At 46.4% G+C, this 69,739-nt stretch overlaps 6 protein-coding genes across 13 annotated transcripts; 2 read left to right on the forward strand and 4 right to left on the reverse strand.

The window, feature by feature from the left end:
• The first annotated feature begins 6,889 nt into the window (after positions 1-6,889).
• Positions 6,890-9,864, forward strand: LOC125525972 (WAT1-related protein At3g45870-like). Of its 2 annotated transcripts, none has more exons than XM_048690976.1 (8): positions 6,890-7,406; positions 7,520-7,582; positions 7,674-7,790; positions 7,957-8,242; positions 8,321-8,476; positions 8,569-8,720; positions 8,991-9,426; positions 9,545-9,864. In XM_048690976.1, exons 1-7 carry the CDS (start codon positions 7,150-7,152, stop codon positions 9,157-9,159), a joined length of 1,200 nt encoding a protein of 399 aa, XP_048546933.1. In that variant the 5' UTR covers positions 6,890-7,149; the 3' UTR covers positions 9,160-9,426; positions 9,545-9,864. The 2 variants fall into 2 exon arrangements, with proteins under 2 accessions (XP_048546933.1, XP_048546932.1); XM_048690975.1 differs by having other exon boundaries at positions 9,548-9,864.
• Positions 9,865-10,570: 706 nt separating this feature from the next.
• Positions 10,571-12,038, reverse strand: LOC125525975 (protein METHYLENE BLUE SENSITIVITY 2-like). The gene is made up of 2 exons (XM_048690980.1): positions 11,549-12,038; positions 10,571-10,870 (listed from the first exon to the last, which is right to left on the reverse strand). The coding sequence occupies exons 1-2, from the start codon at positions 11,890-11,892 to the stop codon at positions 10,855-10,857; spliced, it is 360 nt and encodes a 119-aa protein (XP_048546937.1). The 5' UTR covers positions 11,893-12,038; the 3' UTR covers positions 10,571-10,854.
• Positions 12,039-12,807: 769 nt separating this feature from the next.
• LOC125525974 (peptidyl-prolyl cis-trans isomerase CYP19-4-like) lies at positions 12,808-15,371 on the reverse strand. Of its 2 annotated transcripts, none has more exons than XM_048690978.1 (7): positions 15,164-15,371; positions 14,859-14,931; positions 14,491-14,538; positions 14,377-14,400; positions 13,367-13,549; positions 13,196-13,271; positions 12,808-13,099 (listed from the first exon to the last, which is right to left on the reverse strand). In XM_048690978.1, exons 1-7 carry the CDS (start codon positions 15,260-15,262, stop codon positions 12,961-12,963), a joined length of 642 nt encoding a protein of 213 aa, XP_048546935.1. In that variant the 5' UTR covers positions 15,263-15,371; the 3' UTR covers positions 12,808-12,960. The 2 variants fall into 2 exon arrangements, with proteins under 2 accessions (XP_048546935.1, XP_048546934.1); XM_048690977.1 differs by having other exon boundaries at positions 15,149-15,343.
• A 2,733-nt stretch (positions 15,372-18,104) lies between these two features.
• Positions 18,105-20,674, reverse strand: LOC125525977 (protein RER1A-like). Its single transcript, XM_048690983.1, has 3 exons — positions 20,202-20,674; positions 18,862-19,042; positions 18,105-18,401 (listed from the first exon to the last, which is right to left on the reverse strand). The coding sequence occupies exons 1-3, from the start codon at positions 20,552-20,554 to the stop codon at positions 18,354-18,356; spliced, it is 582 nt and encodes a 193-aa protein (XP_048546940.1). The 5' UTR covers positions 20,555-20,674; the 3' UTR covers positions 18,105-18,353.
• Positions 20,675-20,868: 194 nt separating this feature from the next.
• On the reverse strand, positions 20,869-27,134 carry LOC125525976 (type 2 DNA topoisomerase 6 subunit B-like). 2 transcript variants are annotated; one of them, XM_048690981.1, is made up of 12 exons: positions 26,841-27,134; positions 26,653-26,764; positions 26,482-26,565; positions 26,004-26,030; positions 25,623-25,734; positions 25,461-25,542; positions 24,980-25,000; positions 23,884-24,077; positions 22,795-22,936; positions 22,457-22,650; positions 22,218-22,338; positions 20,869-21,351 (listed from the first exon to the last, which is right to left on the reverse strand). In XM_048690981.1, the coding sequence occupies exons 1-12, from the start codon at positions 26,889-26,891 to the stop codon at positions 21,049-21,051; spliced, it is 1,443 nt and encodes a 480-aa protein (XP_048546938.1). In that variant the 5' UTR covers positions 26,892-27,134; the 3' UTR covers positions 20,869-21,048. The 2 variants fall into 2 exon arrangements, with proteins under 2 accessions (XP_048546938.1, XP_048546939.1); XM_048690982.1 differs by having other exon boundaries at positions 27,005-27,127.
• Positions 27,135-29,657: 2,523 nt separating this feature from the next.
• LOC125525978 (probable isoprenylcysteine alpha-carbonyl methylesterase ICMEL1) lies at positions 29,658-34,353 on the forward strand. Of its 5 annotated transcripts, none has more exons than XM_048690987.1 (11): positions 29,663-29,917; positions 30,909-30,980; positions 31,153-31,222; positions 31,357-31,437; positions 31,558-31,632; positions 31,843-31,944; positions 32,272-32,409; positions 32,805-32,870; positions 33,001-33,144; positions 33,257-33,347; positions 33,872-34,353. In XM_048690987.1, the coding sequence occupies exons 1-11, from the start codon at positions 29,707-29,709 to the stop codon at positions 34,031-34,033; spliced, it is 1,212 nt and encodes a 403-aa protein (XP_048546944.1). In that variant the 5' UTR covers positions 29,663-29,706; the 3' UTR covers positions 34,034-34,353. The 5 variants fall into 5 exon arrangements, 4 of the variants coding, with proteins under 4 accessions (XP_048546944.1, XP_048546942.1, XP_048546943.1 ...); XM_048690984.1 differs by having other exon boundaries at positions 29,664-30,296; positions 30,904-30,980; XR_007291485.1 differs by lacking the exon at positions 33,872-34,353 and having other exon boundaries at positions 29,658-30,296; positions 30,904-30,980; positions 33,012-33,144.
• Positions 34,354-69,739: the final 35,386 nt, after the last annotated feature.

Below are 69,739 nucleotides of genomic sequence, written 5' to 3' on the forward strand. Positions count from 1 at the left end.
CTAGCGCAGTTAACTCCGTGGTGGCGGATCTTTTTCACCCGAAGTGTTATCATGCCGTGAAGTATATCAGGCCATTTGAGAGCATGTGTATCTATCTACAAAGAATACAACACATTTTTCTATCTACAAAAGAATGCACTACCTTGATCTTTTCGTGTTTTTGGAAATGTCTATCGCATAATTGTATGTTACATCTTCTTCTCTTTAATTTACCAACTGTGAATTTTCTATGACATGGCTAACCAGATTTTTACTTTAGGGAAAACAAGCTGGTGTAGGAATCATCTTGTTTGGTGTTTGGTTGCGGTTGGAAGCTTCTCACGTGTGTTACCATCAGACATAATTATTCCTACTTTTCTCATTCCTGATGTGTAGGTTGGCATGTTGTATTGTAGCGGACTTGGATAGTATCACATCATTATTATTTTCATTGTTTATTTTTTATAAGTACCTTAAAGTTATTTGTAGATTATCATCGTACCTTCAACGGTTTTTTTGAACACAATACAAATGCAAGCGCTCATATATACTCGCATGCACTCACTCCTATGAACACACACACACACCCTATTCCTATGAGCACCTCCGAGAGACTGAGCCGACATGTGATCTTGAAATTTTACAAAGTCACAATAGGCGCCTCGTAGTCGACGGGAATGTCTCCTCCCACTAAACCAGAAATCCTGAAATAAATTCAGGATAAATGCGAGCACCTGGATTTGAACTCCTGTGGGATGGGGATACCACTATCCCTCTAATCATGCAACCATAGGTTGGTTCACGATCTTCAACAGTTGAGAGATCAACCTGCATGGAAGTTTTCATAACAAAGGAGTTGTCATTATTTGCAAATGCTTTATTTTCATTACATGTAAATGCTTTATTTGTGGATATGAACTATAGTTTTGAGGTGAATAAACATTGTCGGATGACAATGTTGCTTGATGTGCTTGAGGATATGGTATATCATCGACACCATTCATTTTGAACCATTAGAATATTTGTGCTCCCGTGGCAACACACGAGCAATTACCTCCTGTTGTCGGACGCGTAAAGAATGGGTTACATGCATCAATGCCCCTCTGCAGTACTTTCCAATTTATTTTATGCTAAATAATGTCAAATAAATGCGGTTAATTGTAAAATGCTTGGGTTTTGATGGATCCTTTATGTATCTCTATCCCAGTGGGTCCACAGGTGATACTTGCCATGTTCTTTATCCTAATTGGATGCAAGTAGCATGTGTATTCTTTTCAATTTCTTCCCTGCCTTGATGTTGATTATCACTTTCTATATGTAGTACAACAACTTCTGTCGAGAAGATTTTTTTTGCTGCGTTGGCATGTGTGCGGTGCGGGTGGCGGCCAAGCGGGGAGCGGGGTGGCGGCGTGCGGCGTGGGGCGGAGGCGGGCAGAGTGGGGCGGCGGCGTGTCGTGCGGGGCAGAGGCGGACGGAGCGGTGAGACAGCGGGCAATCATGGTGAGATATAGAGACTCGATGTACTTTCAGTGCATTATTGTCTTGTGGCTGTGGCCAAATTTAAATGGACATCTTCCAGCAATTTGCCATATTATTTTATGCTAAATAATGTCAAATAAATGCAGTGGGGCAGCGGGCGGCGTGTTGTGTGGGGTGGAGGCGGAAGGAGCGGGGCGGCGGCGTGCGGTGTGGGCGAGGGCGGACGGTGGCGTGCAGTGCGGGCGGAGGCGAACGGAGTGGGGCGGCGGCGTGTCGTGCGGGGCGGAGGCGGACGGAGCGGGGCGGTGGCATGCGGTGTGGGCGAGGGCAGACGGCGGCGTGCGGTGCGGGCGGGGCCGGGCGAAGGCCGGACCGGAGGCGGAGGCGGACGGGGTCGGGGCGGGGCGGAGGCAGACGCGATGGGCGGCACGGCGGTAGGCGGCGGCCCAGGCGGGGTGGCATCGGTGGTGGGTGGCTGGATATACGGCGGGCCAGCGTCGGGGAGCTACGGCGGGGTGGCGGCCGTGACGGGAGCTGTGGTGGGGTGGCGGCGAGCGGGAGGAAGAAGTGGGAGGGGGGAAAGGAAATGAAGAGCGGTTGGGCGTTGGCGCGCAGTCGCGGTTTTTACATCTCCTGCCTTCGGAGATGTAAATTTGCACCTCGAGGTGTTGAATTTTGCATCACCTGAAGGCGGAGATGTAATTCTTTTTTGCATATAGACCATATGTTGGAGAGCTGTTTTTTGCCTCAAAAGATCCAAAAGTTGGTTATTTTTACATATGAACCGTTTATTGGAGATGCTCTAACCTCATCCGCCGGTGCTACCATTGCTTCTCCTTGTGAAACCAGTGGTCTGGCGGTTATTGCCATGAGGCCTTGGAGCCGGACTTGTGCTCCTCCTCTTGGAGGTCATCGCCGGTGTCCTGAAACCGATCGTAGGACATGTCTGGCATGCGCTAGGGCAGTGGCATCACAGAGGACAAGACCAATATTGTTTGAGATCGGTCTTGATGGTGTTGTATGATGTAGTCGACCACAACTGTGGGGATGGGCGTGCCGAACGCGCGAATGGAAACGGCGAGTCCACGCCGAGCCCTCCTTTGGCGAGCGAACAACGACGGCGAGTGTAGGTGAATTCTAGAAAGGAGGTCTTTTTTCAGAGTTGGAGTGCTGTTGGGGAACGTAGCAGAAATTCAAAATTTTCCTACGTATCACCAAGATCTATCTATGGAGAAATCAGCAACGAGGGGAAGGAGAGTGCATCTACATACCCTTGTAGATCGTAAGCGGAAGCGTTCAAGTGAACGGGGTTGATGGAGTCGTACTCGTCGTGATTCAAATCACCGATGATCAAGTGCAGAACGGACGGCACCTCCGCGTTCAACACACGTACGGAAGGGAGACGTCTCCCATGCCTTGATCCAGCAAGGAGGAGGGAGAGGTTGATGGAGATCCAGCAGCACGACGGCGTGGTGGAAGTAGCGGGATTCCAACATGGCTTCGCTAAGCGCTGCGGGAGGAGGTAGATGTGTCACGGGAGGGAGAGGGAGGCGCCAGGCCTTAGATTGGTTTGCTCCTCCTTTTTCCCCACTATATATAGGGCCAAGGGAGAGGGGGAGGCGCAGCCCTTGACCCTTCCTCCAAGGAAGGGTGCGGCCAAGGGTGGGGAGGAGTCCATCCTCCCCAAGGCACCTCGGAGGTGCCTTCCCCCTTTAGGACTCTCCCCTTTTCCCATCTCTTGGCGCATGGGCCTCTTGGGGCTGGTGCCCTTGGCCCATATAGGCCAAGGCACACCCCCTACAGCCCATGTGGCCCCCCGGGGCAGGTGGCCCCACCCGGTGGACCCCCGGGACCCTTCCGGTGGTCCCGGTACAATACCGATGACCCCGAAACTTGTCCCGATGGCCGAAATAGCACTTCCTATATATAATTCTTTACCTCCGGACCATTCCGGAACTCCTCGTGACGTCCGGGATCTCATCCGGGACTCCGAACAACATTCGGGTTACCGCATACTAATATCTCTACAACCCTAGCGTCACCGAACCTTAAGTGTGTAGACCCTACGGGTTCGAGAGACATGCAGACATGACCGAGACGTTCTCCGGTCAATAACCAACAGCGGGATCTGGATACCCATGTTGTCTCCCACATGTTCCACGATGATCTCATCGGATGAACCACGATGCCAAGGACTCAATCAATCCCGTATACAATTCCCTTTGTCTAGCGGTATTGTACTTGCCCGAGATTCGATCGTCGGTATCCCTATACCTTGTTCAATCTCGTTACCGGCAAGTCTCTTTACTCGTTCCGTAACACATCATCCCGTGATCAACTCCTTGGTCACATTGCGCATATGATGATGTCCTACCGAGTGGGCCCAGAGATACCTCTCCGTTTACACGGAGTGACAAATCCCAGTCTCGATTCGTGCCAACCCAACAGATACTTTCGGAGATACCTGTAATGCACCTTTATAGTCACCCAGTTACGTTGTGACGTTTGATACACCCAAAGTATTCCTACGGTACCCGGGAGTTGCACAATCTCATGGTCTAAGGAAATGATACTTGACATTAGAAAAGCTATAGCATACGAACTACACGATCTAGTGCTATGCTTAGGATTGGGTCTTGTCCATCACATCATTCTCCTAATGATGTGATCCCGTTATCAATGACATCCAATGTCCATGGTCAGGAAACCGTAACCATCTACTGATCAACGAGCTAGTCAACTAGAGGCTTACTAGGGACATGGTGTTGTCTATGTATCCACACATGTATCTGAGTTTCCTATCAATACAATTATAGCATGGATAATAAACGATTATCATGAACAAGGAAATATAATAATAACTAATTTATTATTGCCTCTAGGGCATATTTCCAACAAGTGCCACTTTCCCTCTCCCTTACATTGGATTGGGTTGCATCATGTTTTTGGGTTGATCCTTCTGTGTGTTTCCACAGGCTCCACCTCCTGTTGTCGGAAGCGCAAGGAATGGGTTACATGCATCAATGTCCCTCTGCAATATTTCCTTTTACATCGGACTATTTCTTTACTACTCTTTACTAACTGCTAGGATGGGTTCATGTAATCTTTACTACTCTTAGCAATATTACGAATAGGAGTTTGTGGTCAGCAATGGTGGTGGGGACACCCGTTCTCATTTGAAAGGTGGATATTTTAATCATACAGAAGCAAGGAGCATATCAGAGTTATTTGTCGCTATTACGTTACAATGTTCAAAAGTATCTTTGCAGAAAAATATTCCTTGGGATTTAGTTCCATTTGCAAAGAAATGCCTTTATTTCTTGTATAGGGTTGCAGAGATATATCGTTTAAAAGAATAGTTTGGGTGCTATCAAATCAATGGTAAACACTTCTTTTTAGAGAAAAGACCATTGCCCAACTTTACAAATAAAGCCATAGAAGGTTCACAACATTGTCACACCCATACAATCAAATGCCACGGCAGCACAACAACAAGCACAACCCAACAGACCAAGTTCAACTTTAGGCACACAGGCCACAACCGGGTACCAAAACTAGAAGGTAGCTAAAGACAACCTGACGATTGCTTAAGGTTGCGCCCTTGGAGATAGAGAGATCGCCATAGCCCTGGCGCATGAGATAAGCATATCTGTGGCGTCCACATCGCAGGTCTTAATCAAAGGCTTTAAGAGATTTAAAAATAATGTCAACTGATTTCGAAGGGAACACATGTTCAATGGTAAACTTATTTTGGGTCATCCAGAGAGCCCAAATGACTGCAGCAAAGTCAGGCCAGAAAACACGCCACAACTGCCCAAACAAAGAACTGACAAGAAGTAATAACTGAGCGAAACTAGACGGAGACCGCCGAGTACAGCTCCACGACAGGACCGCAAAATCATAAGAAGATAAAATATGGTTAGAATCTTCTGGCTGAGAACAAAGAGAGTATGTTGCCGCAACCCGAACATTACGCTTCCGAATTTGATCCCAAGACGCAGCAGCATGGAGCTTTCCACAAATAGCTTGCCAAAGGAAGATATAGATTTCAAGCAGAACACAAGCCCTCCAAACACCCTTGAACTTCAGAGTAATAGAACCCGAAATGAGCTTGCGGTAAAGCGACTTCACCAATAAAACACCCCGAGGAGGAATGAGGTTAGACCACCGAATCTGAAGTCTCCGAGAGCGAGGGGAAGGTGGAAGCAAGCTGATGCCACTGTTCCAAATCTGCATGAGAAAGGGAGCGACGAAAGGCCAAATGGCAACCAAAGTAGGCAAGATGATAAATAGTTATCTCAGAATTGTCACAGAAGGAAAAAAGAAGAGGGAAGGAAGAACATAAAGGGGTGGCCCCATGCCACCAAACAAGCAAAAACCAAGTAGATTCCCCATCATTAACAATAAATTTACGGTATGTTGTAGAGTTAAAATGATTATTATTTATTTGTTTACTAAGTAGCAACGTACCTATTGTGATAGTAGCGGCTGGGTGTGGATATGGTGTTGTAAAAAAGTTCGACAATACCAGTTGATGTGTATAAGAATTGTAAGTACACGACAGGTGTTGAACCACTAAAATATTTATATATGCAACCAGCAAAAACTGTATCCATTGCCCGTGGCAACGCACGGGCATTCTACTAGTAAGTTTAAATTTCAGCACGGATATCCTATGGTTCCATGTTGCCCGTGGAAGAAAATACAAGACGAAAAGAGGCAGTGATTACGTTTCGGAAACACGTTTGCCTATCAGAACCACGAGGCTTTTTTTGAGAGAAGCTCCAATTTTTATAAGAAGTTTGTAATAAAGCTTGGCCCAAATTGAACAATGTTTTTACCACAACATATATTTGAGACAATGTAAATTTTATTTAGCTTATAAACTATGAGATTTTATCTGGTTGTGAAACTATGAAATATTTGTATTTTGTTTGAATTATACTGACTTGAGCGCAATTTTATTGATATGTTGCAAAAAAAAAACTTTAAAATGCCCGCAAACCGGCCGTGAGGATGAAAATGAATTCAAGCGTTGGACGCACTGCTGACCCAAACACAAAAGGAGGCAGACATACCAATCCAAACAGACAAAACACGCGTCCGTTTGGGTTAGCACGTTAAAGTTTCTCCTCATGCCTACGATGTGGAACCGGAACGACAGCTCACTTTGCTGGTGTACGCCTGAGATGGAAGCAAAGTGACGGCTCGCCACTGTCAGTACGACAGCTCCGGTGAGGTCTCCCTCCGAATAGTGCATGGTGGTTGCGTACGTACTTGCGCGCGTTGACGGAACGGTGATGGCACGTGCCCGAAAGCCACCGCAAAACGGGAGACATCCCGCCGGCGAAACCACAGCGACGGCAACCAGCCAGCCAGCACAAGAAATCCAGCGGATTTCCTTCAGTCGTTCCCCGAGCAAACGGGGCAGCTCACGCCAACCGGCACAGTGTCTACATTCCTTACTCCGTATGGTTGCGTGGAGCCAGAAGCCACCGCAGCCTTTCCCCAATAAGTCCGCCACACGACGGCCGGCAGAGCCGCAGAGGCAGACACCACAATCAGGGGCCGGTGACATCGCCGTCCATCGCAGAAAAGTCCAGGTGAGATAGAGAGAGAGATCTTTCTCCGAGCTCAGCCAGCTAGGCTCCCGCGGTAGCAGTAGCGCCTAGCGGCCGGCGTGGAGAGAGGATGGGGACGGAGCCGACGATGCTGCAGCGGTGGTCGTCGTCGATGTGGGGGATGAGCGGGCGCGACCGGCTGCGGCTGTGGGAGGACAAGGCGTGGCGGGCGCACGCGGGCATGGCCTTCACGCAGCTCGCCTACGGCGGCTACCACGTCCTCACCAAGTCCGTGCTCAACGTCGGCATGAACCAGATCGTCTTCTGCGTCTACCGCGACCTCGTCGCGCTCGCCCTCCTCGCCCCCGCCGCCTACTTCCGAGAGAGGTACGTCGCACTATCATCCCCATGCCCATGGCTGCTCTGATCTAGAGTTCTAGACCAATTGACATCGAATTTGACTAGACGCTATTCGGGTGCGGATTCTGAATTTCCCGCAGGAGGGTGCGGCGCCCCGTCACCCCGCAGCTGCTCGGCTCCTTCGCGCTGCTTGGATTCACCGGGTAATTCCCCCACTCCTCCTCCTCCTCATGCTGCTGCTGCTACTGCTGATGCCCGATGGAGCAATAAGAGTCACATTCTGACGGCGTGCAGGATCTTCGGGAACCAGCTCCTCTTCCTGCTCGGCCTCGGCTTCACCAACGCCTCCTACGCCGCCGCGTTCCAGCCCGCCATACCCGTCTTCACCTTCCTCCTCGCCGCAATCGTCGGGTGAGCAACCAATCAATCAACGGATGCACATACACGTTTTAGAGTTCTGACATCGCCTTGGATGCAAAATGCCAAACTGAACCGTAACAAACCCCGAAATGTCCCATTGCCCTGGATACACTTCTGGATTCTGATCAAATGCTGAACCAAAATGTTCTTATTCCAGTGTCGAAGTGATCAACGTCTTCACCAGAGACGGCCTCTTCAAGGTGGTCGGCACGGCCGTGTGCGTCTTCGGCGCCGTCCTCATGGTCTTCTACCGAGGCCCCTCCCTGATCGGCCTCGGAGGCGCCAATGCGCTGGACGGCGCCGACGCGTCGTGGAGCGGCAGTTCCTATCCTGCTCAGTGGCTGACGCCAGCCACGCTCCAGTTCAGTTTTGGAACCTGGAACCTTGGCGTCCTGTGCCTCTTAGGCAACTGCTTCCTCATGGGGGCTTATCTTGTCATACAGGTAATGCAGATTGGGTTGTTTGCTCTTAATGAGAACTATATCTGAATTTGTGTCCTTTTCTGCCGTGACTGATTCCAGGCCCCGGTGTTAGTAAAATATCCCGCGAGCTTATCCTTGACAGCCTATTCTTATTCATTTGCCACCATCTTCATGGTGTTGACTGGGGTATTTGCAACCAACGGGCTCCATGAGTGGGCGCTGACAGGGACCGAAATCATAGCCGTTCTATATGCTGTGAGTATCTGAATAATATCCATGGCTGCTGCCTGTGGATGACCATGCTAAGATGTGCTTGTTCTAACCACATTTCTTGCTTGAGCCAACAGGGAGTTGTTGCATCTTGTCTCAACTACGCAATCATGACTTGGGCGAACAAAATTCTTGGACCATCTCTGGTCGCCCTCTACAATCCGCTCCAACCAGCATGCTCTACCATCCTCTCAACTCTTTTTCTTGGTACCCCAATCTATCTAGGAAGGTATGGACCAACCAACACTCTACCCTATCTGCTATTTTAACACTGTGACATCATGAGTTGTTAGTTTCCTGTCATTCGAATTGGTCATTTCGCATTGTGTTTATCAGTTGAGCTTGGTACTCTTTCAATACCACCGTAATGGTGATGGTGCTTGGAGCTGATGTTGTTTTCCATGGATGCCGTTACTGAAATTTGATGTTTCTTTATTAGTTTGCCTGCTATAGAATTCCCACGAATTTATGCAGAACTAAATGCCCACCTTACCTGCAGCCTCATTGGAGGAGTCTTCATCATTGCTGGTCTATACCTGGTTACTTGGGCCCGTTACAATGAGGCGCAGAGAATACTGATGTCTGGTTATCTGAATCCTCTTCTGGTGGAGGTGGAGGATGCGCCAGCTCCCAAGAGACAGGAAAATTCCAGCTCAATTGATCCCTAAGACTCGGAGGAGAGATGACTCTGTTATTTTTCCAGAACAGCAGCAGCAGAATTACGTTGTATATTAGTATCAGAAAGCTTGTATTTACCTTCTCTACCATTGGATTAAGTTACATCTCATACCCAAATACCCTCAACATAAGCTGGAATGGAAATGTGTCGCAATTATCGTTCTCCTAGCAGCCGCAGAAGATGCTAACGATGTGCGATGATAGTTCAGTTTCAACAGTTGTCTTCATGGGTCAAGGAACAGCTTCAGTGATCAAAGGTAATTACTTCATCGAACCCAACTTGTTAATAGTTCATTAGTTATCATCGTAATTGCTTAATTGGCATATGGCTGCCATGATTGCTGGTGTTAACTTGCATTTTATCTTCTGCTTCAGCAGCCTCTATTACTGTCTGGGATCTGACTCTGCAATACAGTACAAACAAACTGTTCTTCGTTGATTTTCGTAATGCCATACTTGCGAAGCAATTATGTCTGGAGCTCAGTGCATAAGTGGGAAAAATCAAAGTAGGAGTTCCAAATTCTTTGGCACATCAGGCCGATGGAGTGTTTCTTACTTTGCTTCTGTTGTATCTGCCTTCCACTGTTGTGTAAATTGTTGGCACGGTTACAAAACAATCTTGTGTTGCCCAACTGCTTATGTTTTACCCCCTTTGCTTGTATATAGACAAATTTTAGTGTGTTTGTTCTTCCATATATTTGTGAACGGTGGTAGTACTTGGACATGTTATTTTTCCTACAGTTTGGTAGTACTTGGCCATGTTATTTTACCTACAGTTTCTAGCGACAGGCTGCGGCACCACCGGCAAGGGCTCGCCATAACCTCACAAGAAATGGGGTGCGTGAGGGAGGAAGCGGCGGCGTGGTGAGGGAGAAGAAAACGCAGCCATTGGATGCCAAAGGCAGCTGAAACGTAAAATGTTTTCAGCCACCTAATGCATATGCAATTGCACTTACACAATTCCTACAATATTTATGCTCTACAAACATGGCCCTTAAGCAGCACTGGTTACGCCAAAGGGAATTCCGGCGTACTGATTCCAGTTAAACGGACATACTATACAAAACATAAGTGAGCTATGATGCAGTTACAGTGAGGTTAACACTGAATATTAAGCTCATTTTAAAAAGCCAAAACCAAACTTAGAGAAGAAAAGTCACACCAATGAATGGACCTTCGACCTCCAGGTAACAATTTACTAGTTTCATGGCTGACAATAATTTCAGCATCAATTCCATGCAATCAAAATGAACTGCGGGAATGTTAATAAAGTACTTCTCACCATTGCTTGAAGCATCAAAGATTCCATGCCATCAAAGTCACTAGGCGTGCTTCAAGCATATCATAATATCACATCATTGCAATGCCTCTTCAGTGGGGCAATGCAATAACAAAAGTGCATCGACAAAACCAGACTATTCATTGTTATAAAGGGCAGCGTTCAGTTGAGGTGATTATTCCCCAACATCAGTTGCCACACTAAGACGGTACCAAGCAAATTGACAGCAACCAGTTATTTAGGCTCAGTTTAGTTCATCTCAGATGTTCTGGAGCGCATAATATATCCGATTACAAGACAACCAAATATCTTAAAACGATCGACCGATCAAACGAGACAGTAGTCATAACAATCCATTGCAACGGCAAACAGAGACTTAGAAGAGGCGCTTGAAGCTGTGGAGGCCTCATTTCTGTTCATCGCTGCAATGGCAAATCCATTCATCATCAAACTGGGGGCAGCAAGGCTGCCAGTGATACCACCAGGAATATTGAGAATACTCCCAGGAGACCAATTCTGACCGATCGATCCATGATGCTTAATGAACATGGCATAAGTAACCGAATGGCAGGAAGAAAAAGGAGAGTTGAGCATTCTAAAGCATGGAGTTGTGTATGGAAACGATGTTGCTCCCTTGCTAAAAAGGGACAGCTTCATCAATAGCCGAGAATCGCCGAGGTAAAATACTTCTTACGGCGGGATAAGAAACTCAAGCGCAAATCCCCGATTCATGCACTTCAGCCGCCAATTGGAGGAACTGGATCGACAGCAGATCTTTCAGATCTCTCGAGCGCCACTAGACATTAACATCAGCAAACAATTTGCCAGCATCTTAGAGTAGCGACAGGTAATTAAACATGGCAATGAGGCCACACGGCCTCATGTGTACAGGTAAAAAAAAAATCACGCGTCTAGCACACGACACACCACACGCATCAGCAGCAGCAACAGCATCAATATTTTAGAGCAGCAGCAGCATCAGCGGCAGCATATAGTAAACTTAAGACAGCAGATGCAGGCGACGACCATAGTAGATCGGAGCGGACGACCGACCATAGAGGGGTTTGGATGCAAGGTAGGGTATGGGGGGTTTAGATTACCCCGTCTTCTTGAGGCTGCCGCGGACGCCGGGCTTGGGCTTGGAGGTGGAGGCGACGGCGGCCGCCGCCGCGGGAGCCGCGGCGGTGGAGCCGTGCAGGTTGTTGATCTTCTCGGGGTCGAAGGGGAGCTTGGGGTGGCGCGCCTCGTGGTGGATCTGCATCGACTTGACGTCGGGGGCCGTCACCTTGCAGAGCGGGCACTCCATCTTGGCGTGGCCGCCCTTCTCCTGCCCGAGCCGGTCCTTCTGCCCGGCCTTGCCCCCGCCGCGGTTGGTCGTCGCCGCGTCGATCTTAGCCGCGATCTCCTTGGCCGTGTGCTTCTTCGGCTTCGCCTTGCCCGTCATCTCCGACGACGAGGGTGGTTCCCTCCCGACGGCCCGCTGGAGCTCTCGCTTTCCGCCGCCGCCGCCGCCGCCGGCTCTCCTAACCCTACTTGCTGCGCTTGTCTTCTTTGCGTTTGACGGGACGGGGGTTGGGGGCGGCTCGGGGGCGGATGGGGGGACGCCAATTATTAGGCCCCCTGGGCGCGCGGCTCTGCCCGCTCCACCGTCCGATCTGGAGCCAGCGGCCCTGATGCTGATTGTAGGATTCCTCCTTTTTTTTAATATGATATACTAGATGAAAGAAAAATATATTGGTTGAGTGGAAGATGCGGCTTCTAGGGTTGCTCGCCGTGTCTTTGCATAACTCCTTTTCTTTTCCTATTTCTTAAAACCACGGACTCTGTTTACTTTTTTTACGTATATTCATAGTACCAATCGTATGAGAAGAAGATGCGGACCGTAGATTATTATCGTATAAGAAAAACAAATAGGATTGTAAGAGAATATTTCTTTCTCTTTTTTTAACAAAGAATATTTCTTTTTCTGCCAGGGAAAAAGAATACTACTGTGGTCTATGGTGTTGGAGGTTTGTTGGAGATTCTCCTCTACCGGGCAGTGGTGGAGCTTCATCGACACAAAGGTCATAGGGTAGTGCTTCCAACAGTTTTCAGACCTTTTAAAGCGTAAGCCAGAAATGTTTCTTTGAAGATTTTCAAGTATAAAACTACTGTGAGATTGGTCCTCATAAAAAAACAATCACCAGGCGGGAGGTATCGGCCGCTACACTTGCAGTACTAAGCGAGAATATTTGTTTGCTGACGATCGATAATCGTTCAAATCAAAAGGCGCATATCAGCACTTTCTCCAAGGCAAATAACCCAGCAAAACATCCAAGAAAAAAATAATAAGAGCACTTCAAAGTTGCCAACCATATCATGAGTAAGCAAGTTATTATACTTTTTTATAGTAAGAGAAAAAACTTTGCCGTCTAAATTCACACGGAAGTACACGAAAACAGTCCCGACAATAACGGTTCTACAATGAAAACTAGTCACCGTAGCTTTCCACCAGAGACCATTTCAGGTCTCATCACAGCGGCACTTCTCCGCTGTCGGCGATGACAACCTTGCTCTTTGGCGTCCCGTTCTGCTTGCCCTCGGCCTCAACCTTGTAGACCACGTCCATTCCAGACAACACCTTGCCGAACACGACGTGCTTGCCATCCAACCTAGAATACAGAGTGTATATCATCAACAATAGAGTTCCAGCAGAACAGAAAGATTCAGCGCAAAATGCTGCAATCACAAAGAATCATGAAAATTACCAGCTCGTGGTTACAGTGGTGATGAAGAACTGGGATCCATTGGTATCTCTCCCAGCATTGGCCATGGAAAGGTAGCCTGCACCGACAACCAGTCAATGAAAAAGGAGGACATCTTAACCCGGCCTATCTTTCTACCGTTGGAACTGGATTTCAAGAAACACGGATCATTACCTGGTCCAGTGTGCTTGAGCTTGAAGTTCTCATCGGCGAACTTTGTGCCGTAGATTGATTCACCGCCCCTTCCATCGCCAAGAGTGAAGTCACCTCCTTGGATCATGAAGCTGGGGATAATTCTGTGGAACGAACTCCCCTTGTAGTGGAGAGGCTTGCCGCTGTTGCCCATGCCTTTCTCTCCTGTATGACAATTAAGTGGGGCATGGTCAGCAACCACTAGCAGATATCATAGAGAGAAGCTACAATACAGACTGTAGTACTAGTAAAGCAGATATTCTGAATACAATGATATATGCAGTAAATAATGATAGGCCTTCGTAATACTCTATGGTGGAATATGAAGTGTAACGACAGTTATCCACCTTTTTGTTCATGAAGCAAAATATACTTTGACATATTAGACTAGGCACTAGACAACTACGAATTCAACCAGTTACTTCATTTCTTCTCTTTTTTTCATATAGACATTCATATTTAGCACTTGTATGGTAGAGCAAGGGATGAACAATCAAAATTATGCACACAGGGCTACTCCTTGAGCTTACAACATAGAACACTTCAATTATGCTCGAGGGAGCTTGGAATTTAAACAGATCATCCCCAAAACTTTGCAGGCAAACAGGCTGTCACCATTCTCTCTACGTTCTTGTGTCTAGAATGGTAAACTTGGATTTGAAATAATGAGGAAACAATACAGGTAGCTTCCTTCTCTTCAAGGAAAAAGGTAAGCACAGCTTTGCCATGTTACAAGCATAGCATGCATCAAATTAGTTATATAATTTCACTGTGCAGTTATGTTTTGACTTTCTGAGGAAGCCAATCATATTTGATAGGCTAAATTACTTGAAGATGTGAGCCAAAGTAACAAAGCAACTGTGATTAAATAGAGCAATTTTTTATTCCAATGGCCAGCCTTGCCATCAGACTAATCATCCAAAAACTTAAACAAGTAGACAGCATAACGCTTGCAACATACAAAAAACAGCATAAGTGGTAGGGAAGCATACCTGTGCAGAGTGCTCTGAAGTTCTCTGTAGGACAAAAGATATCAAGCCATTAGCATTTCTGTCATCCAATAGATGAGTACATGGTTTTTAACTCGAACAGCAAGGAGATGATACCTGCGGTTTTAGGAACAGCCTTGCCGAAAAGTCCCATGACAACCCGACCTATGACAATTCAGAATCAATTTAAATGCCAACGGATCAATCAAACTATTAAGAAGCACACCAGTGAATATTTTTCTCACTAAACATAAAACATGATTAGGTGCAGTGCAGGCATCTAAACATGAAAATTCAGCCTCTAAACGATCCTAAGCAAAAGTAATCACTCGACGCGTAACTACAAACCGGGCTTTCTAGGCTAGGGACAGGAATCAGGCATGCGATATCGGTTGTATCAGTAGCAGTCTACTGTCCGCCCCATACTGAGATGATACATCGCGCTGATCTGAAAATAAATCTGTTGCCACGGGTTCAGCACAGACCTGCGGGCTTGCCGTCGATCTCAATGTCGAAGTAGACCTTGTGCGTCACCTCCGACAGGTTCGACTTCTTACCCTGGAAACCACAAAGAAAATTGTAAGCACGCATCCATACACAGACACCAGATCAAACCCTAACAGACCAGCAACCCCAAACACATCTAATCCGCCCCGATCCGCGGCAAACAGATATCAGCGAGCAATCGTAGCAGAGGAACGATCAGATCGGCGCACGGAGGAGCGAGAGGGGGGAGCGGCGGAAAGTAAAGAGGAGGGGTTCGCGGGAGACGGACGAGGTGGATGAGCACCTGGGCGAGCACCAGGGTGGCGGCGACGAGCGCCAGCCACAGGCACAGGTGCGCCGGGGCCCTCGCCGCCGCGCTCCGCCTCCACGCCCTCATCGCCATCTCGGATCGTATCGCCGCGGACGAGAGAGAGAGAGGGCAGATCTGTTTAGTCGTTCCACTACGCAGCCTCCGAGAGGGAGAGTCCACGGGCGAGATAAACAGAGCCGGTCGTTTGGTTGACAGGTGGGGTCGAGCTGTCAGACTACGGCCTCACATCACAGGCTGCTCGCCCCCGACCGCACTCATGACTGCTCTTTTGCTTTGCAACAGCAACTCCTAGCACCAAATTCCACTCCTCCTCGCATACGGAACACCAAATTCCACTCACTTTATATTCTATCAATTTCTTATAACTACAAAATATGATTAAAAAATCACCAAACTTCTGAAATTTCTGTAATTTTAGTGGGTACCAAAATATAAACCTCTTTTTCCCTGTCATGCAAAAAAAAACTCGTTCTCTCTCTTCTAACACTATTTCACCCTTCACAAAGAAGCACACAAGTATTTGACTCTTTTTTTAGAGAGTTGATGACTCATCTTCTATCTTGTAATGACTACTCCCACCGTTCAAAAATAAATGTCGTGGTTTTGAACTAAGACCATGACACTTACTCTCTCCGTCTCATAATATAAGAGCGTTTTTTACACTAGTGTAGTGTCAAAAATGCTCTTATATTATGAGACAGAGGGAGTACTTTTGAAACGCATGGGGGTGAACAAGAATTATGTGATTTATGGAAGTAATTACATTTAGATATTGTGATTAATTAACAACTAGGGTTTGTTACAACTCTATCATGTTGGTCGTCTAGTAAGTAGGTGTATCATGGGTTTGTTGTGATCACTACTCCATTCGTTCTAAAATAAGTGTAGTGGTTTTAGTTTCTTGAACTAAAATCATGACGTTTATTTTGAAATGGAGAAAGTATTTTATAATACATGTATGGTTCTATATTATTATTATTAGTTTGAGAAAGAGATAAAATCATATATTAAGTATCACCGGTCCTTATAAAAAGACACCCTTACAAAATCTTGGGGGAGACGATGTCTTATTCGTCTCGCATCCATCGGCGGCGTGTCGTGAGCATAGCTTGATGCTGCCTCTGGGCCTCCGCATCGACGATCCTAACTTTTTGAAATCCATGAGCATGTAGAAGCAGCGGTCGGGAAGTCGTTGATGCAGACTAGGAAACGCTAACGGTTGCAATTTGCAAAGCAAATCGACACCTCGGAGAAAAGGATGTCGATAAGGGGTTGTACAATCTCTGAGTACCACGGAAGCTGGCCAAATCCAGATAGATCCACCGGATACCTAAACCGTCTGGAACTCAAAAGACCTGCCAAATATATAGCTCCACACACGCTCCACCAGCGAAAAAGCACACCAATGAAACGGGGAATAGGGCCCTCCTCCGGCGAAAAAACATGCCCTCCACCCACATAGAGAATATCATTCCTACCCTGGGGCAATGTTGTCGCTTCACTGCCCTAAACCACATACAAAGATTCTCTAAAGAAGATCTGAAACAAAACACCCATGCCGTTGTACGATAGGTCTGGATCTGATGTTGAACTCGCCGCCGTTCAGAACTATGCACCGAAGCCCTCTTCTATGATGATTCGACCAGGTTGGGTCACTGATGAAGGCCTCCACGCTAGATTCCTCCGACCGACGTCGGCTTTACCAACGCCGATGTCGTGCACCGCCTGACAAAGGCTGACACTCGAGCACACATCTCGTTGCCGTTTTACAACAACCCTCCAACGTCTCAGAGAAGGTCCTCGATCTAGGCCTCCCCGCCCCCGTCGGTGTCGCACGGGCTTTGCTCGGCGAGGAGACGGATAGACATGTCAGCTAGGGTTACTTCTCCGCCTGTGTCATAAGAAAAAAGCGCTCCGAGAAACAAGGAACTGGATTTTCTTCTGGTTTACTAACCAATCGGTAGCTCCATTGTTTTCCTTTTATTCACGATCTTATGTTCTTGTTTGTTACGTGAGCCAATAAGCTATATAGAGTGGTTAATCTACGATTTTCAGATATACTACAACACATACTGCGTTTTCCCAGCGAGATGTCATCATTAGTCAAGCGTAACAAATGTGAATAGTAGCAGAGAAACGCCATGAAAATGATGAAGGAGTACCAACGATTGTTGCACCAGCCAACCTCTGAAATGGAAAAGTGGTAAAAATTGTTGCACAAGGCACATCGGTTTTGATATATGCATTGCACACGATCTAGTAGGACAAATCAGCTTGGATTGTCAACTGACACGTGAGGAAGCAAAAGAGAGTAGGGCTCGGAAGAATTCTCAAAAACACATGAATAGGAAAAATAAAGTAGGATTAGAGTGTCTTGTCCTCTTGAATCCTATGAAATAATAAAACTACATGAATTCAGATGAACGTTTGACAGCACAGGAAAAGCAAAGGAAATTCCACCAAGTGGTTTGAGTGGATGCAAATTTTTCTCCAAGATACGAGTGCAAAAGAATCCCAAGTAAAAGCCCCTTGGATTTCAATCCAGCGAATCAAATAACGACAAACATAGGGAAAACTCTAAGGATCCAAATCCTCCACAAATTCTGCTAAATGCCTTTGAATCAAAGTAGCCGTGCCAAATTTCATCAATAAAATCACTTCGCACCAGGAGCGCGACCAACATTGCCCAGTTTTCCAACGATCGATGGTGTTGTCAGGTATTGGGCCTCAAGAAAAAAGAGAAGTCGCCCGGTATTGGAGCTGATGGACCAAATCTGAACTTTGCATATATTTGAACAGCAAAAATATGAACATATAAGAAAAGTCGCCGAAATCAAGTGTTGCAGAAGCAAATTGCAGAGATCCTCCAGGAAATGGAGTACTAGGTGTAGGTGGTAGCAACAAGAGTTGCACGAGTCCCAATGGTTTTGATTTGCATTGCACACTCTCACAGTACTACAACAGAAGACGTGACAAATGATCAGCGTAAAGAAGCTACTACTGATCTACTACGCAGAACAAGGTATCACCAACCAATGAAAGAGTTACTAGTTTGTACATTCACTGTCAGTAGGTTGTACTAATAAAACCACCATGCCAGCACGATCATCTGATTATCCGTCGCCTCGCAGAAGAGCAACACAGGGATTTGACACATCATGCCTCACTCTTTGGATCCACTGGTTGATGGGCCTTTCTTTCCTCCGTACTTCTGCATTGCAAATCGCAAGCGAAAGATTAATAAGCCGAAATATGGTAAATTCGCTAACTTTTGAAGTGCAGATCCTAGGGAGAATATGCTGCTATGATGTTAAAAAGCTTGCTAATCCATGGTGGACGTAGACCGATATAATGCATCATATGACCAGGCAAGAACAACATGCTAGCTCCTGAGCTCCTAAACAGATATAGTTTACTCTAGATCAAAGTAAATGGAAAGTTCAATCAGGAAGCATTCACAGGGTTCTATTCTGATTGCCCCAAGGCGTACAAGTGAGACTGATAAGTGGTAACTGTGCATCAATGATCAATGAGCATTAAACCTGTAATGACTGAATGGGCATGAAACAATTTTGCACCAATGTTTCAGAGATCTTGCAGAAAACACAATCTACTTAAGGTTTAAAACCGCTGAAAAACTAATTCTCTTCCAACCAGCAGCAGACTCGTACCTGCTTCCCCATGCTGAATGGGACATACTTGTATTTGACCATATGTAAAATCTGCCGCTTCATTGTCAGGACAAAGAGCACAATCCAGTAGCAGAGTAGGATTGGCCAGAAGACAGGAACATCGAATACCGAGAAGAATGTCATCACAAAAGCAACACAGAAGGCTTTTGTGATGGCATACCTGAAAATAGCAGCAGTAGGTTAGTGTGGTTTTTGTACATTTGCACAGCACACAACATAACAGATAAACAAAGGCCAAGAACCCATAGGCACCGGAAAACAAAAATCTTTTTTAGACTAGTGCTTATTCCATGCCATCTGATCTACAGTAGTAAAATTCACTACACAATAGTTATTTCATAGAAAAATGTTACTCTAGCAGTACAATTCACTACAGAATAGTTATTTCATAGAAAAATGTTACTCCATGTGCACCAATAGCAGCCAATGCATCTTTTCACTGAGCTTGCTGGGGAAAAGCAATGATGCTACAGAAGCAGTTCTTAAACTTAATCTGTACTACGTTTGCAAAGTAACTGGAAAGAGATTGTCTGTACAATCCCATCCGAGCTTCTGACCCATACAACAGCCGACTAAATGCCACTGAAAGAACATCACAGTGGCTTGAAAAGCAATGCGGCAGACGGAGTTAACATATGCTATTTGCAAATTGGAAAGAGATTGATTGTAGAATCCCATCTGAACTTCTGAACCATGCATACAACACTAAGGCTACCACCGAAAGAACAACACAATGACTTGACAAGGAGTTTTTTTTGTTTTTTTTACAAAATGGAAGGTTAACAGCTCTTCATAGGGAAGTAACAGCAGTTAGCAAGATGGAACTTGAACAAAAGTGCAAGAGATGGCCTAGAAAATGCAACATATCCTTTCCAGAATATGCAACCTTGAGTCGCTGCACTACAAAGGTTCAATTGCACATAAATGCAAGAGTTCACCTAGAGACTATGCAGTCCTAAGCCATTGCACTACAAAATTTTGTCAGCAAGTGGCTCCGACTATGAAAAGAAACCCCTCAAGCAGGTCAACAAAATGAGTGCATCGCATTTCTAAGAGAACGTAGGAGCTGGCAGGGCACATGAATTAGCAAGGCTGTATACATGTTCCAGCTATCCACCCATTTACAAATGGGTTGTTGGTGAGCCCACTTGCTGGCAGGCGAATCTTGCGAAACTGCCGGAAAAAAAAAGCGTGCTGCTCGATCAAATCTGAGTCTCGAGAAGGATATTGCATCTGATCTCGAATTCAGCACCAATTTCACGCAATCAAATCAAAGGGGGCCGGAGACGAGAAGGGGGCAGCAGAAGAGACGGATATACCAGAACTTGAACTCGGGGAGGCGGCGGATGAATGGCTTGAACTCGTCGTTGCCGCGGGTGGGGAGCGCGGGGCCGGCCTGGTCGAGCGCCTCGAGCTCCGGGTCGACCATGGGGGAGAGGAAGCCGATGAGGAGGTTGAGGAGGTAGATGCCGAGGCCGTAGGAGACGACGTAGAAGCCCTGCACGTAGTAGACCCGCAGCGCGTAGACGGCGGCGGCCAGCAGCGTGCCCGCCCACCGCCCCGCCGTGTGCGGCGCCGCCCGGTCCAGGTAGTGCTGGAACGCCCGCGCCGCCTCCGCGCGGTACCGCTCCGCCGCCGAGGACGCGCCCCCGCCGCCGCCGACGGGCTCCATGGTCGTCGCTCGCCGCCTGGGTTGGGGATTTCTGGGTGGGGGGAGGGGGGAGCGACCCGGTCGGTGGGGTGGACTGGGCTGATGGCTAGGTTCCGTGCGTGCGTGGGTGTGGGAGGAGGACCGGTCAAGCGGTGCGCGAGCGGAGCCTTCTTCACATGCTGTAAAGCGAAACGCGGGTTCGGCTCGGGCACACCCACACGCATCCGCCCACCGCTGCCTTCCCACGGGGGAATAATCTCCGTGGAATTTCCGGGAAGATTCCGTGTTTTTTCCATCTAAAACAATGGGAGATTTGTGCCAAATTTTGGCTTGGATCCAGGTCAAATCTGTTTGAATTTAACCAAATTCATGCAAAACATGGTAACATCTAGTACGACATATACGTGATGTTTATACATTTTGCATACGGGAGAAGGAAGCAGCGACACTTGTCATCAGCGTATATAAACTTATCTAGCAGGGCTGTCATATCATACTCCTAGTTGACTACGATGCTAGAAATCAAAAATCATGTCCTCGTCTCCATCCTCTTCGTCCGGCAGCGGGCTGTCTTCATCCAGCTTCTCGCACTCGAACAGGTAGGGCGGCGCGCTGTCGTCGGCTTTCTCCTTGCCGTCGCCCATCTCTATGATGCGGGCCATCTTGTCGCTGATGCAGGACCTGACCGCCCCTTCCGAGACGTCTTGACCGGAGCCCAGCCCGAGGAGTGCGGCGCATTCGTCTCGGAACTCTCGGTCGTTGGACGACGAGATCAGGCCGGCGATCGACTGCGCGAGGTCGGGGACGTATTCGAGGATCTGGAATGGCATGAACAGCGTGTTACCACAATGCTTGTTGTCAGTTCAGGTAGCGAAGTGCAGCAAATGGTAGTGGTTAGTGAACAGTACTAGGAAGTTGTAGGTAGCCTGTAAATATGATACAGTAGTGGTTAGTGAACAGTATTACCAAGATGAACCGGAATGGCATTAGCAATTTCTTTCGGGGATGAATGAAATACATCAGTATGAAGGGAAGTGTAGTTAGCTGCCACTGTAAACCATGTCCTGGTGATACCTACTGCAAGAGTAGCCGAGGACCTGCTTGGCAGTTGTGGAACGTGGTTCTATTTTTCAGAGCTCATTATCAAGATGAACCAGACTGGTGCTTACGCTTATTTTCATGTAAAGGGAAGTCAATTCACAATAACGTTAGGAACAATACTGTTCTACCTACAAGGCCCGCTTAATACTATTCTTTTGCGTGGAAAATTGCAGCGCTGAAGTTATGTGGTACTGTAGCAGTGGAGCTGAACAATTGCAATGAAACATGTTGGAGAAGCAGAGCTTATGGTGCTGCATATTTTCCAGACCATGTAGTATATGAAATATATAATGCTTACTAAGGTTTTTTTTGTTTCTGTTAAAAACTGTAACCATAAGATCAGTTTGCTCCTCTGAAAGACTACGAGGTTGGTTTGCATTGTTATTTGCACAGGTTTAAGACAATTTGCACCTTAGATATCTGATGACAGTATAACATCTTTAGTCAATTTGCACCTTAGACAATGCTCTCGTCCAACTAACAATAATATTTCTTCAGTTGAAAAATTATAACAGGCTGAAGGTACATGAGAAATGAAAGTCTTCACAATTATGTTAGTTAGCAGAAAACATGTAACACATACCTTCTTTCCATGACAACTGATAAACTCTCCAGCATGATCTGCTTTCAGGTTATGCAATGCAAGCTTAAGTGCCTTCCTCACAACATATTTATCTGGTTCAGATCTCTGCCATTCTTGTACTGTAGCTAAAGCAAGTCAAGGATAGCTAGAGAAAAACACTTGGGAAGAACCCATGGTGAATATCCACGCCCAAACAATCAATAGAAAATGAAAGTATGCACAAAACGATGGCTGGATATATTCCATGGTAAGTGTGAATGGCAATATCAACACGAGCAAATGTCAGGTTATCCCACTCAAGCACAGCATTTCCTTCGTCATCCATGAAACCTCCTTTTAACTTGAAACCGAAGCTTTGCCAGTCCATACTCATGAGCACATTGAAGGATGACTGTGAAATGGGGCAGGGTATGAAGTCCTGAAAATGCAAAACCTGCAATAGGCCATTCACCGTCCATCAGAAGCAATGAGCTCAGTTGAATCACGATATCACCATAAACATGAGATGTCATGAGTGGTAAAATGCAAGTATGTAATTGCAAAGTGAGATTCTGTAACTCAATGGTTTGATGTAAACCTGAGTAGATGAACAATTAACCATCCAGCAACTCAGATCAGATGCAGTATGCGCAACCATTATGGCTATTTCAACAAGTAGCCCTTTATCTCTTCTTCTGTCTGAATTCTTGGCAGATCCAGTTCCGGCCTTCAGACGATCTCTGACATGAGAATCAGAAAGCAGAAGAATAAACTTAGAGATTATGTCTAATATGTCAGAACAGCAATATGAAGAATTCATCATACCAGAATTAAATAATATGCATGTGCTATCCATTAATATGCCAAGGGTTGAATATAATGACTACAAACTAGGTAACAGCAAGGTTAGGAATTAGGAGCCAAGCACATGCATAACAGAAGCCTGAAAGTGGCCATGCTTGGGTGTGGGCAACGAATGTAACAATCCAGTCCAGTGCCGGATGTTGTGGGCCAACATAAATGGTTTTTTCTCATACACAACTGAAAACAACAAGGTCTAGATCAGTAGATATAGCTCAAACGCAACGTTTTGAAGACTTCCAGTGTACAAATATGTATGCTTTCAACTATAAATATGTTTGACACATACATCTACGAATCAGTCACTGTAAGGCAATTTTCAGTACTAATTCTCAATTGTTTTTCCTATTTCTATCTGATACTGAAAAAAAATGTACATGAGCATGAATTCACAATGACGGAACTGAGTGATCTGCTTAACAAGGCGGATCAAATATGAAATGCAAATAGAAGGCAAATGAAAGATCTCCAAGCATATCATTCCTTCTAGATATAAGTGCAAGGGAAAAAATAAAGATGCGCTCTAGTGATAAATAAGTACTACTGAAAGCCAAGATATCACATATATACATATTAACTATGAAACTGAAAAAAGGAGGAAGGAGTCCTAAAATAATTACAAACAGAATATAACAGAGGTATGCTCTTTTTAGGAGGATAAGAACAAAAATAGCGCAATTCTACTCTAGACGCGTTTAGGTAATAGTAGGGTGATTTGAGAACGCCAATCATGAATCATGTATGGGCAATTTGAGCAAAACAATGTTGGCATCCTCCATGAAAATATGTCTAGCAGCCATATCACATTGAACAGTGAAAGTTTTACCTATTCATACAACATGCATCACACTTGTCACATGTGTTCCCATGTGAGAGTGCATAATCTTCAAGACCAGAAACTAGCCGCTCAATACTTGATGTGGCAATAGAAAGATGGGTATCATCAGATTCATTTGGCAGAAAAACATTTCTTGATCCAGCACTTATTGTTTGCTCAATGGAGAGCTCAATTGCTAAGTTCTGAGTAAGTACACATAAGATAACCAAACAAGCACTCAAGAGGTCAGGCTAAGAAGGAAGAGGCAAGAACAGAGAGATGCTACAATTTCATGCCAACTGGATGTTCAACAAAAACTAAAAGTATGCCACAACCACTCAAGAGGTCAGGCTAAAGACATCACATATGCTTATCTATTATAAACTTATTCTTCAGTTAAACAAGACACATACTTGGAAAAAAATGGAATTATTGCTGGTATAAGTATATCTCTATTTAATCAGCAGGGATATCGGTTTCAGTGCAGAAATCAGTAGATCTTCATATGCTAGCAGGTTCCGCATATGCAAAAAGCATGGACATAAGTATACACAATGCAAATCTGTTTGTGGTCAATCCGATTTTCATTGATTATGTCTTGTCATTACCAAGATCAAACGTATGTGAATTTTGGCAAATGTATCCATACTTTTTCACCTGAAGCTCGTTGAGAACTTTCTACATCTACGGGAACCTCCTAATGCTAGGGTTATGTACTTTTGGTGTTTCTCATTGTACCGTATAGAACATGACATTTTCGACAAATAAAAGACCACCCATGACTCATAAGCTAGAATGCAATTTGAGTAAGATAGTCCTTCGAACAAGAAAGACTAAAATTTAACATGCCCATAATAAACAGCATTTTTTTTGTGGGGTAATAAACAGCATTATTAGTGCTACTATATACATATCCGTATAGTCATTGCGATATGTAGGCACTGGGCACTTTGAGTTGTGGATGCAATGGCTTAAGATTAAAGGGGATGCGGAAGGAAAAAATTTGGGATGTGATTGATGAGAAGATGGATACTAACAGTGGCAAGGAAATCATATGAAATGTATAAATATATGTTGTGAAAATATAGCAGTACAGAATACTTACAGCTGCTCTTAGCACGTCTATCTGCATAGGTGAATGTGAAAATGGGTAAGTCGGATAATATATGAGCCACCATCAATGAAATAAATGTTAATCACAATACCACACACATTAACAATTATGCCATGTTTGAGTTACTTTCTTCAGCAAGTATTTATTAGAAATTCATGATCGGGGTTCTTATATTGACAGGGATTACATATCACAAGGCTAAACTATTGGCTAACGTTGACCATAAAAAAAAGGGCAGCCCGGTGCATGTAGCTTCCGTTTGCGCAGGGTCCAGGGAAGGGTCCGACCACTTTGGGTCTATAGTACGCAGCCTTTCCCTACATTTCTGTAAGAGGCTGTTTCCAGGACTTGAACCCGTGACCTCATGGTCAAAAGGCAGCAGCTTTACCACTGCGCCAAGGCTCCCCTTCCTAACGTTGACCATAAATGTGGTTAAAAAAAAAGATAAACATAAACATTAAGCAAGGCATACCTTGCGTGCAAAACCAACCAGCCATAATACGAAGTCATCAATATCAGCGTCATTTGAAAGGCAAAGGCATACTTCAGTTCCACTGCTTTGAGAAAAGGCATATATGATTCAACTGACCCTGGTATATGATGGATGATATCAAACTGACAAGAGATGGCCTGCCTGAATTTTGCATTATTCTTGTATGTGGTAGCCATCTTGCTGAATCTTGTACTTGAAGATACGCTTTCATGAAGATTAAATCGATAATGATAAATAGCTTTATCATTGATTCCTACAAAATGGAGAAAGACAAGAACCCATCAGCGGCTTTCCTGATATCACAATATCACTAACCAAATAAAACCTTCTCTGCAAAACATATTTGTGCCCCTTCCATTCCCTTCTGGATGCCGTTTTAGAACGTGTGCGGCCAGTATTTACAAAATAACTGACCACCAATGTACACAAAAGAACTGAGATTCTAACATACAGCACGAAATGGTGTATAAGTGAAAAGGAACAGTGAAGAAGTGTAATGCATCGAGGAAACAGATAGCGTACCAGTAGTTGTGATTACGAGGGTACCATCTGCAGATAAAGAGAAGCTGTGTCAGACAGAGAAAGCTGAACCTAAGAACAAGAAATATTGCCAAGACAAAACCAAATGAATATCTGAAAGAAATCACATGTCACATCCCAGTTGGCACATCTGAATACCGACTTGAAAGTTGAAAGTAGTATGGATACCATATTCATTTCTAGATCCATCTATCATATTCATTTCAAAGGTGGTGATATTTTTTATAGGAAATGGTGGCGTGTAACAAGCAAATGTTGATGGCATGAGCACCTGATCATCTCCATATCTCTCACGCATGCTCTAACCGGCTATAACTGAAGATGGAACCCAGGAGGGAACTTACTGACATTGTTACTAACTAGGGACATTTCCAATACATTAGAACTGAACTTTCCATGCAGGTTGACAAGATTAGCATCATGAAACAAAATTCTTGTGCACGAGCAGGTGATCACATACCCCATTTCTCCACGGGGGTCTCGCGCGCCAGGGCATCCAGCTCCAGGAACTCCTCCAGCTTGCTCCCGACTCCAGTGTCCGAAACTGCATCAGTTCACACAATTGGGGACCGAACCAAATGTAAGCCGGAGAAAGGAAGGTAGGAACAGTGTCGGGGGACAGCTACGTTACCGGACACGCGCAGGGCCGAGGACGCGGCGGGGTCCGAGGGGCCCTTGAGGGAGACCGCGAGCCGGCACGGCGACTCCGACATCCGGCACCGCTGCACCGCCCAGCAAATCAACTGAAACGGAGACGCTGTGAGGAGGGGAGTAGAAGGGCGGAATCGGGGTGGATTTTGAGTTGGGAGAGGGGATTACGGAGTGGAGGAGCTTCCGGTGGGGGGAGGAGGAGGAGGACGGGGACGGCATGGAGGCGGAGGGGGAAGACGCCGCCTGCTCTGGGGGTGTAGAGTAGGGGTTTGTGAATTGTGGTGCCGCGCTGCTGCCGGGGAGCGGAAGGGCGTGGGTGGTGAAATTTCCCCCGTGAGCGCGTGGATCGCAAGGACAATGCCGGCCGCCGCTCGCCGGAGCTATGCCGCCGTCGACGTTGGCCCCGCCTCTCTTTCCCGAGTGTGTGGGACTGCGATGGTGGTACGCGATAGTAATATGGGGCAAGGTATAAGGGCCTACATAGAAAATGGGATCAGTGGTGCCACAAACCTTCTACTCTACGTAGCAGGGACTATGCTTAGGCATCTGATTACCATGAAAACAACTAAAACCACAATAAAAATTATGAAACAGAGAAAGTAATGTATTTTAGAACGCTGATAACTACCGAACGTCAGGTAGGTGACCATAGCAAAACGAAATTTTTTTGTAGCAATTTATGTTTCTTGAGAATAGCAAATTTAATGAGCAACTATGGCAAAATCTGTCTTAGTGAAAATTGACATGCTTATGAAAAATATCATCATCCTTGCATCAACTAAAATGCCATAAAAATGTTCGTTTTTTCATATGTACTTACCTAACGATCGTATACTTATCATATCTACATGTTTTAAATAATAAATTTTAAAAGGTAATTGATTTCTGACGGGCGGCTAAGATTTTGACCGCTTATTTTGTGCGAGCAACTCGCTTTTCATGTAGTCCCATGGGCCATCGCTTTCCAGCCTCCCCATCGTTATCTCGCCAATCCGCAAGAAAATATCCTAAAATAAAAAAATCGTGTAACAAAATCAGTCCAATTGAAGTTATGGATCTCCGGCTATAAAAGAAACTGTGACGGGCCTAACAAAGTATCGAAACAAAGAGAAACATATAGATATTAGATCCAATCTCATAGGGAGGGAGCCATGGAGACAAAGGACCAGAGGGAGAACTTCTTCCCATCTAGGGGAGAGGCCAAGGAAGGAGAAGAAGGACGAGGGCCTCTCTCCACCTCTCTTCCGGTGGTCCCAGAGTGCCACTGGGGGAACCATCGTCGCCGCTATTTCTTCATCAATTTCAGCGGCTTTATCAACATCCTCCTCCCCCTCTATTCAACGGTCTACTCTCTCGTAACCCGTTGTAATCCTTACTTGAACATGATTTTTATGCTATTATTATCCAATGATTTGTTTCGCCATTATTATTTTTGAGTAGTTTCTTTTTGTCCTATAGATTAATTGTGATATGCCATGGTTGATTTTAGTTACATGTTATTATGGTATTGTCATATGGTGCCCACCGTTTGCGCGCACGATATGAGACTCGTGTTGTAGGGTATTGTAATATGTGATAAATTTGCTTATGATGGATTAATGGAGTGACAGAAACATAAACTATTAGAAGGTTTAGAAGAACTTTGAGTTGGGAGTGAGTTAGAGAGAGAATCCATCAAGTAAATGAGAAAGAAATTAACACAAGCATTAAAAGATTTGCTAGGAAACTAGCCGAGGAATGCAGGTCATATTCTTCGGTCTTGATTGTAATTTTATTTCTTAGCTGGCGTTTCTTTATACAAAGGCTAGTGTTTTATTTTTTTTTTCATCTTTGTCAGGTCTGTGTTTACGTGCTTTCTACTATGTCTTTATTATGATATAAAAGGAGACATGTATTATCATGCAAAAAAATATTTTTACCATTTTAATGACGTTTCAATAAACCCTAACTAAAAAAAATCTTGCTGCATGTAAATAGACTGCCAAATTGGTGTTTAAAGATAAAAAGTGAGCCACTACACTATTAATCAGCATTTAAAGCCCGCTAATTGTGATTGCTGCGTTGCTGGACATCAACTGAACATGTCAAATTACTCTTTCATTGCAGTGCACGGGTATTTGTGCTAGTATCAATTTTATGTCTGTTTGTATGAATCCCGTCTCTATATGAATTATGTTCGAATCTGTTTGCATTGCAGACGAAAGTTTACATATTCGAAAGACCGATTCTCGCATCACACGTTGAAAACATACGTGGAGCCGCCTCCAACGTAGCCAGCCGCCGCCTCCCGAAAATTAGGGTTCTTTGTCTCCCACCAGCGCCGGCGCCGGTCTGTCCCGTTTCCAATGGCCTTAGGGCCATGGAGGCAGAGTGGATCTCGGCCCTTGCCGGTGGGAGGGCTCTGTTTTCATATCTTTTTCTGAGTTTTGTTAGGGTTTGTGTCCTGCTCAGAAAGGCGAGACGGCTGTGACTCCCTGAAGATGGAATAAAGGTCTCCACGTCTAGTCCCCGTTCCGGTGAGGCGTGTAGCATCATCGATGGGCGTGTGGAGGTGTGTCTCCGGCGGATCTTTCTTTAGTGGATTTGCTCGGATCTGTTCGTCGTTCGTCTTCGTTCGTGTGTCTTCAGGTTGGATCCTTTTAATCTACACTCTTCATCAGCGTCGGTTGCTATTCTGATGTGTTGGTTCTATGGGACCTTAGCACGACAACTTCCCGACTGTTTACTACAATAAGGTTTGCCCGGCTCCGGTGAGGGAGAGGCGATGACAGCGGCGCGCCTTCGGCTCGCTTCAGTGATTGTAGTCATTACTAGATGGTCTACGGATCTAGATATAATTTTTATTATTTTTAGTGTATGTTGTCCTACCTTACCATGATTGAAGATGAATAGGTTGAAAGTTTTTCAAAGAAAAGAAAACATACGTGGAAAAAAAATACTATACGTCCGTTTTGGGTGGCTCTGAAAACAGGTCCGCACTCCGCGGCAGCAGAGTATCAATCTGCAGCTAAAGAAAAAGTAGTATCAATCTGACATGTGGACGGAGGCTGCGAAGAGCAGAGCCCACCAGTCAGCCTACCGGTCACAGGAGCATCTCCCGCCGCCGGCCACGCAGCTCCGCCGGATCCGGCCTACCTCCGCCCTAAAAGCGCCGCCGCCGTCGTCACGTGCAGCTCCACCACGGCCTGCGACAGCGCTGCGGCCAGACCAACAAAACGTGCGTGTGCTCCCCAAGCCTTTGCCAGGTCCGAGCACAGCATCCGCATCGTGTTCTCCGTGCCAGAGCAGCCACCTCTCCCCCCCCCCCCCCCCCCCCCCCCCCCCCCCCCACGTTCCCGGGAATCTCGCGCCCCCGGCCGCGATGGAGGTGGAGCTCCCGGCCCGCGCCTCTTCCTCCCAAGCCAAGGCGAGGGAGACGCCGCCGCCCTCCTCGGCGGCTTCCGCCACCACCGCATCACCCGCGGAGGACGCGCTGCTCCTCCCGGGCGAGGGCGTCGTGCGGCGGCGCGCGGTGAGGGAGCGGTTCGCGGCGCGCAGCCTCTCCTTCCGCCGGGACGTCGGCCACGCGGCCTCCGAGACCTTCCTCCTCACCCGGCTCACTCTCACCCTTCTCCGCTACCTCGGGTACCCGCCACCAGTTCCATTTCCACTCGCTACTTTGCGCTTTCGCTCTGTTGCCACCACTTCCACTTGGTGATCTGCTTGTGCTTTTGGTCCAATTTCATAGTTGTTGTGGGGCGGAGCTAGCTCCCGGCGACCCCGGGCGGCTGGTCTTCCTAAGTATTTTTGTCATGCATGTGATGGGATTAGTAATGATGCCGGGGCCAATGGTGGCCAGCGTTCCACTGAGTAGACCTTGCCCAGGCTCCCTGAATAGGCTGGCTCCGCCCGTTTTGGCATTTATTTCGGAGAATTTGTGTGTCTCAACATGTTTAGCACTGAGCGGATCGAATGCACGATAATGGCAGGAGAGCTGATCATCTCATCTCGCCGAATTTAAGTACATAAGCATAATGAAGTGGTTTAGTAGATAAGTAGAATAGTTTCAGGTTAAGTCTGAGGCAGATTTAGCTAGTGGGGTTTCTCATAATTTTTCAAACTTCCCATTCATTGTGGAACATCGGGTGATCCCGGTTCGAGAAAACTGAAGGGGGTGGAAGGAAACATGGAGAAAAGTCTCAGTCATTGATGATTATTCGGTTCATCGCAATAACTTGTCAGATTTATGCAGGATAGGCTACAGATGGATTCGTCAGTTCCTAGCCCTCTGTTGTTATGCTCTATTGCTCATGCCTGGTTTTATTCAAGGTTGGTGTTTCGAAACCCTCAAATTGTTCTTCATGCAATGAGTTTCCTATGATTGTCTTGTAATTAGAATCTACAGTGATATACTTGGTTGATCATTGCCTTCAAACCATGTTTGATATGATATAGTTATCTCATATAGTAGATCTAATTATCTGTTTTTGCTTTATTTCAGTTTTATATTATTACTTCTTCTCAAGCCAAGTTCATAGAAGTGTTGTATATGGAGAACAACCAAGAAACAGGTGTTTATTTCTTTTTCTACAAGTTTATTACCATCTGATAGCGCTACTCAATAAACCAATTTGTTGTTTATCTCGGTTTATTTGGTAAATTAGTTAAGTTGTTGATATCTTATACACTGCATTTGTTTTTGTAGATTGGATTTGTATATACCAGCTGGCACCAGAGGGTTGAAGCCAGTTGTGGCATTTGTCACTGGTGGGGCATGGATCATAGGGTGAGTACAAGTATGTACTGAATTGGTTCTCAAGATTTTTTCTTTCTCTTTAGCTTTCTAGAACACCAGCAAGTTTTATATTTTGTCTTGACTTTGTGTGAAGCAATTCATATATCTCAGGTACAAAGGGTGGGGTGCCCTTTTAGGCAGACGCTTGGCAGAAAGGGGCATCTTAGTTGCATGCATTGATTACAGGTACTAGGAATAAATCCAAATACGCAAACCAGCATGCTTCTTATATACTCCCTCCGTTCCGAATTACTTGTCTTAGATTTGTCTAGATACGGAGGTATCTAGCACTAAAATGAGTCTAGATACATCCGTATCTAGACAGATCCAAGACAAGTAATTCGGAACGGAGGGAGTATATCATACTCATGGGTCATATCAATGGTTTGTTTGCAGAAATTTCCCTCAGGGGACTATTGGTGACATGGTAGAAGATGTATCCCAAGGAATCTCATTTGTCTGCAACAATATAGCTAGCTATGGAGGTGATCCAGAAAGGTTTATAGCTTATAACTGATCAAAATTTTAAGTTTGCCTACTGCAATTTAAAACCGTTCCTTCTTATGTATGCCCTGCACATGTGCACATATGAGAAACCTTCTGTGTGATTCAGGAATTCACTAATGTAGAAGTTGATGTAGAATGTATAGAAGGCATTGTTCATTTGGTTATTCACCTTTTCTAGGACTGCGACTTAAAGCATCTCTTTTCCAAAAGATTATTGGTGCATTATATCCTTAAAGCTGAATAGAGGAAAAAATATCCTGAAAGGACACATTTATAGTCATTTTGTTCTGATAATTTCTATCTACATCGTGCTAACAGGATTTATCTTGTTGGACAATCTGCTGGTGCACATATTGCTGCTTGTACTCTCGTAAATCAGGCTATCAGAGAATGTGGCGAAGATACTTCCACTTGGAGTGTTGCGCAACTAAAAGCATACTTTGGTATTTCTGGCGGGTAAGCATGTGACTGGCAGAAATTGCAGATATCCCTGTTTTCTTGACAATTTGTGGGCACTATCGCCAGCAATCAGTTTTTTTGCATTGTCAATATTGGCAGTCTGTCCAGTAGAATTTATCTCTAGCTGCAGCCAGCAATTTAGTCTCTTCTGCTTCCTTGTTGGGCAGAACATTAATATACTTGTTTTAAATTACGAGGGGGTATTTGCCTGTTCAGCGATTCTAGCTTACAAATTACACGCTCCTGCTCCAATGCTACTTATCCCTTTAGCACCTCTGTCCAAAATTCATTGTGTAACGTAACATTTGATAGGAGCATCATTACTGATTCACACACATGAGTGCCTGAGAATAGCTGTACTGGCCTTGACATTCTTTGTTCTGTTTCTGCAGTTATAATCTTCTTAACTTGGTTGATCATTTCCATAGGCGTGGTCTGTACCGGTCTGTCTTTCTCAGGTATTTATCTTTGACCGCTAGCATTTATCCATGTTTGGACACCAAAAAACATTTCCTTTTGTGAAAAAGGCATTTTTTTTTCTTAACCGCTATTGTTAGGATACTATACCATTGCGACCTTATGTTTCAGCATTATGGAAGGTGAGGAATCATTGAGGAAATTTTCTCCAGAAGTGATGGTTAAGGACGTAGCTGTTAGATCCGCAGTTTCTCTATTGCCTCGGATTATCCTTTTTCATGGGACAAGTGACTGCTCAATGCCTTCTGCTGAAAGGTGGGTCAAACTGAAATTGTTAGCCACATCAGATTTTATAACTGTGCCCTCTCATGAGTTTTTAGCTTGTATTCTGGATATTGGTATGAACTGACTCAGTCCAAAAATGCAGTGAAGCATTCCTTGACGCTTTACAACAGCGTGGTGCTAAAGCGGATCTATTCTTATATGAAGGAAAGACACACACTGATTTATTTCTTCAGGTAATTATTGCGATTTGTGACACTAGCACTGTTTGAAAGGATTTCTTTATTTGAACATTTTGACCTTCTTGGTATTATTTTGAAGTGCTTAATTTATCCATGTATAAATAGGAAGCACATTGTTTTCTTCGTGAAATTATTTTCCATGTTGTGATTTCGAGCATGGCCGTGAATCTTGTTCTCAAGATAAAAAAGTGCTCGGTCAGAGCTTTGTCGTTTTTTCATGCTAGGTTTGCTCATAAATTGCTAACTGGAAACCTCTGTAGCTCAATAAAAAATGATTGGGTTGTCTTGGTGTAGAGTGCAGACGTATTTCGACGATTAGAAGATAAATGACTTGCTATTTTTAGAGAGCAACTCTTTTGTGTGATCTCCATGTAGCTTGAGTCTTATTATTGTGATATTATCCGGACACTATTTACCTCTGAGCTGCCGGTACCTATTCCTTGCGTTTTTCTAAATTTTGATGCTTATGGTTCTAATGCTCGATCTTTTTCCTCTTGTCATAAATATTGCATCAAAAGGATCCTCTTCGGGGCGGTAGGGATAAGATGCTGGAAGAGATTGTCGCCGTGATACAAAATGACGATCCAGGGGCGTCCGCGCAGCACCTTGCTGTGCCCATTGCACGCCGTCTTGTTCCTGAATTCATGCTAAGGCTTGCTGGGAGAGTGAGCCCTTTCTGAACGTGGTGGTGATTACTGGACACGACGACTAGCGAGGCAATTTACTGCAAGAACCATATACTTACTAGTTAGCTACAGAATTCGTTTGGTGGCCCGCTGCACTGTTAATTAACCAGAGATGTATCTCGCTGTTCTGTATGAGTTGTGTAAAGGCAGACCTTACTGTAGATGACTGCCACTGCGGTATACTTGTATTGTATCTGTGTATAGTATGGCTCATTATTTTCTTAGCTCTTGAGCCTCGCATTGTATCTTGTGTAATTGGAACAAAGGCCAGCCTGTGGTTGATATCGACTGTGAAACCTAGTTTGTTATGGAAATGCCGATGGCTCACAAAAATATGAATAGAAATGGAACCAAGTCAATTTGCACATCAAAGTACAAAATTGCACAGAAAGTGTTGCGTGATTTTAGGTGTAGAATCTTTAAACTTACGGAATTGATGACAATCTGATGTCAGATTTTTAGAAACTCAGCACGAACGTCTCCTGGCCGTTGTTTTCTCGCACGTATCTTGGAGCAGCGAAAGCAGCCATGTCAGCGCTCAAATCCGTTCGGGGGAAAGGAAAACCGTCGCGAACGCCTCCCCACTTCTCTGTTCCCCTTATCCTTTTTTAATGTTTTTTTTTTCTATTTTGCAATTGACCATGGCAAATTGGCAATCCCATGTAGGGTTTCTCCCAAAGACATTGCTTTTATTTGTGGGAGATCAGACCTTTTTCTAAGTTTGGCATGTTACCATGTTTTAGAGATTTTTTAAATTATTTTGGTAGTCACATGGCATTTTTTTATGAATTTTGATCTACACAATACGGTAATTTTGTGAAAATTAATGGACAAATCACATGGTATTTTTTTACGGGTTTTCGTGTTCTCTAGGACATGGCAAACTACATACATATCTGTCAATACATTTTGTAAGAAATGTGTAAAAAGTTTTGCCATGGTAATAAAAAATGGCAAAATTATTTTTTGCACCATGCCATATTCATTTTTTAACACCCTAGCACTTTTAAACACACCATGACAAATTTGTTATCATCACACTCTTTTCATTCTACAATTTTTCCTTTTCTTGATTTTTTTTGCATCATCTCATGAAGCACAATGGCATTTTCTAAATTCCATGAATGACATTTTTTAGTTTTGACAAACTTATGTCCTTTTTAAGACACGGTCATTGCAAAATTGGGCTATGCACTGGTTTAAGGCTTTTCTTTTTGGGCCATCTGTAGTGCTATTGAAGGGGTCGCGCTGGGACCCGATCGTAGCAAACATTTTCGTTCGTTGGAACGATCGGTCGCCAACGAAGCTTTCGTTCGACTAGGAAAAGAGCATGTGCGTTGCAACGGGAGAAACAATATCACTCTCCTAACCCAATAACCACGACACAAGACTCCAGTAGGTCCACGTCATTTATTTCAATACATGGCATCTCATCTATGCCCCCCCCCCCCCCCCCCCCCCCCCCCCCCCCCCCCCCCCCCCCCCCGCCGCCGCCGATGGTGGCCTCAGTGCTCACACAATCACAACACATTTGAATGTTGTCAATTGTAAAGCGTCTCTCTTGGCATAAGATGAGAAATCTAATTTTGTCTATGAGGTTTGGCAAGGTGTGCATGCGTGGTTATAGATAGTTTCTTTCGTCTCCAATTCTGGTTTTGCCGTGGTGTTCTTTCCAATCCGGATAGACACTGATATGAAAGAAAAAAAAATCATGCACTATGATTAAGGTTGCACCCTAAATTACATTTTTAAATGGTTAATATGTAAAATAACATCATATTCAGATTTTACATATTTTTCTATTCAAATTCCATATATAGCATATTGAAGTTAGGGTTTAAAAGATATGGATATTTAAAAAAATGATATATACTACAGGTTGATTAACCCAAATATGAGGGTGTTTCCTGCAAAAGCAAAAATCAGACTTAAAACTGGGTTGCTGGTTAATTACCAGAAACTCCAATTGGGTTTTCTACAAAATAGCTTGATGGACCAAGAATACATATTCTCTTTATTAGTAGGTATAGATACGAGAGTTGTCCGGATCGAACGTCAGATCCATATTAGAGTCCTAAAGTTAGACGTCAAATGAGCGATCGGAGTTGAGGAACATCGACTTAGAAAGTTGAGGATCAGTGACTTAATAAGAATTAGGATCGACTAAGAAATAAAAGTTTCTAAAATTGCACTTGTGGTTCAACTAATCATTACTGTCTTTCTTCCAAAATAGTGTCTACGACATGTTTGACTTAGGATAAACCTGGTACGTTTTATCCAAACACGACAAGAAATAGAACTCAAGACCAAACTGAGTAGATGCATATCAGAAACACTTCTTTATCTATTAAAGACTCACAACTTTCATGTTGACCACTTCTCAAAGATATCTTGAAGACGCTTCACTGGAAGTCACTAAAATAAACTCTCGCCCCCTCTTTGTTTTACCTCAAAATCGACTGTAGTTGTTGTGAAAAGTCAATGTGAGATATAATCCAACTAAGACCCTACGAAACACATAACAAAGGAAAAAAAAAACTAAAATGGTAACAATTAGTGGGATGATCAGTATAATAACACTGAATATTTGTGTTTGAATTTTCCCTATGTTTAGCCGCAAAATAATATGTTGCTATGTGTTCTTCAAATTTCATGTTCTTATGTGTTTTTCAAATTTTATTTTCCGTCACCTCATGGACGGTATATTTTGTCACCCCACCTTTTTATATAATTTTGTTTAGCTTGGTTATTAATTATTAGGGCATGTACAACGCCGGCGCTAATGACAGGCGCTAGGATTCACTTCCTGGCCTGGTCCAATCCTGGTCGATCCAAGGATTACTGCTAGCGTCGATGCCAGGGCTACCATCGGGCGCTTTGTTCTTTATTTTCTTTCCTCTGAGCTGTTTAACTAGCGTTGCCCTTTTTTTTCGTTGAGAAACTCATTGCATTAGTGCTCGACCAGGCGCCCATGCGTTGAGGAGACGGACTCCTACAACGACGCCACTTCTTTAATTAATTATTTTTATTGCCTAAGCGTCCAAATAAGCGCTCTTGCATTCTAAATGCCCTTAGAGTCCTGAGCGGGCTTTCTAGTCACATATTTGCTTACTAGTACATTATAAATTTTTTCAATTGGAGTGCAACAAATCAATTTAATACCAAAATTTTATAATTATTTAAGAAAATTGTATCATACAAGTCTTAATGGATATTATTTATATTACTTAGAAAGTATAGTTAACCCTATCACGATGTTGCTAAAAATAATAATAACACTTTCTTTCCTATGCAGTTGCAATCCATATCACTAACAGAATTTCTTATGTTAAATTTAAATTATATGATGTAACAAAAGTTTTTTTGAATTATTTTTTTGGAAATTGTATAAATTGTACTAATACTGTATGCATGTATGTGCATGTGTTGATGTTGATTTTAATACCATGACAGAGATTTGTAAAGCGCACACTCTAACAAATATCCTAATAGTGGTTTCTAGTGTATCATTAAGTAAGTATATTTGTTAAAACTTCTTTAGTATGACAAATGTATCCTGCAATTTGAGTTCAGTATGAAGTTGATAACATGCACATGTTTTATACTTGTATTTAAAGTAACGTCACTATCGTGAGCATCGAGAACGACAAAAGTGACGTTGATTCTACTTCTACATACATATGATTTGATTATTTTATATTCTCGTCTAGAATTTGCTTGGTTCAATTTGACGTTTTAGTGTATACAATAGATCATGCTTGTTTCTCAAATAAATTTTTTACGCATGGTATGAACAAGTCTAGTTAATATAGATTTCATTGCGACATGCAGGACGTCCATCTCAAAAGAGAGGGAGAGGAAGAGGAAAGAGAGTAACAAATTGGTATACACTATCCGTACGTGGCGTGAACTTGCACTCCTATAATTTGAGGTTTATCCTTTATGTATTCGATAACATTTCAAACTAAATGTACAATAGTACAATGGTTGCTGAACCGCTCGTATAATTTACTATTCGGATCTCTTCTCCTCTCGGGGTCCAGAGCAGTCACCATGTTTTCCTGACTTATGAGTCGGTATTGCGTTTGTATCCCTACCAACCCCACTGCGTGGAAAGGTGTCGCCGCCACCCGCCCTATGACAAAATTTCCTCCCCTGCCTCCATTGCCATTGGTATTTTTGCGTATAGCATATAATGACTCATCAATATTACTTCCCCTCCCTCCAAATATGTTTATGTTCATTGTTTTGTGAAATTGAGGTCCCAACTACTTTGGGTAGATGATATAAAACTTTAATGAATAAATTGAGATGACGATCCACTTACTGTAGGTGCATAATTAAACATATACGTAGGTTTTGATATTCGACCATAATAACAAAAATACTAGCAGGATGTAGCAAAGCTCACATCATATCAATGGTCAACTTGAAGTAATTGTTCTAGTTTAAGATTTGACATTACAAGAGTAGTGTTGTGTTAGGTTTTTGAGATGCTCAAAGCCTTGGTAATCAGGGTGTGCTTGACAGCAAACACTCCTCGCAGTAACCTTACCACATCTAAAGCAAAAACCCCCAGCTCATTCACATGCGATAGTGTATACTTCGCTTCCAAGGTCCCTCTCGCTCGAAGCATAGGGTGGTCGTTGGCTAGTCTCCCCTGAAACTCATGTACTCTTTCCTAGATCCAACAAATGGAGGGCATGCATTATCATCCAACCTAGAGAATCCTATATGGACCTCTTGTTGGGGAACGTTGCAGAAAACAAAATTTTCCTACTCGTTTCACCAAGATCATCTAGGATTTCATCTAGCAACGAGTCATCGGATGCATCTACATACCTTTGTAGATGGCGCACGGAAGCGTTCAAAAGAACGGTGATGATGTAGTCGTACTCGACGTGATCCAAATCACCGATGACCAGCGCCGAACGGACGGCACCTCCGCGTTCAACACACGTACGGGACGGGAGACGTCTCCTCCTTCTTGATCCAGCAAGGGAAGGAGGAGAGGTTGATGAAGATCCAGCAGCACGACGGCGTGGTGGTGGATGCAGGGCGTCACAGTAGCAGGGCTTCGCCTATACTATGAAAAGGAGACGTAACGGGAGAGAGGGAGGCGCCAGGGGCTGGTGTGAAATCCCTCCTCTCCCCCACTATATATAGGGGTGCCATGGGGGGGGGGCGCCGGCCCTAGTAGATGAAATCTACTAGGGGAGGCGGCGGCCAAGGGGAGGATTCCCTCCCCCCCAAGGCACCTAGGGGTGCCTTCCACCACATGGACTCTTCCATGGTGGAACCCTAGGCGCATGGGCCTATAGGGGCTGGCGCCCCAGCCCACTATGGGATGGATTCCATCCTATTTCAGCCCATGGGGCCCTCCGGGATAGGTGGCCCCACCCGGTGGACCCCCGGGACCCTTCCGGTGGTTCCGGTACAATACCGATAACCCCGAAACTTGTCCCGATGCCCGAAACAGCACTTCCTATATATAATTCTTTACCTCCGGACCATTCCGGAACTCCTCGTGACGTCCGGGATCTCATCCGGGACTCCGAACAACATTCGGGTTTCTGCATATACATATCTTCACAACCCTAGCGTCACCGAACCTTAAGTGTGTAGACCCTACGGGTTCGGGAGACAAGCAGACATGACCGAGACGACTCTCCGGTCAATAACCAACAGCGGGATCTGGATACCCATGTTGGCTCCCACATGCTCCACGATGATTTCATCGGATGAACCACGACGTCGAGGATTCAATCAACCCCGTATGCAATTCCCTTTGTCAATCGATATGTTACTTGCCCGAGATTCGATCGTCGGTATCCCAATACCTCGTTCAATCTCGTTACCGGCAAGTCACTTTACTCGTACCGTAATGCATGATCCCGTGACCAGACACTTGGTCACTTTGAGCTCATTATGATGATGCATTACCGAGTGGGCCCAGTGATACCTCTCCGTCATACGGAGTGACAAATCCCAGTCTTGATCCATGTCAACCCAACAGACACTTTCGGAGATACCCGTAGTCTACCTTTATAGTCACCCAGTCACGTTGTGACGTTTGGCATACCCAAAGCACTCCTACGGTATCCGGGAGTTACACGATCTCATGGTCTAAGGAAAAGATACTTTGACATTGGAAAACTCTAGCAAACGAACTATACGATCTTGTGCTATGTTTAGGATTGGGTCTTGTCCATCACATCATTCTCCTAATGATGTGATCTCGTTATCAATGACATCCAATGTCCATAGTCAGGAAACCATGACTATCTGTTGATCAACGAGCTAGTCAACTAGAGGCTTACTAGGGACATGTTGGTGTCTGTTATTCACACATGTATTACGATTTCCGGATAACACAATTATAGCATGAATAAAGACAATTATCATGAACAAGGAAATATAATAATAATGCTTTTATTATTGCCTCTAGGGCATATTTCCAACAGTCTCCCACTTGCACTAGAGTCAATAATCTAGTTACATTGTGAGAATCGAACACCCATGGAATTCTGGTGTTGATCATGTTTTGCTCTAGGGAGAGGTTTAGTCAACGGATCTGCTACATTCAGGTCCGTATGTACTTTACAAATCTCTATGTCTCCATCTTGAACATTTTCACGAATGGAGTTGAAGCGACGCTTGATGTGCCTTGTCTTCTTGTGAAACCTGGGCTCCTTGGCAAGAGCAATAGCTCCAGTGTTGTCACAGAAGAGCTTGATCGGCCCCGACGCATTGGGTATGACTCCTAGGTCGGTGATGAACTCCTTCACCCATATTGCTTCATGTGCTGCCTCCGAGGCTGCCATGTACTCCGCTTCACATGTAGATCCCGCCACGACGCTTTGCTTGCAACTGCACCAGCTTACTGCCCCACCATTCAAAATATACACGTATCCGGTTTGTGACTTAGAGTCATCCAGATCTGTGTCGAAGCTAGCGTCGACGTAACCCTTTACGACGAGCTCTTCGTCACCTCCATAAACGAGAAACATTTCCTTAGTCCTTTTCAGGTACTTCAGGATATTCTTGACCGCTGTCCAGTGTTCCTTGCCGGGATTACTTTGGTACCTTCCTACCAAACTTACGGCAAGGTTTACATCAGGTCTGGTACACAGCATGGCATACATAATAGAACCTATGGCTGAGGCATAGGGGATGACACTCATCTCTTCTATTTCCTCTGCCGTGGTCGTACATTGAGCTGAGCTCAATTTCACACCTTGTAACACAGGTAAGAACCCCTTCTTAGAATGATCCATATTGAACTTCTTCAATATCTTATCAAGGTATGTGCTTTGTGAAAGACCTATGAGGCGTCTCGATCTATCTCTATAGATTTTGATGCCTAATATATAAGCAGCTTCTCCAAGGTCCTTCATTGAAAAACTCTTATTCAAGTAGGCCTTGATGCTGTCCAAGAGTTCTATATCATTTCCCATCAACAGTATGTCGTCTACATATAATATGAGAAATGCTACAGAGCTCCCACTCACTTTCTTGTAAACGCAGGCTTCTCCATAAGTCTGTGTAAACCCAAACGCTTTGATCATCTCATCAAAGCGAATGTTCCAACTCCGAGATGCTTGCACCAGCCCATAAATCGAGCGTTGGAGCTTGCACACCTTGTCAGCATTCTTAGGATCGACAAAACCTTCCGGCTGCATCATATACAATTCTTCCTTAAGGAAACCATTAAGGAATGCCGTTTTGACGTCCATTTGCCATATTTCATAATCATAGAATGCGGCAATTGCTAACATGATTCGGACGGACTTTAGCTTCGCTACCGTGAGAAAGTCTCATCGTAGTCAACCCCTTGAACTTGTCGATAACCCTTAGCGACAAGCCGAGCTTTATAGATGGTCACATTACCATCCGCGTCTGTCTTCTTCTTAAAGATCCATTTATTTTCTATGGCTCGCCGTTCAACGGGCAAGTCAGTCAAAGTCCATACTTCGTTTTCATACATGGATCCTATCTCGGATTTCATGGCTTCTAGCCATTTGTCGGAATCCGGGCCCGCCATCGCTTCTTCATAGTTCGAAGGTTCACCGTTGTCTAACAACATGATTTCCAAGACAGGGTTGCCGTACCACTCTGGTGCGGAACGTGTCCTTGTGGACCTTCGAATTTCAGTAGGAGCTTGATCAGAAGTATCTTGATCATTATCATTAACTTCCTCTCTAGTCGGTGCAGGCACCTCAGGAACATTTTCTTGAGTTGCGCCATTTTCCGGTTCAAGAGGTAATACTTCATCAAGCTCTACTTTCCTCCCACTTACTTCTTTCGAGAGAAACTCTTTCTCTAGAAAGGACCCATTCTTGGCAACAAAGATCTTGCCTTCGGATCTGAGGTAGAAGGTGTACCCAACAGTTTCTTTTGGGTATCCTATGAAGACGCATTTTTCCGACTTGGGTTCGAGCTTTTCAGGTTGAAGTTTCTTGACATAAGCATCGCATCCCCAAACTTTTAGAAACGACAGCTTAGGTTTCTTCCCAAACCATAATTCATACGGTGTCGTCTCAACGGATTTCGACGGAGCCCTATTTAAAGTGAATGCGGCAGTCTCTAAAGCATAGCCCCAAAAAGATAGCGGTAAATCAGTAAGAGACATCATAGACCGCACCATATCCAATAGAGTGCGATTACGACGTTCGGACACACCGTTACGCTGAGGTGTTCCAGGCGGCGTGAGTTGTGAAACTATTCCACATTTTCTTAAGTGTGTGCCAAACATTCGTGACTCAAGTATTCTCCTCCACGATCTGATCGTAGAAACTTGATTTTCCTGTCACGTTGATTCTCAACCTCACTCTGAAATTCCTTGAACTTTTCAAAGGTTTCAGACTTGTGTTTCATTAAGTAGATATACCCATATCTACTTAAATCATCAGTGAGCGTGAGAACATAACGATAGCCACCGCGAGCCTCAACACTCATTGGACCGCACACATCAGTATGTATGATTTCCAATAAGTTGGTTGCTCGCTCCATTGTTCCTGAGAACGGAGTCTTGGTCATCTTACCCATGAGGCATGGTTCGCACGTGTCAAATGATTCATAATCAAGAGACTCTAAAAGTCCATCTGCATGGAGCTTCTTCATGCGTTTGACACCTATGTGACCAAGGCGGCAGTGCCACAAGTATGTGGGACTATCATTATCAACTTACATCTTTTGGTACTTACACTATGAATATGTGTAGCATTACGCTCGAGATTCATTAAGAATAAACCATTCACCATCGGAGCATGACCATAAAACATATCTCTCATATAAATGGAACAACCATTATTCTCAGATTTAAATGAGTAGCCATCTCGAATTAAACGAGATCCTCCGATACAATGTTCATGCTCAAAGCTGGCACTAAATAACAATTATTGAGGTTTAAAACTAATCCCGTAGGTAAATGTAGAGGCAGCGTGCCGACGGCGATCACATCGACCTTGGAACCATTCCCGACGCGCATCGTCACCTCGTCCTTCGCCAGTCTCCGTTTATTCCGCAGCTCCTGCTGTGAGTTACAAATATGAGCAACGGCACCGGTATCAAATACCCAGGAGTCACTACGAGTACTGGTAAGGTACACATCAATTACATGTATATCAAATATACCTTTGGTGTTGCCGGCCTTCTTGTCCGCTAAGTATTTGGGGCAGTTCCGTTTCCAGTGACCCTTCCCTTTGCAATAAAAGCACTCCGTCTCAGGCTTGGGTCCATTCTTTGGCTTCTTCCCGGCAGCTTGCTTGCCGGGCGCGGCAACCTCCTTGCCGTCCTTCTTGAAGTTCTTTTTACCCTTGCCTTTCTTGAACTTAGTGGTTTTATTGACCATCAACACTTGATGTTCCTTCTTGACTTCTACCTCCGCTGATTTCAGCATTGAGAACAACTCAGGAATGGTCTTTTGCATCCCCTGCATGTTGAAGTTCATCACAAAGCTCTTGTAGCTTGGTGGAAGCGACTGGAGGATTCTGTCAATGACCGCATCATCCGGGAGATTAACTCCCAGCTGAGACAAGCGGTTATGTAACCCAGACATAGTGAGTATGTGCTCACTGACAGAACTATTTTCCTCCATCTTACAGCTGAAGAACTTATCGGAGACTTCATATCTCTCGATCCGGGCATGAGCTTGAAAAACCATTTTCAGCTCTTCGAACATCTCGTATGCTCCATGTCTCTCAAAACGCTTTTGGAGCCCCGGCTCTAAGCTGTAAAGCATGCCGCACTGAACGAGGGAGTAGTCATCAGCACGTGTCTGCCAAGCGTTCATAACGTCTTGGTTCTGTGGGACGGGTGGATCACCTAGCGGTGCTTGTAGGACATAATCTTTCTTGGCAGCTATGAGGATGATCCTCAGGTTCCGGACCCAGTCCGTATAGTTGCTGCCATCGTCTTTCAGCTTGGTTTTCTCTAGGAACGCGTTGAAGTTGAGGACTACGTTGGCCATTTGATCTACAAGACATATTGCAAAGATTTTAGACTAAGTTCATGATAATTAAGTTCATCTAATCAAATTATTAATGAACTCCCACTTAGATTAGACATCCCTCTAGTCATCTAAGTATTACATGATCCGAGTAACTAGGCCGTGTCCGATCATCACGTGAGACGGACTAGTCAACGTCGGTGAACATCTTCATGTTGATCGTATCTTCTATACGACTCATGCTCGACCTTTCGGTCTTCTGTGTTCCGAGGCCATGTCTATACACATGCTAGGCTCGTCAAGTTAACCCTAAGTGTTTTGCATGTGTAAAACTGTCTTACACCCGTTGTATGTGAACGTAAGGATCCATCACACCCGATCATCACGGCGTGCTTTAGAAACGACGAACTGTAGCAACGGTGCACAGTTAGGGGAGAACACTTCTTGATAATTGTTATGAGGGATCATCTTATTTACTACCGTCGTTCTAAGTAAACAAGATGCAAAACATGATAAACATCACATGCAATCAAATAATAAACGTGACATGATATGGCCAATATCACATAGCTCCTTTGATCTCCATCTTGGGGCTCCATGATCATCTTGTCACCGGCTTGACACCATGATCTCCATCATCATGATCTCCATCATCGTGTCTCCATGAAGTTGCTCGCCAACTATTACTTCTACTACTATGGCTAACGCGTTTAGCAATAAAGTAAAGTAATTTACATGGCGTTTCTCGATGACACGCAGGTCATATAAAAGAATAAAGACAACTCCTATGGCTCCTGCCGGTTGTCATACTCATCGACATGCAAGTCGTGATTCCTATTACAATAGCATGAACATCTCATACATCACATATAGATCATTCATCATTCATCACAACTTTGGCCATATCATATCACAACACTTGCTGCAAAAACAAGTTAGACGTCCTCTAATTGTTGTTGCAAGTTTTACGTGGCTGAATTAGGGTTCTAGCAAGAACGTCTTCTTACCTACGTTAAAGCCACAACGTGATTTGTCAACTTCTATTTACCCTTCATAAGGACCCTGTTCATCGAATCCGCTCCAACTAAAGTGGGAGAGACAGACACCCGCCAGCCACCTTATGCAACTAGTGCATGTTAGTCGGTGGAACCGGTCTCACGTAAGCGTACGTGTAAGGTTGGTCCGGGCCGCTTCATCCCACAATACCGCTGAAGCAAGAAAAGACTAGTAACGGCAAGAAAGTTGACAAATCTACGCCCACAACAATTGTGTTCTACTCGCGCAAGAAGAACTACGCATAGACCTAGCTCATGATGCCACTGTTGGGGAACGTTGCAGAAAACAAAAATTTTCCTAGTCGTTTCACCAAGATCATCTAGGAGTTCATCTAGCAACGAGCCATCCAATGCATCTACATACCTTTGTAGATGGCGCACGGAAGCATTCAAAAGAACGGTGATGATGTAGTCGTACTCGACGTGATCCAAATCACCGATGACCAGCGCCGAACGGACGGCACCTCCGCGTTCAACACAACGTACGGGACGGGAGACGTCTCCTCCTTCTTGATCCAGCAAGGGGGGAGGAGAGGTTGATTGAAGATCCAGCAGCACGACGGCGTGGTGGTGGATGCAGGGCGTCACAGTAGCAGGGCTTCGCCTAATACTACGAGAAGAGACGTAACGGGAGAGAGGAGGCGCAGGCTGGTGTGAAAGTCCCTCTCTCCCCCTCACTATATATAGGGGTGCCATGGGGGGGGGGCGCCGGCCCTAGTGAGAAATCTACTAGGGCGGCGGCCAAGGGGAGGTTTCCCTCCCCCCCAAGGCACCTAGGGGTGCCTTCCACCACATGGACTCTTCCATGGTGGAACCCTAGGCGCATGGGCCTATAGGGGGCTGGCGCCCCAGCCCACTATGGGATGGGTTCCATCCTATTTCAGCCCATGGGGCCCTCCGGGATAGGTGGCCCCACCCGGTGGACCCCCCGGGACCCCTCCGGTGGTCCCGGTACAATACCGATAACCCCGAAACTTGTCCCGATGGCCGAAACAGCACTTCCTATATATAATTCTTTACCTCCGGACCATTCCGGAACTCCTCGTGACGTCCGGGATCTCATCCGGGACTCCGAACAACATTTGGGTTACTGCATATACATATTTCACAACCCTAGCGTCACCGAACCTAAGTGTGTAGACCCTACGGGTTCGGGAGACAAGCAGACATGACCGAGACGACTCTCCGGTCAATAACCAACAGCGGGATCTGGATACCCATGTTGGCTCCCACATGCTCCACGATGATCTCATCGGATGAACCACGATGTCGAGGATTCAATCAACCCCGTATGCAATTCCCTTTGTCAATCGATATGTTACTTGCCCGAGATTCGATCGTCGGTATCCCAATACCTCGTTCAATCTCGTTACCGGCAAGTCACTTTACTCGTACCGTAATGCATGATCCCGTGACCAGACACTTGGTCACTTTGAGCTCATTATGATGATGCATTACCGAGTGGGCCCAGTGATACCTCTCCGTCATACGGAGTGACAAATCCCAGTCTTGATCCATGTCACCCAACAGACACTTTCGGAGATACCCGTAGTCTACCTTTATAGTCACCCAGTTACGTTGTGACGTTTGGTATACCCAAAGCACTCCTACGGTATCCGGGAGTTACACGATCCTCATGGTCTAAGGAAAAGATACTTTGACATTGGAAAACTCTAGCAAACGAACTATACGATCTTGTGCTATGTTTAGGATTGGGTCTTGTCCATCACATCATTCTCCTAATGATGTGATCTCGTTATCAATGACATCCAATGTCCATAGTCAGGAAACCATGACTATCTGTTGATCAACGAGCTAGTCAACTAGAGGCTTACTAGGGACATGTTGGTGTCTGTTATTCACACATGTATTACGATTTCCGGATAACACAATTATAGCATGAATAAAGACAATTATCATGAACAAGGAAATATAATAATAATGCTTTTATTATTGCCTCTAGGGCATATTTCCAACACCTCTATCCTTTGATAGAACATGAATGGTTGCTCACACATATCATGGTCTCCACCCATCAAGAGAAAAGATACATACATTGCTCCCATACGGTCAAGTTATTCATCACGACTGGTCCTAAGAAAACACTTGCCTTAGGTTGGTACCCCGGTTGATACTATCCCATGATACCATAGTGAATATTGGCTGCTTGTTTCCACCTATATCTTAGATTCAAGTTCTTGGGGCCCCAAGTGCGAGGATTTGCAGCAATTGGTAACTCTCAACTCGGTTGAGAACCGACGTAACAATCTGTAGAAATAACACCCCTAGCATTACTCATCACAAAACAAATTAAGATCCACTAGTGCCTCCAACGGTTCAGTGAGGTTGTCAATCTCAGTAACTTTGCTAGTTGCAGCAAGTTATGACTATATAATGGTAATAAAAGTTTTTTGTATTTTCAAATTAATTAATAATTGGAAATAGAAGTGCTCCGTCCTCACAAATATGATTCTCTATATGCTTTCTTTCTTCCAACTCCCAAAAGGGGTCCTGCAAAGACTGGACTACTTTAGATCCAGATTCTTTTGGCAAGGAGACGGTGAAAAGAAAAAATATAGGCTGGCCAAATGGAGCACGGTTTGTAGGCCTAAATACCAAGGTGGCCTTGGAATTCATGACCTGCAGGTCAAGAATGAGGCCCTTCTCAGTAAATGGTTATTTAAACTTCTTACCGAGGATGGTGTTTGGCAAACCATGTTGCGCAACAAGTATCTAGGCCAAAAGACGGTATCCCAGGCATATTGGAAACCTGGCGACTCGCACTTTTGGGCTGGCCTAATGGCGGCAAAGAAACATATCTTTCGCTTCGGGTCTTTCACGATAAAGGACGGGTCGGAGATTCGTTTCTGGGAAGACATCTGGCTAGGCAATGTCAGTCTCAGAGAACAATATCCAGCCTTATATAACATCGCTCGCGATAAGAATAATACTATTGCGCACGTGCTCGGTTCTTCCCCGCTGAATATTTCGGTCAGGCGGGATTTGATTGGCCCCCGGCTTGTGTCATGGCATAATCTTTTATCCCGGCTGGATTTGATTAACCTGACATAAGGTCGGGATGTGTTTCGCTGGAACCTTACTACATCAGGGTCTTTCACAGTAGACTCTATGTACCATGCACTCACACATTCTGAGGTACCAACGAGTAATAATAAGAAAACTTGGAAGTCTAAAATTCCACTAAAAGTGAAAATCTTCGTGTGGTATCTCCATAGGGGAGTTGTGTTAACCAAAGACAACCTCGCACGGCGAAACCGGCGAGGGAGTAAGAAGTGTTCTTTTTGTATTCATGACGAGACAATCAAACACCTCTTTTTCCAATGCAAGTTTGCACGTTCTACGTGGTCAGTCACCCAAATAGCGTCAAATTTGTATCCTCTCACAAGTGTTGCCAATATTTTTGGTCATTGGTTGGACGGTATTACAAATAGGTTCAAAACGCTAATAAGGGTGGGAGCACATGCCTTAATTTGGTCGCTTTGGCTATGTAGAAATGATTTGGTTTTTAATGAAAAAATGCTTCTCCTCTACAGGTTATTTTCCAGTGTACGCACTCGCTACGTATGTGGTCTATGCTACAACGGCCGGAGTATCAACCGCTGTTCATGGTGGTGTGTACGCGATTGGAGCAGGTGGCTACGGATGTTTTTTCTCAACATGGGTGGCAGCATAACCTACAGATCAATCCACCACCTTCTTCGACATAGGCATAGTGTCGGTCTAAAGGACTCTACTGTTGCCGATTTGTCGATTTTTATTTCATGAATTTTTGTCAGACTTCTGGATTTGGTTGTATGCATCTTAGTTATGCAGAGACCGGGTGTTACTCATAATGCTTTGTATCCTCTTGATGCTACATTTTGAGATAATAAAGTCGCCCTTTATCGAAAAAAGAAGTGCATATAGAAGTGGTTTGAGAAGGTTTATTATGGAGAAAATTGAACCAGAGTTCATAGTTCACTCATACTACCTCTCAAAGCAACTACCAATGACATGTAAATATAATTGGAGATATGTGTATTGACCAATCAGACGTTCATGACAAATGATAGCATATGTTGGGATCATCTTATATCGGCAGTATGAAAAGTGAATCTGTTAGATACACCTGTTGAGTTTTGATGGTTAATGACAAAACAACTAAGAGGACTAATGTGTTCATCAAGTTAGTCAGAAATTATGTCCTCGTGCTATGAGTGGAACATCAATGATACCCCCTACCTTAAATTTTCAAAGTGATGTCTACCTCAAGCTATCATAATATAATCTTTAGATTTTTGGTTGGTGAACCCAAGATTCACATTGAGTGTAGGGCATCCTTTACTATCAAGAGGGGCAAAAGCAAACTTTCTTAAAAAATATAGGACTGTGCGGCAGTTCTCGTTAGTAGATTCGCACAACAGAGGCATTCTGGTGTACCACCGTGATGATTCCTTCTTGTACTACCAAAACCCAAGAGTGTTCTATTAGACCCTAGGGAGCAAGTCCAATTTTCACATGTACTCCCTTTTGCACAAAGGACCCTGAAGATGTTAAGGGGGAAACAATCAAGTCCTAGGGTTGTCAGTCACCTTGTCGGAGATGCTTTTTTCATCATCTCCGACCATGGCCTTGCCATCTATGGGCAAGGAGAAGGGGGCTTTCATTTTGGGGGGTTGAAAGAGTGGGCATAGGGAATTGTGAGACCATCATCTAGTGACTAGCGTTCCACTCCTGGCCACCACATCGATCACCGGTGATCTCTTGTCAATTGAACCATAGATCCGGTGGCGGAGGTCGATGTAGCGGAAGAAGAAGGAAGAAACTCACCTATGCAAGTTTTTTTAACACAATACTTGCCTATGAAAGTTTTCAAACCCCTAGATGCCCCTGACCTAAAGAGCCAAGAATGACTCCGTCACCATTTCCCCTTCCGCCTCCACAACAACGAAGAGAGAAGGTAGATAAAGCCTCAATTTAATCCCGATTTGTAGGGCTTCCTCCAGGTACATCTTCTACATGTGCCTCCACCATACAGGACAACTAGAGAGGGAGGAGGACATCCATCATCCTCCACTCGCGATCTCCGATGGAAAGCACCTGTACAACATGAAGAAAATTGTGCCCAAGGCATCACCTACATCTAGCCTACTTTTACTATGTACAGGGAGAGCCTAGCCTCCCCTCCCCTCCTACTCAAAAAGTGACCGAAAACTACTAAATTTTTCTAATTTTGTGACTAAAAACTACCACTTTCACATAATGGCCAGTTTAGACGATTTAAACATGTTTATGACATGCGGGACCTACGTGTCAGGGCTGATGTGGCAGGAAGGTCAACCCGTTTATTTTGACTGTTAAGTTGACTGTTATGACAGGTGGGGCCACATGTCAGCATCACCTTATTCTTCCTGTGAGCAGGAGGAATTGGGAGTAATGCACCTTGGTGCTCTCTGTATTGATCTCAGGTATATATAGGCTACGTTACAACAAGGCCATGCGTGGGGCGCCGGACGTGGGTGATCGTGTGATCATGTGTGTATGTATGTGCTATACATGGTTGACTAGGGTCAGTTACACCCCGCCGCAGGTTGCGCCGGACGCACAAGCTGGATCGGAACTCCTGGAATGCTGGGATTGGGAGACCTTTGGTGAGCACGTCCGCAAACTGCTGCTGTGTAGGAACATGCAGGACGCGGAGATCACCCAGAGCAACCTTTTCGCGCACGAAGTGGATGTCCATCTCGATGTGTTTCGTGCGGCGATGATGGACCGGGTTGGCCGCCATGTACACCGAGGATATGTTGTCGCAGAAGACGACGCTGGCCTTGGGCATGGGCACGGAGAGCTCGCCGAGAAGTTGACATATCCAGCAGCTCTCGGCGACCGTGTTCGCGACGGCGCGGTACTCCGCTTCTGCACTGGATCAGGATACTGTGGCCTGCCGCTTGGACGACCAGGAGACCAGCGAGTCGCCGAGGAAGACAACATATCCAGAGGTGGAGCGGCGCGTGTCGGGGCAGCCAGCCCAGTCGGCGTCGGAGTAGGCGACGAGGTCGAGGGTGGGCGTGCTCTGGAGGTGCAACCCGTGCGTCATTGTGCCCCGGAGATAGCGAAGGATCCGCTTGGCGAGGGCGAGGTGGACGTCGCGGGGATCGTGCATGACAAGGCAACACTGCTGGACGGCGTAAGTGATGTTGGGACGCGTCATTGTCATGTACTGGAGCGCGCCCACCAGACTGTGGTACTCGGAGGCATCTTGGACCGGGGCGCCGTCGGAGGCAGAGAGCTTGGCCCATGTGTCCACGGGCATCGATGCTGGATTGCAAGCTTGCATGTTCGCCCGTTGAAGAAGCTCCTCAGCGTACTTCCCTTGCAAGAGGAAGAACCCTTGCGGGCTGCGTGTGACCGCAATGCCGAGGAAGTAGTGGAGTGTGCCGAGGTCCTTCATGGAGAACTCGGTGAAGAGGAGGCGTTGCAGGTGCTGGAGAAGCGCAGTTGAGGAAGCAGCGAGGATGATGTCGTCGACGTAGAGGAGCATGTACGCCATGTCGTTGCCACAGCGGAGAATGAACAGCGACGGGTCGGAGCGGGAGCTGATGAAGCCGATGTGGCGCGCGTAGGCCGCAAACCGAGCGAACCAGGCACGGGGCGCCTGCTTGAGGCCGTAGAGGGATTTGTCGAGGAGGCACACGTGGTCGGGGTGGTCGCCGTCGACGAACCCAGTGGGTTGCTGGCAGTAGACTTGCTCGGAGAGGCGCCCGTGAAGAAACGCATTGTTGACGTCCATCTGGTGGACCGGCCACCCGTGAGATGCAGCGATTGTGAGCACCACACGGATAGTAGCAGCCTTGATGACCGGGGAGAAGGTCTCGTCGAAGTAGACACCCGGCCGTTGGGAGAAACCACGGACGACCCACCTCGCCTTGTATCGCTCCAGAGTGCCGCCAGCCTTGAACTTGTGATGGAACAACCACTTGCCGGTGACTATGTTGGCACCGGGGGGACGAGGGACGAGCCGCCATGTCTTGTTCTCCATCAGCGCCCGGTATTCAACCTGCATCGCAGACAACCAACAGGGATCTCGCAAAGCAACACGCACACTGTTAGGTATGGGTGAGATGTGATCGGGAGCAGAAGCGGCCAGGTTGGTGTGGTATTTAGGGTTAGGGAAGAATTTACCAGCTTGGGCATGGGTCTGCATGGTGTGTGTAGGGACGATCGCGGCGTGGCGACGCGGCGCAGGTGATGGAGGGCATGGGGGAGATGGGTTGGGAGGTTGTAGATCCATGGCAGGTGGGTCGTCTGCCATGGGGGCGTCGTTGGTGGAAGGCCATGGCAGCGGTTGGGGGTGGGGAGGAGGGGGTAGCTGTTTGTGTGCGGGATGCGGCGACAGTGGGGAGGAGTGGCTCGGCATGATCGGGTGAACGGGCTTGGGAGGTGATCCGCGGTCGGCGGGGGACGGGTGGGTTGTGCAGATCATCGAGAAGATCATGCGAGGTGGGGGCGGCTGGTTTGTCGTGGAAAGGGAAGGTAGTTTCATCGAAGATAACATGGCGTGAGGTGATGACACGACAGGTTGCACGGTTCAAGCATCTGTATCCTTTGTGGTCGGTGGAGTAGCCAAGGAACACGCACGGGGCGGAGCGAGGGGCTAGTTTGTGGGACGAGGTGGCGCTGAGGTTTGGGTAGCACAGCCACCCGAATACCTGCAGAGCGTCGTAGTTGGGGTGGACGCCGTACAGCAGAAAGAAGGGCGTGCGATCATGGCGTGGGCGACATGGACAATGGTTGAGGAGAAATGTCGCGGTGAGGAGTGCCTCGGCCCAGTATGCATAGGGCATGTGTGCATGAATGAGCATGGAGCGCGCAATGTCATTAAGAGTGCGTAGAGCTCGCTCGGCCCGCCCATTTTGTGGGGAGGTGTACGGGCACGACATGCAAAGTGCAACACCGAGGGAGGAGAAGAGCTCGCGCGGGGCGTGGTTGTCGAATTCGCGCCCATTGTCGGTCTGGACGGTGAGCACGGAGAGGTTGAACTGGGTGCGCACAAAGGTGAGAAAATTGCGTATGGTGGGGAAGACATCCGACTTTTGTCAAAGCGGGAACGTCCATGCGAAGTGGCTGTAATCATCTAGGATAAGCAGGTAATACTGACAACCAGATATACTCATAACAGGCGAGGTCCATACATCACAATGCACTAGTTGAAAAGGAAAAAACGATACATGATCCGAGGATCGAAAGGGAAGCCTAGTACTTTTGCCTAATTGACATGCGCGACACACTGTGGAAGCGACACCATCAGATGGAGCTGGGTGGTGACGAAGGGTGTGGTCTAGGGCATCAGCACCAAGATGGCCAAGGCGCTGATGCCACAGATCGCGGGTGGCGACGGTGAAGGCGTGGGCATGGCCGTGGGAGTGCGTGGGCATCGACGACAGAGGGTAGAGCTCGTCGTCAGAGTCGTTACACCAGAGGATCACCGTCTTCATGCTTCGATCCTTGACAGAGAAACTAAGGTCGTCAAATTCAACGTTTACGGGATTATCACGAGCTAGGCGTTTGACAGAGATAAGGTTTTTGATGAGGTAGGGAGAGACGAGAACGTTGTTGAGTGAGAGAGAGGAGGAGCTGGTGGGAATGGTTTGGTGTCCAGTGTGTGTGACTGCAAAGGAGTCACCATTGCCTACTACGATGCGAGATGAATGACAGGGCTGAGAAGAAGAGAGCATACCAGGGGAGGCCGCCATGTGCGAGGTAGCGCCCATGTCGAGGTACCAGTCGCTCCCTGGCGGCGGTGGCTGGCGCTGCTGCACTGTCAAGGCGTTGAGAGCCTGGACGAGCGCGGTCTGGTCCCATGAGGTCGCCGGTGGGTTGTTGGTGACGACCGCAGACGCGTCGTAGAGCGGGTGCGGTGGCACAACTTGATGCCAGACCATAGGCGGGCCGTAGCCGGCGGGCGGAGCAGCGTGTTGGTGAAGACCAGCGAAGGGCGCAGCACCGCCCGGGCGTGGCCCAAGTATGCCCGCACCAGGGGCATGTGGGCGCCAAGGCATGGGCCACGCATGCACCATGCCTGTCCAGGGTGCAGGAGGAGGAGCAGTGGGGCGGGGCGGAGCACCACCCCCGCCGGAGTTTGAAGACTGGCCCCCGCCGTAGTGTGGCGCACCCCCGCCGGAGTGAGCAGCTCGGCCCCTGCCCCGACCGCGGTTGCCGCGGCCGTTGCCGCCGTTGCCACCGTGACCGCTGCTACCGCCGGAGTTGTTGTTGGAGACGCGGGCGGCATGCAGGGGGGTGTCGGTGGAGGTATCCGTAGCCTGCCGGCTCTCCTCGAGCAGCAGGAACGCGTGGCACCGAAGGAACATCGGGAACGGAGTCTACATGGTTAGGATGGGCACGACGTATCGATACCGGGGATGAAGACCATGAATCATGTTTAAAACCTGATCGCGATCTGCCACGGGAAAGCCAAGGTCGGCGAGGCGATCTGCACAATCCTTGAGCCTGGCGAAGTAGGAGATGATGGAGCCGGAGCCTTGATCGATGTGGCAGAACTCGGCGGAGAGGGTAACGACCTGGTGCTCGCTGTTCTCCAGGAAAAGTGTGCAGATGGAGGCCCAGACCTCCGCCGCCATGGCGCCGCGCTGGTGGATGAGGGCGAAGATGTCGGGGGAGACGCAGTTGTAGAGCCAGGAGACGATGTGGGCATCATCCTGGACCCAGGTAGGATCAGCGCGTCGAGGTTCACCGACGATGTGGTGCATGACCGCACGCTTCTGGAACATCACCTCGAAGAGAGTACGTCGGTGGGAGAAGTTTGGAGGATTGAGGCTCAGGACAATGGGGACGTGCTGATTGATGAACATGTCGGAGAGGGTGGAGGCATTGGGCGGCGCGGTGGAGGAGGACGCAGTAGGGTCGGGGACGAAGAGAGCGCCGCCGCGGGCAAACGCCGAGGGGGTGAGGAGGGGCTGGCGAGGCGCTGGCGTGTAGGGGGAGCCATGCGTAGAGCCTTTTCCATGGCTGGGGGGAGGAGGAGGGGGAGGTGGTGGAGGAGGTGGGGTGGCCATGGCGTGGTGCAGTTGGAGAGAGGGAGAGGGCAGCGGAATTGGGCTAGTGACGCAGGAGATAGCCGGCGTCTGATACCATGTGAGCAGGAGGAATTGGGAGTAATGCACCTTGGTGCTCTCTGTATTGATCTCAGGTATATATAGGCTACGTTACAACAAGGCCAGGTGCGGGGCGCCGGACGTGGGCGATCGTGTGATCGTGTGTGTATGTACGTGCTATACAGGGTTGACTAGGGTCAGTTAAGACTTCCTCAAAATATTTTCTCTTTACGACATTTCATCGAGCAACTAGTATGTGCGCCGGAGCACATGCTACTTGCCCCCAGCTTCCTGACGCCGCGTGCTGCTGGTCGCCTAGGCACTTCCCCACCGTCGCCCCATGCTACTCTCTGGCGCCACAGGCTGCCGCTGCACACCGCCACAAGCAACCGTTGCTGCTGCTACTGCTGCTCGTGCTCACCTCCCCGTATGCGCGTCTCCGCCACCATGGCTTCTGCCCTACCGCTCACTCTGCCCCCGCAGCTCTTCCCTAGCCGCTACCCCTCACCGGATGCTCCCGATGGTGGAGGTCGAGGAGGCTGACGCAGTCCAAGGTGACATGCAGTGCACGGAGTGCAAGGACGACATCAAGGCCGGGAGGGGGCCAGGAGGCAGCCATGCGTGCACCTGTACCACGATGGCTACATCCTGCTGGGTGCGCGCGGGACAGGGCAGAGGTGCGGCGACATCAACACAACGATGAGGCCACCAGTAGCACCGTTGTCTTTTGGTCGAGCACTCTACGTGTGCTTGAGCTCTGAGACCACGCCGACTCCCTTAGCTTGCTGTTCGACGTTGCTCGACCCTGCGCACGTCCACATGGCGCGACAGGGAATATACGAGTGATCCTTATAGGCTCTGGGTCCTGCCATTCGTCGGTGTGCATCACTGTCGTGCTCCCCTACTCTCGGCTTTCCGCGCATGAGGTTGCGGGCGTCGCGGCCGTGGCCCCCGTCGTCTTTGTGCTTGGGCATGTCGTGCGGGAGGGATTCCTATGCGGCCCCCGTGGTCATCCTCTACCGGCCTCCAAGCACCGGTGCTCGTCATCACCGCCGTTGTGCAGGCATGTTGGGAGAAAGAAGGAGGCTGCGGTAGAACAATACTTTAAAAGGCGAGGAACAGACTTAGAGCAACTCTAGCACACCCCTCAAATCGCGTGAACCCACAAAATTCCGACGAGTATACGGCTCGGCCCAATTTTCTGCCTAGAACAGAGCCCGTATACCCGCCCGACCCACAAGACAATCTACGGTGGTCCGCAAACCGCCCCCCGAAGCGGTATATCTACGGGTTTGCGTGGCAGATACGGGTCGAAACTCTATCCCCTGCCACCGCGTTTCCCTGCGATTCCCCAATCCCACCTCCCATTTGTCGCCGCCTGTGAGTTCAATCCCGCCGTCAAGCGCACCATCTGGGGCCGAATGTGGAGCTTCGATGGGAGCGACGACCCCGAGCGCCAGCGGTGCGTCTGAGCGGACGACGCGAGGAAGCGCGCGGCCAGGAGGTACACCAACAACGGCCTCGAGCCACCGGAATTGCTCCTCCGCCATGAGACGGAGGAGTACAACCGCCGGCACAAGCGGATCTCCTCCTCTGCCACGGGAAGCTCTGCCACGGGGGGGGGGGGAGGGTGAGTCCTCGTGCACCGCTCCTCACTATGGTAAAAAGGGAGCCAGATGATCTCCCCGTCCTCCGCGTGGTGAAGCGGGAGATCGAGGCGTCGCCGGTGCTGCGGGGCGGCGGAGTCATCGGTGCGGAGGATTTCCTCCCTCCGGCCGTGGTAGACATCTTTGAGCGGGCAATGATGTCGCACAATGCGTGGGAGGAGGAGGAGGAGCGTTGACGAACCCTTGCCGAACTCGACGACGTCCTCCTCTAGCAGGGGCCCGCGAAGGAGGAGTTCCTCGACAACGAGGACGCGAGGCGCCGTGAGAGGAAGGCGCAAACCTACATCTATGTCGACCTCGTCTCCGACGACTGAAGATGTCCACCGCCGCAGCATCGCACCGCACCCGGATGGCTCTGGTGAGCCTAATTTTGGCTTTAGTGTTACGGTGGCCATCGCCTATCCTCATTGATACGTCTCCATCGTATCTATAACTTTTGATTATTTCATGCCAATATTATACAACTTTTACATACTTTTGGCAACTTTTTATATGATTTATTTGGACTAACTTACTTATCCAGTGCCCAGTGCCAGTTCCTGTTTGTTGCATGTTTTTGTTTCACAGAAAATCCATATCAAACAAAGTCCAAACGTGATAAAAAATTACGGAGAATTATTTTGGAATACATGTGATTTTTAGGAGGTGGAATCAACGCAAATGGGGGCCCACAGTGCCCACAACCCACCAGGGCGCGCCAGACACCCCATGGCATGCCCAGGTGTCTTGTTCCCTCCTCGAAGGTCGGTTGGGGACCTTCTTCTGGTGCAAGAAAGATAATTTATGGAAAAAAATCATGTAAAAATTTCAGCGCAATCGGAGTAACGGATCTCCGGGAATTTAAGAAACCGTGAAGGGCCAGATCTGGGGAACGCGAAATAGAAGAGAATAGAGAGGGAGATCCAATCTCGGAGGGGCTCCCGCCCCTCCGCCGCCATGGAGACCAAGGACTAGAGGAGGAACTCTCCTCCCAGCTAGGGGGGAGGCCAAGGAAGAAGAAGAAGAAGGAGGGGGGCTCTCTCCCCCTCGCTTCCGGTGGCGCCGGGGCAACGATCGGGACGGCGATCTACATCAACAATCTTGCTACCATCAACACCAACTTTCTCCCCCTCTATGCAGGGGTGTAACACCTCTTCCCCCCGCTGTAATCTCTACTTAAACATGGTGCTCAATTCCATATATTATTTCCCAATGATCTATAGTTATCCTATGATGTTTGAGTAGATCCGCTTTGTCCTGTGGGTTAATCGTGATCTTGGTTGGTGAGGGAGTCCTGGACTAAGGGGTCCTCGGGCGTCCGGCCTGTTAGCCATGGGCCGGACTGATGGGCTATGAAGATACGAAGACCGAAGACTACGCCCGTGTCCGGATGGGACTCTCCTTGGCGTGGAAGGCAAGGTTGGCAACCAAATATGTAGATTCCTTTCTTTGTAACCGACCTTGTGTAACCCTAAATCCTCCCGGTGTCTATATAAACTAGAGGACTTAGTCCGGAGGAGAGAGATTCATGACCATAGCCATACATGCTAGACCTCTAGGGTTTAGCCATTACGATCTCGTGGTAGATCAACTCTTGTAATACTCATATTCATCAAGATCAATCGAGCAGGACGTAGGGTATTATCTCCATAGAGAGGGCCCGAACCTGGGTAAACATTGTGTCCCATGTCTCCTGTTACCATCGACCTTAGATGCACAGTTCGAGACCCCCTACCCTAGATCCATCGGTTTTGACACCGACATTGGTGCTTTCATTGAGAGTTCCACCGTGCCGTCCTCAAAAGATTTGATGGCTCCTTCAATCATCTACGACGATGCTGTCCAAGGGGGAGTTTTCCTCCCCGGACAGATCTTCGTGTTCGGTGGCTTCGCACTGCAGGCCAACTCGCTTGGCCATCTGGAGCAGATCGAAAGCTATGCCCCTGGCCATCAGGTCAGGTTTGGGAGTTTGAACTACGTCGCGGACATCCGTGGAGATTTAATCTTCGCCGGATTTGAGACCGCGGCGACCGCTCCCGGTCACCTCGATGAACATGACCTAAATCTGTCATCGGACCGCATTAAGGAGATAACTCCTGCAACCGCTCTGGCCTTAGATCCGGAGCATACTGCGCCATCCAAGGATCGGAGACTCCACCTCACCATGGCGGCCACAGATTCCTCGGCGTTGGAGACGCACATGGACTTAACCTCACACGATATCCGTGTCACCGGAACTCCGGACTCGTCTCTGGCCATAAGTTCCGAACCATGTGAGCCCGCGGACGCCGAACTTGATCGTTCATCGATCTTCAAGTTCAGCGCCGCAGACATCTTCCAGCACTCGCCCTTGGGTGATGTGCTAAACTCATTAAAGAACCTGTCCTTGGCGGGGGACTCACAACCGAACTATGTTCGGCTCGAACTAGGGGCTGATGATGGGGAATTTTGCTTCCCACCCGCCACCCACGCCATAGCCACTGTCGAGGACTTAACCGAGATGCTCGATTGCGACTCTGAAGACGTCGACGGTATAGACGACGTGCCAATGAGGAGCGGGGCCAAAACCCGCCGTTTACCAGGCGTTGGACGGTCACTTCTTCATACGACATATACATGGTGGATACACCCAAAGAAACTAACGACGATGACAAAGAAGATCCAGTTGAGGATAAACCTCCTGAGACACAGCCCAGACACCGGTGTCAGTGGCGCCGCCCTAAGTCACGTCGTGCAAAAGACAGCAATACCGGCACCGGAGAAAACAACACCCCGGACGATGCCGAAGACAATGAAGACCCTGTTGGGGCAACGTCCGAACAGGATGAACGGGAAGACACGCACAATAGCCCTGAATTACAGGCCATACACGAAGATTCGGAGGACAGTAATTATCTTCCGCTCTCCGAGGATGAGGAAAGCCTCGGCAATGAGGATTTCATCGTGCGTGAGGAACCTCTCGAGCAGGAGCGCTTTAAATGCCGGCTATTAGCCACTGCAAGGAGCCTGAAAAAGAAGCATCAACAGCTTCAAGCTAACCAAGACCTGCTCAACAATAGATGGACAAACATCCTAGTAGCCGAAGAATACGGCCTCAAGCGCACAACCAAGGGTTACCTGAAGCGCAGATTACTACCTCAGTTCAACGAGAAGGTGCCGGAACCTGTACGACGCGGTCGGGACAATGTGGCTAACCCACCACCATGCGGTCGGGATAAAGCGGCAGCTCAAGCCGAACAGCAGCCCGCCCCACCCCAAAGAAAAAACTGTTGGGAACGTAGTAATTTCAAAAATTTCCCTACGCACACGCAAGATCATGGTGATGCATAGCAACAAGAGGGAAGAGTATCATCCATGTACCCTCGTAGGCCGTAAGCGGAAGTGTTATGAGAACACGGTTGATGTAGTCGAACGTCTTCACGATCCGACCGATCCAAGTACCGAACGCACGGCACCCCCGAGTTCAGCACATGTTCAGCTCGATGACGTCCCATGAAATCCGATCTAGCAGAGCTTCACGGAAGAGTTTCGTCAGCACGACGGCGTCTTGACGGTGATGATGTTGCTACCGACGCAGGGCTTCGCCTAAGCATCGCTACAATATAATCGAGGTGGATTATGGTGGAGGGGGCACCGCACACAGCTAAGGGATCAATGATCAACTTATGTGTTCTAGGGTGCCCCCTTGCCCCCGTATATAAAGGAGCAAGGGGGGAGGCCAGCCGGCCCCTGTAGGGCGCGCCAGGAGGAGGAGTCCTCCTCCTAGTAGGAGTAGGACTCCCCTTTCCTACTCCTACTAGGAGAAGGAAAGGAAGGGGGAAGGGGAGAAGGAAGGAGAGGGAGGAAAGGAGGAAAGGGGGGGGGGCGACCCCCTAGTCCAATTCGGTTTTGGGCTAGGGGGGGGGGGCGCCCTGCCTCCTCTCTTCCACCACTTGGCCCATGAGGCCCAATACTTCTTCCCCGTATTCCCGTATCTCTCCGGTACTCCGAAAAACACCCGAATCACTCAGAACCTTTCCGATGTCCGAATATAGTCGTCCAATATATCGATCTTTACGTCTCGACCATTTCGAGACTCCTCGTCATGTCCCTGATCTCATCCGGGACTCCAAACTACCTTCGGTACATCAAATCACATAAACTCATAATACTGATCGTCACCGAACGTTAAGTGTGCGGACCCTACAGGTTCGAGAACTATGTAGACATGACCGAGACACGTCTCCGGTCAATAACCAACAGCGGAACCTGGATGTTCATATTGGCTCCTACATATTCTACGAAGATCTTTATCGGTCAAACCGATAACAACATACGTTGTTCCCTTTGTCATCGGTATGTTACTTGCCCGAGGATTCAATCGTCGGTATCTCAATACCTAGTTCAATCTCATTACCGGCAAGTCTCTTTACTCGTTCCGTAATACATCATCCCGCAACTAACTCATTAGTTGCATTGCTTGCAAGGCTTATAGTGATGTGCATTATCGACAGGGCCCAGAGATACCTCTTCGACAATCGGAGTGACAAATTCTAATCTCGATCTATGCCAACTCAACAAGTACCATCGGAGACACCTGTAGAGCACCTTTATAATCACCCAATTACGTTGTGACGTTTGGTAGCACACAAAGTGTTCCTCCGGTAATTGGGAGTTGCATAATCTCATAGTCATAGGAACATATATAAGTCATGAAGAAAGCAGTAGTAGTAAACTAAAATGATCAAGTGCTAAGCTAACGGAATGGGTCAAGTCAATCACATCATTATCCTAATGATGTGATCCCATTTATCAAATGACAACTCACGTCTATCGTTAGGAAACATAACCATCTTTGATCAACGAGCTAGTCAAGTAGGGGCACACTAGTGACACTCTGTTTGTCTATGTATTCACACATGTATTATGTTTCCGGTTAATACAATTCTAGCATGAATAATAAACATTTATCATGAAATAAGGAAATAAATAATAACTTTATTATTGCCTCTAGGGCATATTTCCTTTGTCTCCAACTTACACTAGATTCAGTAATCTAGATTACACAGTAATGATTCTAACACCCATGGAGCCTTGGTGCTGGTCATGTTTTGCTCGTGAGAGAGGCTTAGTCAATGAGTCCGCAACATTCAGATCCGTATGTATCTTGCAAATCTCTATGTCTCCCACCTGGACTTGATCACGAATGGAATTGAAGCGTCTCTTGATGTGTTTGGTTCTCTTGTGAAATCTGGATTCCTTTGCCAAGGCAATTGCACCAGTATTGTCACAAAAGATTTTCATTGGACCCGATGCACTAGGTATGACACCTAGATCGGATATGAACTCCTTCATCTAGACTCCTTCATTTGCTGCTTCCGAAGCAACTATGTACTCCGCTTCACACGTAGATCCTGCCACGACGCTTTGTTTAGAACTGCTCCAACTGACAGCTCCAGCGTTCAATATAAACACGTATCCGGTTTGCGATTTAGAATTGTCCGGATCAGTGTCAAAGCTTGCATCAACGTAACCATTTACGACGAGCTCTTTGTCACCTCCATAAATGAGAAACATATCCTTAGTCCTTTTCAGGTATTTCAGGATGTTCTTGACCGCTGTCCAGTGATCCACTCCTGGATTACTTTGGTACCTCCCTGCTAAACTAATAGCAAGGCACACATCAGGTCTGGTACACAACATTGCATACATGATAGAGCCTATGGCTGAAGCATAGGGACCACTTTTCATTTTCTCTCTATCTTCTGCAGTGGTCGGGCATTGAGTCTTACTCAACTTCACACCTTGTAACACAGGCAAGAACCCTTTCTTAGCTTGATCCATTTTGAACTTCTTCAAAACTTTATCAAGGTATGTGCTTTGTGAAAGTCCAATTAAGCGTCTTGATCTATCTCTATAGATCTTGATGCCCAATATATAAGCAGCTTCACCGAGGTCTTTCATTGAAAAACTCTTATTCAAGTATCCTTTTATGCTATCCAAAATTTCTATATCATTTCCACTCAACAATATGTGAAACTGCAACTATCCCTAGGTGGTTTTGGTAATTCCTAACAACATATAGCTCATTGAGCTAATACTATTTCAAGATTAATATCTCAGGAAAGCTCAATGATTGGCATGGCATGGATGAGAAAAGTGGACCCCTCAAAATGCTAAGGACAAAGGATTGGCTCGAGCTCAAAGCACAAGACTCTATATTTTCCATTTTAGTGATCCAAGATCACATTGAATCTATAGGAAAAGCCAATACTATCAAGGAGGGATGAGGTGTTGCTTAATGAGGTTCTTGCTCAAAATGCTTAGTGATATGCTCCAAAACCCTCAACTACTTTCTCACATCCACATATGACCTAAACCAAAAGTCAAACTCGGCCCCACCGATTCTTCCTATCCGGCACCACCGAGTTTCAAATGTCATAGCCACTGCCACAAACCCTAGGCAAATCGGTCTCACCGATGGGGATCTCGGTCTCACCGAGATGGGGTTGTAATCTCTCTGTTTCCCTTCATAACATTTCGGTATCACCGAGATGAGCGATCGGTCCCACCGAGATTGCAATGTAAACTCTCTGTTTTCCTTTCGTAACGTTTCGGTCTCACCGAAATGAGCGATCGGTCCCATCGAGTTTACCTGACCATCTCTCTGGTTAGCATATTACCAAAATTGGTCTCACCGAGTTTGTGTAATCGGTCTCACAGAGATTAAGTTATGCCCTAACCCTAATCATATCGGTCCTACCGAGTTGCACCCAAAGGTTCCTGCCAAGAGAGATCCCATGTCAAAAGCCAGAACATCCACTCAAGAGACTTTGGGATCTGCACCCAAAGAGCAGGTTGTGGCAGAAAAGAAAAGGAAAGAGAGGGTCAAGAAGACCACTGCCAGAGTGCTTGGGAGATCTTCAATGATGAAAGACTCTGAAGAAGAGGAAGAGGATGCAGCACCAGCACACAAAGCTCAAAAGCTTATGGGAGATGCTATAAGGGCAGGGGCTATTCCATCTAAGCCTAAGACTGCTCCTAAGACTGCTGCCCCAGCTCCAAAGCCAAAACCAAAGAGGAGCACCAGGAGCATCCCTGCTGAGGAGAAGAACAAGGTCCCAGTGCCTGAAGCTGAAATGGAAGAAGAATATGATGAGTCACATGTCTTGAGGAAGTTGAAGCCAAAAATTCCAGATCACAATGATGCTCATCCAGTAGCTGAGAACATGAAAATCAGGAAGGATTTTGGTCTAAGGCTATGGAGAGAGTCAGATCCATATGCCACCAGAAGAAGGACTGCTAGGGACTATAGGTGCCATACAAAGGAACAACAGGACTTCTATGAGACTATCTTACTTAACAAGAAGCCCATAGTGTGTGACATGAGATGGGTCGATTGGACATTCATTGAGGAAAACGAGGATCACTTCCCTGGTGAATATGACAGCTTCAAGGCGTGTGGAGTCGATGAGTTTGTGGCTCAAAAGCTCACAAAGTGGAATGATGAGCTCATCATGCAGTTCTACTCCACAGCTCACTTCTACCCAGATGGAAGGATTGTCTGGATGTCTGAAGGCACTAGGTACCAGTCAACAGTTGCAGAATGGGCTCAGTTGATCAATGCCCCAGAAGAACAAGAAGATGACTTGGATGTCTATGCAAAGAAGAAGAAGGATCACAACACCATGGCACACATGTACAAAGAGATCCCAGATGCTGCTCTTGAGACACACAAGTTTGGATCAGTACATTACCTTCTGTCAGGCTTGCCAACAATCAACTGGATCCTCAGGCACACTCTCTTGCCAAAGTCAGGTGATCACAAGATGATCAGAGGTCACTCCATCAACTTGCTGCACATTTTTGATGTTCCACAAAAGTTCAAAGTCACGAGCCTAATTGTGGAAACCATAAAGAGGACATCTGCAGATCAGAAGAGAAGTTATGGGTATGTCCCACAGATCCAGGAGCTGATCAACTCCAAGATGGGCACTGACACATATCTGCTGGACAAGGAGCACCTGCCCATCTACCCAGACTTTGAGGACAACACCGTGGTGATGGATGAAAATGAACCATCTTCTGTGCACGCACAAGCCAAGAAGGAGAAGGCAAGGGCTGAAAAGGCTGCAAAGATGCCAACCATGGATGAGGCATCTCAGTATCTTCTGAAGAGCAAGCAAGATTAGCTTGACTACTTGATTGCCTCCACTCTGAGGATTGAGAAGGGACTGGCTACCCTGACTCAAAATCAGGAGAGCTTGGAGAGGATTGTGGAGCAGAAGTTCTATGACTTAGATGTGAAGGTTACTGAGATACAGTCTGTTGTTGAGCAACTTCAGGAGGAAGTGCAGGAGAAGAAGGGCAAGACAACCACTGATGCTTTTGCTAGAGTGCCCAGATGTCAGAGGTCTGCTGCTATGCCTGTCACAGACACCAGAGCAACTTCATCTGCACCAGCTACAGCTTCAGTGCCACCAGCTCCAGCACCTACTCCACCAGCTCCATCTACATCGACTGATGCCTTCGTCCTTGGAGTTCTGTCTACACCACCACCTGAAGACCAAGCCTGAGTGACAATTTAGCACTATGCATTTTTATGAACTTTTTGGTACCTTGTTGCCAAAGGGGGAGAAAATGTATAGATCATAGGCTTCGAGAGAGAGTGTTGCTTTTGTTCTCTCTTGCGTTTCTCCTTGGTGGTTGAACTTTATTATTTGCTTGGTTGAGATACTTTATACTTCGTGCTTGCTTAGATGATCATGTGTTTGATCATATGCTACCTTAATGCTTGTTGGATGACATTATACTTTTATATGATTACTCACTTTGCTTGCTGATGAGTGCATGTATTTTAATTATTATCACTTTGAGCGCTCCACTAAGATGTATGTGACATGGAAGAGTAACCCATGATCCTAACTCTTTGTGCATTTGCAGTCCAAAGCAAATCTTAAACTATGCACAAATTCAGGGGGAGCTCTTGCTTTTCACATACTTCTCAAAGTGACAATGTTTTTCACTCTTATTATCATTTGTCGAAGCTTTGATCTATATGTTGTCATCAATTACCAAAAAGGGGGAGATTGAAAGTGCAACTATCCCTAGGTGGTTTTGGTAATTCCTAACAACATATAGCTCATTGAGCTAATACCATTTCAAGATTAATATCTCAGGAAAGCTCAATGATTGGCATGGCATGGATGAGAAAAGTGGACCCCTCAAAATGCTAAGGACAAAGGATTGACTCAAGCTCAAAGCTCAAGACTCTACATTTTCCATTTTAGTGATCCAAGATCACACTGAGTCTATAGGAAAAGCCAATACTATCAAGGAGGGATGAGGTGTTGCTTAATGAGGTTCTTGCTCAAAATGCTTAGTGATATGCTCCAAAACCCTCAACTACTTTCTCACATCCACACATGACCTAAACCAAAAGTCAAACTCGGCCCCACCGATTCTTCCTATCCGGCGCCATCGAGTTTCAAATGTCATAGCCACTGCCACAAAACCTAGGCCAATCGGTCTCACCGATGGGGATCTCGGTCTCACCGAGATGGGGTTGTAATATCTCTGTTTCCCTTCGTAACATTTAGGTCTCACTGAGATGAGCGATCGGTCCCACCGAGATTGCAATGTAAACTCTCTGTTTTCCCTTCGTAATGTTTCGGTCTCACCGAAATGAGCGATCGGTCCCATCGAGTTTACCTGACCAACTCTCTGGTTAGCTTATTACCAAAATCGGTCTCACCGAGATTATGTTATGCCCTAACCCTAATCATATCGGTCCAAACCCTTCCCTTCACTTTCTTACAAGTTGCATGCTTTACTTTCCGCTGCTCATATACTCTTTGCATGCTTGCTTGAATTGTGTTAAGATTGCTTGACTTGTCCAAAGTTGCTAAAATCTGCCAAGAACTAAAGTTGGGAAAAGGCTAGATTTTTATTTGGTCAAGTAGTCTAATGACCCCCTCTAGACATACTTTTGATCCTACAATTGGTATCAGAGCCAGGTTTCCATTTGCTTTGATTTCCATAGCTTTTGGTGGTCATAGCCTTGGTTTCACAACCTAGGAGAGTATGACGTATAGAGAGGGAAATTACCACCGTAGAGGTCCTTACTTTGATGGTACTAATTTTGCTAGTTTGAAGCATAAGATGAAAATGCATATTCTTGGACATAACCCCGCCGTTTGGGCTATTGTGTGTATTGTCTTGCAAGGTGAATTCTTTGATGGGAGAGAACCGAACCGTGAAGCTACCGCGGAAGAGTTGAAGATGCTACAATACAATGCTCAAGCTTGTGATATCCTCTTCAACGGATTGTCCCCGAAGAATTCAACAAAATCAGCCGTCTTGAGAATGCAAAGGAAATTTGGGATACTTTGATTGATATGCACGAAGGTACCGACTCCGTCAAGGAATCCAAGTTGGATGTGCTTCAAAGTCAACTTGACAAGTTCAAAATGAAGGATGGTGAAGGTGTCGCTGAAATGTACTCTAGGCTTGCTCTTATCACAAATGAGATTGCCGGCTTAGGAAGTGAAGAGATGACCGACAAATCGATCAGCAAGAAGATCCTAAGAGCCTTGGATGGAAAATATGATACCGTATGCACATTGATCCAATGATGCCAAATTACAAAGATCTCAAGCCAACGGAAGTCATTGGAAGAATTGTTGCTCATGAGATGTCACTCAAGGATAAGGAGGAGCTCCATAACAAGTCAAGTGGTGCTTACAAAGCCTCATGTGAAGCTCCCACATCATCAAGTGAGAAACAAACCTTCAATGAAGAATTGAGCCTAATGGTGAAGAACTTCAACAAGTTCTACAAGAGTAGAAGCAAAGAGAGAAGTTCCAAGTCAAGGTCCTACAATGACAAAAGATCTTCTAGTCGAGAGCGAGACTGCTACAATTGTGGAAGACCCGGACACTATTCCAATGAGTGTACGACACCCTATAAGAGAAGAGAAGATTCTCCAAAAAGAAGAAGTACAAGAGAAGAATCACCATCAAGAGAGAGAAGGAGTAGAGATGATCGTTATGAATGAAGAACATCCTGGAGAAGCAAGGATTCAGAAAGGAAGGACAAGTCATCAAGGAGGCACACAAAACGAAGACATCAAGCTCATGTTGGTGAATGGGTATCCGGCTCCGACTCCGACAATCACTCCGAGAGAAGCTATCACTCCGACTCCGAATATACTCAAGATGAAGGTGTTGCCGGTCTAGCACTTGTGTCAACCAACTCCTATGACATATTTGATTCACCAAATGAAGGAATTGGAAGATGCTTCATGGCCAAAGGCCCAAAGGTATCACACCCCGAGTATGTTGATTTCAATAGTGATGAAGATGACTTGTTAGGTGATGATGATTTACTTGTTGACAACTCTAGTGATGAATACTATGATGAAACGTCAATTAATCATGCTAATCAAGATGAAACGAATGATAATGATAAGGAGAAGATTGAGTCTCTAACTAAAGAACTAAACACTCTTAAGTTAGCTCATGAAACTATCTTAGGATATCATCGAGAACTTTTAAGGATTCATGAGAAATTACGTTTTGAGAAGCTCAATCTTGAGCAAGAGCATGAGTCTTAAAGGCAATCAATGATGATCTTCGCAAGAAAAGTTCTTCTTACATTACCAAGCGTTTACTCTTATCCACTTACATGCCTCAAGTCAAGTCTAGTAACAAGAACAAGAAGGATTCTTCCTATAGTAGTAACAATAATCATGCTAAATCAAATATTGTTGCTTCTAGTAGTTCTCTTGATTCCACTAATGATTCTCTTAGCCAAGTTACACTTGAGCAAGAAAATAGCTTATTGCAGGGAATCATAGAGAAAGGTGTTTACAAGAGCCTTCCCGCGAGTAAGCAATTCGAGGAAATTGTACGCAAGCAAGGAAGGCACCGGAAGAATCAAGGTATTGGTTTTGAACGAAAGTTCAATGCCAATGGAGTTGAGTGAGAAGAAGATCAATACCCCAAGACGAAGTTTGTTCCTCAACAAGAGAAGTATGATCCTACTTCTTTCAAAGGGACACAAGCTCAATAGGATCTTCCACCACAGGACCACAAGGAAAAAGGCAAGGACAAGCTTCAAGAGGAAATTGATGCATTTGAAGAAGCTCGGAAGGCCTTGGTCAAGTGGGTTCCCAAGACCACATCAAGTTCCACTTCATCAAGTACAACTACAACTCCGAGGATTCCCATCAAGATGGTGTGGATCCCGAAGAAGAAGAACTAGAGAGTTCTTGAGGGTGACTCCGCCAACATACTTCACTCTTATCATTTTGGCAAGAACAAGTGCAATCAACTTATACATCTTGCACTAGTTCAAGGAGTCACAAACCCTCTTGTTGGTAAGACAAGGGACAAGGTAACCTAATGCTCTCATAGACATCATCTTGTGTGTACATCACTCTATGTCTATGGATATCC

The sequence above is a fragment of the Triticum urartu genome, chromosome 7, assembly GCF_003073215.2.
Source record: "Triticum urartu cultivar G1812 chromosome 7, Tu2.1, whole genome shotgun sequence".
In the NCBI taxonomy this organism is placed as follows: Eukaryota; Viridiplantae; Streptophyta; class Magnoliopsida; order Poales; family Poaceae; genus Triticum; species Triticum urartu.

Bases quoted from the DNA above. Each gene is read 5' to 3' on its own strand.
- LOC125525974 (XM_048690977.1), bottom strand. From the start codon at position 15,262: ATGGCGATGAGGGCGTGGAGGCGGAGCGCGGCGGCGAGGGCCCCGGCG. The intron at 13,550-14,376 runs GTATGCTTCCCT...ATTGTCATACAG, and splicing joins CTTCAGAGCACTCTGCACAG to GAGAGAAAGGCATGGGCAAC. The intron at 13,272-13,366 runs GTAATGATCCGT...TTGTCGGTGCAG, and splicing joins GCTCAAGCACACTGGACCAG to GCTACCTTTCCATGGCCAAT.
- LOC125525976 (XM_048690981.1), bottom strand. From the start codon at position 26,891: ATGCCGTCCCCGTCCTCCTCCTCCTCCCCCCACCGGAAGCTCCTCCAC. The intron at 26,031-26,481 runs GTATGTGATCAC...CTTTATCTGCAG, and splicing joins GACCCCCGTGGAGAAATGGG to ATGGTACCCTCGTAATCACA. The intron at 22,651-22,794 runs GTTTACATCAAA...GGCCTATTGCAG, and splicing joins TTAATTGTTCATCTACTCAG to GTTTTGCATTTTCAGGACTT.
- LOC125525977 (XM_048690983.1), bottom strand. From the start codon at position 20,554: ATGGAGCCCGTCGGCGGCGGCGGGGGCGCGTCCTCGGCGGCGGAGCGG. The intron at 19,043-20,201 runs GTATATCCGTCT...TGCTATTTTCAG, and splicing joins CTCCCCGAGTTCAAGTTCTG to GTATGCCATCACAAAAGCCT. The intron at 18,402-18,861 runs GTACGAGTCTGC...TTTGCAATGCAG, and splicing joins CATTCAGCATGGGGAAGCAG to AAGTACGGAGGAAAGAAAGG.
- LOC125525978 (XM_048690984.1), top strand. From the start codon at position 29,707: ATGTGGACGGAGGCTGCGAAGAGCAGAGCCCACCAGTCAGCCTACCGG. The intron at 30,981-31,152 runs GTTGGTGTTTCG...GCTTTATTTCAG, and splicing joins CATGCCTGGTTTTATTCAAG to TTTTATATTATTACTTCTTC. The intron at 31,633-31,842 runs GTACTAGGAATA...GTTTGTTTGCAG, and splicing joins GTTGCATGCATTGATTACAG to AAATTTCCCTCAGGGGACTA.
- LOC125525975 (XM_048690980.1), bottom strand. From the start codon at position 11,892: ATGACGGGCAAGGCGAAGCCGAAGAAGCACACGGCCAAGGAGATCGCG.
- LOC125525972 (XM_048690976.1), top strand. From the start codon at position 7,150: ATGGGGACGGAGCCGACGATGCTGCAGCGGTGGTCGTCGTCGATGTGG. The intron at 7,407-7,519 runs GTACGTCGCACT...AATTTCCCGCAG, and splicing joins GCCGCCTACTTCCGAGAGAG to GAGGGTGCGGCGCCCCGTCA. The intron at 8,721-8,990 runs GTATGGACCAAC...CCTTACCTGCAG, and splicing joins ACCCCAATCTATCTAGGAAG to CCTCATTGGAGGAGTCTTCA.